Genomic DNA, 72,089 nt, shown 5'->3' with positions numbered 1-72,089 from the left:
CATCAAAATCTGCTGCTTGTAACTGCAAGATGCTTGTCAATATGCTGTGGTTTAAATCTTGATGAACATTGCCAATTTTTAAAATAATCTTTAAAATATATGGAGTGGCAAACAAGCCATTTATTGAAAATTAAGGTTAAATTAAGCACCCGACATCTATCTCTGGTAATAACTGCCCGTTTTTGCCAGTCAAACTGTTGATGGATGAAATATTGCCGTAATAAATCTAGTGCACGCCTTCATGTGACATCCATAAATAGGTGGAATAAATCGCAATCAGCAATCTGCACATCAAGTATGGAGAGGCTAAACTGTATGCTAAATTATGAAGCTTATGCTTTAATGATTTTTATTGGTGTTTTGTTGTGATGCTGTTTATTATAGTTAAGTACTTTGGACAGTGAGGCATTGGAGAGCAGTCAGTGAAACCAGCCAAGTTAATGGGGCTCCCTGACACCTTCCAAATGTACTGATAAATTATTAGGGAACCTGACCAGTTAATCTCTGTCTTCCTGTTTCTTGTTCTTTTTTGTCACTGTACCTTCAGAAAAAAAGCACACCTCTTTGTTCCTTTAGCATTGACCTTTGTGGACGGACTTTGACTAAATCTGACCTCTCTGCTCTTCCTGCCTTGTCCTTGTCCTTTTTTATTTGCCACTGTCCCTGGAATATTTGACATATAAACAAGGGGGGTTCCCCAGCAAACTGTTGCATTGTATCCCTGGGTGTGAGCCTGGGGTTGGAAAAAGCAAAAATTAGCATCAAAGACAGGAATCTTTGATCTAACTTGCGTCCATGTGCAAAGCTTGCTTGCTTGCTTGTTTAGAACATTTAAAAATGCAGACCAGTCACCATGCAAGTCAATGGAGCACAAGGCTTCTGCATGCAAATGAATGTTTGATTTGCCTGGCAGGAGGCAATTTTAATAGGTTGCCCTTTATTGCAGCCTGAAAGATATAAGGAACTTTTTCCTGCGAATCAACTAGCTAGAGTTTGCCTCTGAACTGAAATGTTAGCAATGGATTACTTGGCAGGGCCTCTGTATGCTATTCTCTCTCATCACAACTCTCCAACACTGCAACATGAGTGCAACAGCATTGGTGGATGCAACTCTCTCAATCTATCCTGCAATGGGGGAGTTAAAAGCAATAGATAACTCTACAAAGTTGTTGTACCTTCTCAGATTCAGCCCGTGGTCCAGCCTACAACAGGAGCCTTAATACTTTTGGACAGTATTGTAGCTTGAACTGCAATATTCAGTGTGAACTACAGTGCATAGTTCAATGGGTTTGTCTTCATGCATTCCCTCCCCCACCCCCACCATCAGTTTAAAAGGAAATACTGCTTCTGGCTCTACTTGTTGCATGAATCAGCTGGAAGGGTGTGTGGGATGGGGTGAAGTACAAAGCAGCACAGTCAGGTGGTTTTGAACAGAGGCCTCTAAAATAACTGGATGCTCTGAAGCTTTTTCTGTATCTTCTTTCCTTCCACCCACTAAAAACAGGTGGCTGGCATCCCTTACCCTGTAAATGTCAGGACTGGTTAGATGGTTTTAAATGCTCACAGGGAAGTCAAGCAATTAATTCCCCCCCCCCTTCACACATTCTCAGGGGTCTGTCTTGTCAGACAATTCTGCTGTATCCTTAAAGAATTTCACTCACCTTGCTGTATTTATCCCCAGGGAATAGCTAGTCTCTCAAGCGAGATTAGGATCATTGTAGGCTTCTCCCTCTTGTATAAAGTCTAAGCAAGCAGGGCTGGGGGAAGGAATCAACCTAGAAATGAGAAGGCCCAGGAAGGGGGACGGGGGGGGGGAGGGTGTTTCCAGGCCTTCACATCTTTACACTGAGTTTCCTGAAATTTAGAATGTCTCTGAGGGAGACTGCAAGTACTTAAATGAACACTACCTGCTGCATACCGGGTGAACAAGTTTCCTAACATTTCTGGTATGGCATCTGAAGGTAACATCACAAATACACATTCATCACTGACTGAAACATCATGATGACTTGCATGTGCAAAAATGCCAAATGGCACAAATGGATCTTTCATTTTACCTGTCATGACCTCAAACAGTATTTTTCAATTGGGGTACTTCACACATTCAGCTGTCAGTCTCTGAGTGATGACATTTGCTTCAGCAAATGTCTTATGTCAAGTGAAATAGGGTATACTTGTTTTCATACATTTGTATATCCAGGCATTTATTAAATTTTAATTTTCAGCTTTCGGTCCAGTGCAAATTAAATGTGAACAATGTAAGCAGAGTACAGTACTTGACTTGATTTTGCTAGCAGGGGAGCCAGAATAAATAATTGTGGAAATCTTCAAAACTTTTCATTTCCCTTACAGCAAGAAAACATATTTGTAGATTTGGTTTTTGGTTTGCTTTTTTTGGTTTGCTTTTATTTTTGCCAAATAATATAAATTTTAGAATTACAAATCTTAAGGGCTAAAGCAAGAAATCCACTGCCAGTCTGATCTATTTTGATCCCCTTCCCACTAAATTATGCTGCTGAAATGAAGGAAGTGGAAAGAAGAGTTCAGTCAGTAGTAGTTTGGTTTTGGTACTTAAAACAAATTCCTGGGCTCAGAATTCTTTAATTCTATGTGCATACCTTTTGCACCTGATTCTCCTTGATGGATCTTGGTGTTCTCATTTTTTGATTTTTGTTTTAAAGATCCTGCATGCCTGAAATCTGCTCACCCCATAACAATGATGACTTCCAAGTTGCAGCTGGGTTAGAGTTCCTGTGGAAAGAAGGGACAGCCATTGTTCCTTCAGTTACAGAGTTTCCTGCTCGTGAGACTGTCATAGAATGCCTGTTTGTGGTTATGCACGAAATATTGATTCAGTGAATCAACACAGGGCAGGGATGGTGACACACAAATACAGCCTGCAATTTCCAATATTATTTAAGTAAATGCCCCTGAAATGTTTACTTATATTTTCTCCCTTTCACAATACTGTTTTTAAAACTAAGGAGTAGCGGAGGGGTAAAACTCCAGACAATAAAAATTTGCACACAAAGGCAATTGCTTCAAGATGCCTTTATATATGGCCAAAACTGGCCTTTAGTTCTCAGAAGCAACAGGAAGTGAACCTCTGAACAATAGCTAATCACCGGAGGTTCCCTGCCTCCCAAACAGATGCTTATCTCCTTCTTCCAGGCTACCAACTGGGGCTTCCGGAGTCAGCAGAACTCTGAGACAGATTAGTTTCTTACACACACACACCAGCCGCAACATGTGAGAAGTGTTCAACTGGTCTATCTTTAGAACTATTTTCCTCAAATATTTAAGATGATTTTAAAATGCAAACCTAGATACACATGCAAAGGAATAAGTTGTGTTGATCTCAGGGGAACTTACTTCTGAGTAAACATGTTTAGAATTGTGCTGCACAGCCTTGAAGTCCTTCTGATTCAATGGAGCGTTTAAATTCTGGTTAAACTAAGGTGCTTCAGATTAAGCCAATGCAGCAGCCTTCTTTTGAAACCCTTGATAATGGGGAATATTTAGGGTTCTTCCCCCCACACCACCCCAGTTTTTAACATATCAACAGGAATGTAACACTTTGCACCTTGATGGAACTGTAGCAGCTGAGGTCTTAATTTATGAATTGTTGGGACAAGTAACCTCCTTCATAATTACCCCCATTCTGACGATGTCTCCATATCAACCTTCCTGGAGATAAGATTGTTAGCACATCTCTGATGAATGAACACAAACCATAATTCATTCAGTAGTGAGTCCTGTGTCTCCTATAATACCTACAATTAATGTTATTAATTTATTTATACAATAGCTTCCATATACACCATTCATTTGGTTTTGCTTGTTTGTTCATTTCTATACCGTAAACCTCTGTGTATGTTTGTGTGTGTGTGTGTGTGTGTGTGGTGTCAATAATATCAAATAATACCAAAATAACAAGCCACAGAGAACACAACAAATACATGGTGCTTTACAAAAAAACAAGAAGCATAGTACAGTATAGGAACTGCTTAATTATTTGGAAGGTGTCCATGTCTACTGTGCTTACTGAAAAGCAGACATGGTTTCTCTGACTCCTGATAATTGGGTTGTCTCAGGCAATTTGAGCACAACATTCCAGTTTTCTAGCTAGTATGGGAGCTGCTTAACTGTTTGGGGGGTGTCAATGTCCTCTGCTTTAGGAACCTGTTTTCAGGGCCTTCTAGTAGTCAGTTTGTCCTGAACAAGTTTTCAGCTTCCTACTGGGCGTGCAAGTACCATAATCATTTGGGGAGCTGAGTGGTAGAGCACATGCTTCATGCGCAGAACGTCCCAAGTTCAATCCCCAGCATTTCCAGGTAGGGCTGATGTAGATCCCAGCCTGGAGAGCTGCTGCCAGTCAGTGCAGAGGTATAGTGTGGGGTTGCCATTGTCCTTGGCACATTTTCTGGAGGGGGCACGACCAGGCGCCCCCATAACAGACTCCCATCAGATCCTGGCTTTGGCATGTGAGGGAGCTGCCAAGGCAGCTTTTTCACATCCAGCCGTAACTCTGCTTCAGCTCCACTTTGCTTCAGCTCCACTTCTGACCCAGGGGCAGAGTAGAGAGTTGGTGGCAGAGAGCTGTCACCTTCTCCTTGGCTGGGCTGCACCGTGCGCAGCTCCGCAGCAGCGGAGAGAGGCTGCCGGCCGTGGCAGCTCCATCCCTGTGTCAAGCCTTACCTGTGGGTGGAGTGATGCCACAGCGTGTGACGGAGCTGCTGCTTCCTCGCACCCAGCCCAGTAGCCCTAACAGAGAGAGGAGAGTGGGTGCTGCGATTCCTTATAGTCCACCACTGAGTCAGTGTAACCAATACTGAGATAGATAGATAGATATACAGTATATCAACAGCCTAATATGTACCTATATCCCTGCCTTTGGGTATTATATATGCTGTGTTTTTATGTCTATAGCATTTGGCCTTACATTTATACCAACTTTCTGCATTCTAGGCAGTGTGGAAGTACTGTAACCATTTGGGAGAGGGGGTAACCTTCTTGTTCCTTAGTTCTGGATGTCATAGCTAATACTGTAGTTATGTTTGTATGTATATGTATTTAACTTTCTTATGGAGTGAATCGAAACAAAGTGTCACGTTTGTGCAGTAAGCAAGGACCGTTGTTGCTGCCTAAGATTTTTATGGATAATGTTGCAAGGGTATTTAGCTTGAGTTCAGATACAGCTTCCAGCGCAAGTGGGAGGTCGCCACCACCAATCCTTTCCTTCTACAACCCTTTTTCTTCCCACACTGCTGGGAGCATTTTGTGTGTTTGAAATAACATTACTGCAAAGTTGAGCAATTCACACCTCCTTTCTCAGTTTCTTTCAGGCAATCCTTGCTGGCTGGTCATCCCTCTCCTTCAAGTCTTGGTGTAGTCAGTTTTAGTCTTAAAACAAATCTTTAGAAAACTATATTAACTGAAATATAAGGAGCAGTGTACCAAGCTTCTGTGGTTTAGTGGTTAAGAGCGGTAGACTCGTAATCTGGGGAACCGGGTTCACGTCTCCGCTCCTCCACATGCAGCTGCTGGGTGACTTTGGGCTAGTCATACTTCTCTGAAGTCTCTCAGCCCCACTCACCTCGCAGAGTGTTTGTTGTGGGGGAGGAAGGGAAAGGAGAATCTTAGCCGCTTTGAGACTCCTTCGGATAGTGATAAAGCTTTTGTACAATAAGCTGCATTTACCTAATTCACATAAGAATTACATGAGAAATATTTTTACATTCCTTGAAAAATTGTCTTTCTAATCTCTTTTTCACTGTTCTTTACAATAAATATCCATTTGAAAGCTACTAACTCTTGAGGCCTTGGGAGTATAATAAGGATTGTCTCCAAAGAAATGACCCCTTTTTCGTGTGGGGAAAAGATTGGGCCAAAACTATTATGCACCATCTGTCTTGCAGTATTCAGCAAAGGAACTTATAGAAGTTTTCTGGCAGATAAATTCCTAACCATATGTCCATTGCATCATTTAGTGTGAAACTAAATAGACTCTTAAATATTTGGACAAAATCCTAGTCTATTTGAATTAGCATTCAACACAAAAGCATGGGGAATCAGTTAAGCTGCCTGCAAGCTCTTAGCACCCTATTACCTACCAACCATTGCTTAGTGTTTATAGAATCAGATTACTTTCTACAAAGATTTGAGCATCTCCGAGGCGATTGAGGGCCTGGTGAAGTTTCCAAAACAGGACACACACACCCCTTCCAAAAAAGGGAACGCATGAAAAAAGTTACCACAATAAACGTTTTGTGGTATCTTGAAGACTAACATGTTTATAATGACATAATCTTTCATGTACTACAGAAAAGAAATGAAAAACAAGGAGCAGATTATGAAGCAAGAGGAAAATCGCTATGCTGCTTCTTTTTCCTTTCTCCTCTGCTTCTTGGCAAAGCAGCGAAATCTGCCTCTCAACACAACCAACACATAGGCAGGCAAGAAGAAGAAAGATGGAAAGGAGCCCACCAAGTCACTGCTTTCCTCCCCCTTCCAAGGGGGCTAGATTAGAAATTTACTTTAAAAAGAAAAAAGAAAGCTCAGACTCTGGGCCCCCTTACAGGTATAGGTCCAGGCAACTGTAGCATGAATATTCAGCCTTGATTATATCTTGTCCATGTTTGTACTGAAAACGGCAAAATAGATCTGGCCTACACTGGAGCGTCTAACATAAAACATACCAGATTTTTTTTTTATTAAAAAATTATGAGTGGTGCTGAAATTGTCTGGCAGTAGATTATGGAAAAACAGAACAAGCTGTTTTTTACACAAACAAATGCATAATTAAGGATGCAATCCCATGCCTGAAGACCCAATGAAGTCAGCCTATCTTCTGAGTAAACATGCATAGGATTGTACTGTTAAGTTATGAAATGGTTACTTTGAAAAGCACATGGAGCTGAAGAATAAAGTTGGAATTGTGAAACAGTTTCCCACTTCCGTTTTCAGCTCTATGTGCTTTTCAAGACTCCACTCAGGATTCCCACATCCCTAGGAAAAGTCCAGTATGTGTCCATGTGCTTGTTCTCTTTCTGTCTTTTGAGTGGAGGCAGATCTCGTAGGAGGAGGATAGAAGTGACCAGAACAGGTGGCATGCATGGCACTCACTCAAAACTGCAAATGTCATCCCTTCCATTATTGTTGTTATTATTTGTCTATCTGCTGCCCCCAGTTAAACAGCTTGTTGAACCTTGCAAGAAGTACCAGTATTTACCAGAGGCAAACAGGAATGAATATACCACCAAGAGTAGCAGTCACTCCTTCATCAGCCTTCAGTTGTGGGAAATATCAGACCATAATAGTTAAGAATTGAATCCTCTGCTTCAGAGGGAATTTCTCTGTCTGCTGGAAGCAAGAGAGCTCAGGTCACCATACTGGGAACAATGGGGGTCACTATACAAATACCCAATTACTTTAATGCCATTGATTTCAATGGATGCTAATTACAAAGGGACAGCCATGTTGTGTATTGCAGTTTCTGCAATACGCAACTGCCCACTGCATGGTTGTATATCTTAATATGGCTACTGGGGGTGAGTTTGCCCCCCCTTCCAATTAGGGATAGAATGAGCATGTGAGAAGGAAGCATGCTGTGTCCATATCCTGGATGTGACTATAGGGGTTGAGCCTTGACCTTTACAAAGCAGCCCTATGACAGTGGGGGCTATGGTTGGTTGCTTTTCATGGGGGCTGGATATAGAAATTCTCTTGGTGGGACCTTAATTGGCCATTGGGCAAATATTTTTTTTGCCTACTTCTTATGTCTTTCAGGTGATGCTGTTTTGGCACATAGGTTTTTCCCCCCTGGTCATGTTAGGGCATTCAGTGAAGGCACCAGATGGATGAGTGGTGAACACATTGAGGCCCATGGAGGGTGAAACAAAACCAAGGCATCCCACCTCTTATTGTCTGCTGGCTCAAACAGACACCATAAGGGTGGCTAGGGTGGCTGTCTTCTTGTTGAGTGGAAGAAACTTTTATTATAGCATGTTAAGCAGATGTCTACTAAAGAAATAACACTTATTACTTATTAATAAGTAAATTAAAGTTATTGAGAAAGTTACATTTGAATTATCTCCACTCACAGTAGTGAAGAAAAAACTTTCAGCTTTCTGTATCCTATATAGGTTGCTTTCTTATCCTATTTTTGGTATAATGCACTATTTTTAATATCTTTTTTAAAAAAGGAAAGGCGAGTCAAGGTCAGTAGCTATAGTCCGGATGGGCCTGCTATTTTATTCCATTCAAGCCCACACTTCAATGAAATGAGAGAGAATGCCAGGAAACTGGGCAGCATGGACAGGAGTGACTGAGAGGGGCAGCCAGGAAGAGAAAAGATGTGGGTGACGTGGTCATTATTCTCGGTGCTCCAGACAGGAACTGACATCTGGTTTGTGGAGTTCGCCTTTGCATTTAAATGGTTTTTGCCTTAGCTTTGATTGACGCTTCTGTTACAACTGTGCCTCACTTTCCAGGGAGCAGATGTTGCTTTAGCTGTTCATTGCAGCACAGCGACAAAGGTGACAGCAAATTAGGCTGCTTGTTGTAAATGAAACCAGTGAGCGCTGGGTGTTTCCTGGAAAAGAATGCTAGTTATATAAAAACAGGGGTGGCCAGTTTCTGAATACTCCAGAACAAGCTGGTTAGAGTGTGCTGATGCTAATGCCAGGGTTGCAGGTTTGATCCCCATATGGGACAGCTTTACAGGGGGCCAAACTAGATGATACTCGGGGTTCCTTCCAACACTACAATTCTATGATTCTATGAACTCTCATTTGACAATTATCCAGAGGCCAGATTACACCAATTCTTAAAGAATCACACTAGGTGGTTATTTGCTTCTGGGCCCAATTCAAGGGGCTGGTGCTCAAATTTAAAGTTTGTAAGCAAATTACCTAAAGAATGTGATCCTTGTACAGTCTTCAACTGAGGCAAGTGGTACCATTGGTAAAGTGTCTTAAACAAGCACAACGGAGCCTTTTCTGTGGTGGTACTGTGACTTTGGCTCGTCAGGCAGTGGCATGAGAAGGTGCCTCTCCCCACATCCCACCCAGACACTTAGATCTGCGAATTAAAGATTTGTTGATGGCACCACACAATCCCACAGTAAAGCTTGTTGTGATTCAAGCGCATGCTTTTAGCATGCCTTATGAAAGATCTTTATTATGTTTTTATATTCATTTTCTGTACCCCACTTGGCAATTCTCTGATTGTAGAGCAGTTCATAAATTCTGAAATAGAATAAATAAGAATATATTTTTGGCAGCAGGTTAAGAGTTTTTGTTTACCCACACATTTAAGAGTGATTACTTTTTGTCTTCAGTTTGCTTTTTTGGCTTACAGCTGCTGTCTGTGAATTTTTTTTGTTTTGCAATGGTTATGTTTTCTACTTATTGTTGTTGTTTTTTATTGCATACCACCTTGGAATCCATTTGGGTGAAAAGTGGTTTAGCATGGTTTGAAAATAAATAAATAAATAAGAAAGAAAGAAAGAAAGAAAGAAAGAAAGAAAGAAAGAAAGAAAGATATTACTGTACAAATTGGCAACTCCCTGATTGGTCTATAATAAAGATGCCACCATCTGGAAAGATTTCACTGCTATGGGACACATGTTCTCAGGAAACCAATATGCTCAGATATCTGGATGTAGATATATTACATAGTTGTTATATAAAGAATCCAGAAAAGAGATGTAACATTAAAGTTGTGTGAAATAGCTCCAATCCTTACAATGTGAAAACATGTCCCTTTAACTCTGAGTGATTCAGTGGACAAACATTTGAGAAAGACCACAAAAAAAACCAAAAGGCCCCGACAAAATATCTAATGATCCTATAGCAATCTCTCAAACAGGCAGTTTAGGAAAGGAAAGAGAAAGTGTGTGACATGGTTTGATAAGGGTTGGTTTCAAACAGGCTCAGACAACATACATCCGGTGGGTAGATTGTGGTAATTGGGGGAATTAACTTTGGTCTACCATCTCTTTAAAACTGGAAGCTGCTGAGAGCACAGATGCAAATTTCATCTCTCTCACACACAAACGACTTCAGACACATATGGAAACAGGTGCAGCAGTAGAGCAGACTTTTACCCTGACTGCAGCTGTGCAAAACAAACACAACTTGGCTATAGAGGGCCAGTTGGTTTACTCCTGTTTGCTCTCCTTTGTGAAAGAAAGAGTTCCTTCTTGCTGCGGGGTAGCCTTGGGGAGTAAAGAATGCAATAAGACTTTGGGCTGAGACAGGCTTGACATTTCTTTTTTCTTTTCTTTTTTTAAAGGAAGACTAGCATTACTTTAATCACTGGAATGGGATGCAGGGCAAATGTTCTGGTTTTCGTTTTTTACCTTAAAAAATGTATTTTCTGCCTCTAGGGCAGGCATAGGCAACCTTCGGCTCTCCAGATGTTTTGGCCTACAACTCCCATGATCCCTAGCTAACAGGACCAGTGGTCAGGGATGATGGGAATTGTAGTCCAAAACATCTGGAGAGCCGAAGGTTGCCTATGTCTGCTCTAGGGTAAAGAAGCTAAGTGAAAGTAAAATAAGGTTCTAATGCTGTTTATTTAACAAGACTGATCAAGCAGTTACCCTTTGGCTAAGATTGCTTCCAGACAACTCATTTTCTCTAGAACTGAATAATTTGTTCACTGCCAGTGCTTCCAGACAGCAGTTTATTGTGGAATCAGCATATGCAAGTTTTTGTGGGGTTTTTTTTTGCAATGGACACACCTCATTGTCTTCAAAATACCAGCCTGTATTCTGTCCCCACCTGTAATCCATATTTACATAGGTGGCTACGAGCCACCTATATAGAAGCAGCCAGTGACCAATATTCTCTAGGAGCTGGTAGGAAAGTTGCTAGAAAATTAGAAAATGCACAGAGAGCTACTTGACTGCATGTGAGTGTGATTTCTATCACCTTCAGCATTATCTGCTTATTGATGGTGAACCCTTCCATATTCTCAACAAGCAGAGGTCTCATGTGGTGTGTGTAACATGTAGCCAGGCTCTCTAAGACGTTAACTTCTGACCATTGCTGTTCATAAGATGGTTTCCTTTCTGGGTGATCCATGTTTGTTACATGTGTACAAACTTAAACACATGGAACATGAATACTAGCTGCTGATATTCTAAGTGAATATTCAGTGCATTTAAACTAAAACACTTAGAAGAGACATTCAGACATTATTCCCCATTGCATGGATTGCCCCAAAGAGGAAGAGCTTTCCGACAGCAACTGTAGTAAGTGAGTAATGTATAACAGATGTATGTGTGGTGTGAATCCCGGCTGTACAATAAGAAAATTTTCCTCAAATGTTCCTTCATAGCCTCAGAAAGGAGTGACTGAGCAACTACAAGTTTTCTATCCTTGTGAAACAGGGACGTTGCCTTATACTGAGTTGAGACAATTGGTCCACCTTTCTCAGTGCTGTCAACATCAGGTGGGGGGAGCCATTGGACCTCCAGGTGTTGCTGAACTACAACTCCCATCAGCATGGGAGCATGGACCATGGGAGTTATAATTCAGGCACATCCAGAGTTCCAAAGGTTCCCCACACCTGGTCTTCCCTGGTCAGCCCTGGCTCTCCAATGTTTCAGACAGGAGTCTTTCCCAGCCCTACCTGGAGATGCCAGGATTAGACCTGGGGCCTTCTGAATGCAGCAGGGAAAGGACCAGCCTTAAATAAAGTTATCAAGAACTCTTTGTGGGGAAGATATGTGGGAACCTGAGAGGACATCATGAGAAGCTGAGAGCTGGAAGAAATTGTGTATGAGTGTTGTGAGTGCAGGGAGCTGGCAAGTGATTTGTGGTTGATGAGGGGAAATGTCAGAATTTGGATCCCTTCAGTTATAAAAATCTTCTGTTCCCATACAGTTCCTTTCCTCCACCCACCCCACCATACAAAGAATCTAAAGCTGATTCCAACATAATATTTTGCTCTCACATATTTTGTTCTGAAGTGATCCCAAGAGCTCCTACACATGGAGAGTATTGCCTGGGAATTATAGCTTTTGTGTGATGTACTGTGAAAGGTTTCTTAGCCTCCTGCCCTGTGCTGTAAAAAACACACACACACAACCGAGAATATAAAACAGTATGTGGGAAAAGACCTCTATCATATTTGGATGAAAATGGAAAACTTATAAAACTGTGTTTCAAAAACTTAAATTTAAAGCATAGGTCTATAGGAATGAAAACAATAATCACCTGACAAACAATTTTCACTTAAAAGTAAGTAACTCATCCAATGAATTATTCTATTTGACAAAGAGAGATAATCAATTCCATACCAAGGTGACATATGGATCTTTTTATCCTTTCAAGCAGAGGTAGCCAATGTGGTGCTGAATTCCAACACCAGATATTGTTGAACTTCAGCTCCCATCAGCCCTAGCCATAGTAGCTGATGAGCAAAAATGATGGGAATTGTAGTCCAACAAAAATCTAGAGAGCATCTTGTTGCCTATATAATGCAATTTTAAAGAAAACCAAACTTTAACCTTCAGTCGAAATAAATTTAAAAAAATGTCCAGTAGCACCTTAGAGACCAACTAAGTTTGTTATGCGTATAAGCTTTCGTGTGCATGCAAACCTCTTCAGATACCTTCAGATACCTTTTTCAGATACTTTAACTTTGTTCTCATATAATTTTTTGTTTAATGATTGGTCCATCAAAAAAATAGGCAAAAACTAAAATTAAAAAAACACACACCATTGATCAATTTATAGGGTAAAATTAAAACAAAATGAATGTTTTCAGATCCAGAGTTCCTAGCATTTAGTGGTGCCTTTATTTACCTGCTTTGTAGCATTACAGGCAGTCAGAGATTTTATTTTCTTGGGTTCCATGATCACTGCAGATGGTGACAGCAGTCACGAAATTAAAAGACGCCTGCTTCTTGGGAGGAAATCAATGACAAACCTAGACAGCATCTTAAAAAGCAGAGACATCACCTTGCCGACAAAGTCTGTATAGTTAAAGCTATGGTTTTCCCAGTAGTAATGTATGGAAGTGAGAGCTGGACCATAAAGAAGACTGATCGCTGAAGAATTGATGCTTTTGAATTATGGTGCTGGAGGAGACTCTTGAGAGTCCCATGGACTGCAAAAAGATCAAACTTATCCATCCTTAAAGAAATCAGCCCCAAGTGCTCACTGGAAGGACAGATCCTGAAGTTGAGGCTCCAGTACTTTGGCCACCTCATGAGAAGAGAAGACTCCCTAGAAAAACCCCTGATGGAAAGATGGAGGGCACAAGGAGAAGGGGACGACAGAGGATGAGATGGTTGGACAGTGTTCTTGAAGCGACTAGCATGAGTTTCGCCAAACTGTGGGAGGCAGTGAAAGATAGGCATGCCTGGCGTGCTCTGGTCCATGGGGTCACGAAGAGTCGGACACGACTGAACGACTGAACAACAACAAAAGCATTACAGGAAAGAAATGCTTTTGAAATAGTGTGGAGCAAACCTCCTGCTTGGCAGGGGGTTGGACTGGATGGCCCTTGTGGTCTCTTCCAACTCTATGATTCTATGATTCTATGAAATTTGGACAGGAAGCTAGTGGGCTCCTGGTCTAGCTTTCTAGCTTTCTGCTGTCATACCCATGAGGATAATATGCTGGTGCCACTTTTCTCTGTGGGTGCTGCACATATGCATGAGCAACCAACATAGACTCACCTTAGGGCATGTGTTGCTTAGCATTATTTACTCCTGTGATGCATTGATACCATGAGAAAAATCTTCTAAACCTAAGCTAGGAGACTTGTATTTGCTGTATTATTGCAATGCTTCATTTTAATTTAAACTGCTTTTAAAGCCCAAGCTGAAAGGTGCTTAAATACAACAACTCTTAAGTAAAACCTACAGAAATGCTACTGTTTTTGGTTCAGCACAAAAAACACAGTTTCCTAACTGTGAAGCACATGAATAGCTTTGAGGTTTTAGAGAATAACTGGAAAGGTTCTACTTATTTGAAATGTTTTCCTTCAGTAAAAGAATAATTTACAACCAAACTATGAAAGACAAAGATTATCAGTTGCATGTTTGGCAACTGATAAAAGCGTTATGTGCCACATTGCTCTTGTTTAATGGCTTGTACTATGTCCTTTGGCATATACACTTTCTGTGGCCTCTTCACCTGTGTCTGGTCTGGGAAGATGCAGACACACAGCAAAAAAATGCTAAAGAATTCAGTCCATATTATTATTGGCTATACACTAAAGAGGTTATTTAATTCTTGAATTTGTAATACTTATTTACACATTTATGTTTGAGAAATTATTATCCTTCGGAGTGGTTCCCGGTGTATTTTCTTCTCACCTCATTGACCAAGTATATGTTATATCTTTTGACAATATCAGGAGAGATGTGATTCCTCGGGTTTATGTCCTTCACCCTTCCCAGTGTAAAGAACAAGGTAGGGAATGGACTGCTTTTAACAAAAGGGCTGGTGCAATTATGTTTTTATTGTAAAGCTATTAGTATGTTTTAAACATATTTTATATACATATAATTTTAATTATAGTTTTTTCTATGTTTTAGTGATTCTTGTTTTTATCTGTAAGCTGCCTTGAGTCCCATCAGGAGAAAAGGCAGAGAATGAATGAATGAATGAATGCCACTGGTCAGAACTACACCATGAGAAACAAGCCAAATGATTCCTTCAGAAAGACAACAGGAGGTCTTTTCAAACAACTGTTAATGATATTCTTTATACAGTTCTGATAACATTTATTTTATGCTGTCTCCTATTGGTTTTATCTGTTCTATTACTACTGCATTGTGGGTGATATAATTTTATTGATATAATTGTTTTAACCTTCATTAAACACTGCTCTGGAAACTGATGGGTTTAAAAAGCTGCCTGTAAATTGAAATAAACAAACAAAGACAATGGATGTGTGTGGGAGGCAGAGTTGTGAACAAAGTAGGCAATTTTTATTGGTGACTGGGAGTGGCCACTGGGACCACATAACACTGGTCCTGAGAGATCTACATTGGCTCCCAGTACGTTTCCGAGCACAATTCAAAGTGTTGGTGCTGACCTTTAAAGCCCTAGACGGCCTCGGTCCTGTATACCTGAAGGAGTGTCTCCACCCCCATCGTTCATTGAGATCTCCACCCCCATCGTTCACTGAGATCCAGCACCGAGGGCCTTCTGGCGGTTCCCTCACTGCGAGAAGCAAAGCTACAGGGAACCAAGCAGAGGGCCTTCTCGGTAGTGGCTCCCGCCCTGTGGAACGCCCTCCCATCAGAAGTCAAAGAGATAAACAAGTACCTGACATTTAGAAAATACCTGAAGGCAGCCCTGTTTAGGGAAGTTTTTAACCTGTGATATTTTAATATTTGTTGGAAGCCGCCCAGAGTGGCCGGGGAGACCCAGCCAGATGGGTGGGGTACAAATTGTGATGATGATGATGATGATGATGATGATGATGATGATGATTATTATTATTATTATTATTATTATATACCACCTTTTCTACAAAGAGCTCATAAGGCATATATATATCATCCAGTAAATTTCATGGCTGAGTAAGGATTTGAACTCTGCCCTAAGTCTTAACCTCTACTCATTGCATCATATTAGCTCTAAATGATACCTTTCAGCAGTGTTCTCTTCTGTGTTGTAATTAGCTAGTAGTGACAGCATTTTTACCTGTCACTTGAAAACATTTTTCTGTTAATACAGTGTATATTGAGCATTCATCCTTTGCTCAATTTCATGTCTCTTTTATATTTAAAAAAAAAAAAAGATTTTCCCATTGTGGAGAGCATGTCCTCAGGCAAAGTTCACCAGTTCCTTTTCTGGAAAGGCCCATTGAAACAGCCCAGAATTCAATGAACTGCGCTCATTATGGACGAAAAACACCTGATGTGACGTTTTGGAAAAATGCTACAAATCTGTGGAGAAACTCAGGGGAATGTTCTCAAACATTCTTGATCTTTTTTACTAGCAGATTTGGCTATTTCATCTTTATCTCATCTCAGAGCTAGACTCATTATGAACATGAAAACATTGTGACGGTGGCAACAGCCTGGGGATCAATACCAGTGGAAGCTTATTTCTTCCAGAGAAGGCCTGCATTTATGAGGAACAAACATTCCTCTCCAATCAATGAAGTCTGAAAACCTTTCTCAGTAAACACTGGGTAGCAATTAAATGTGAAAGGTCAATTATCATCCTTCCCTAAAACCTGCCTGTGCAAACACCTTTCCTAAAATCTGCTTGTTTTTCTGAAAACAGATTGATTTTTCCTCAGCAAAAACATGTAATAATTTCTCAAGGAGAATTTACAATAAGCCTGAGTTGCAACTCTACAAACATGACAGCAATTACAAGATAATTCCCTGGCTTTTCCACACCACCTGTGGGTTAATAACAGCATCCAGACAGCTGGATCTTTTAAAATAAACTAGTATGAGAAAGAATCTTAGCAAGAGCTGAGGTTTCCAAGCAGATATTGGCCTAAGATCCCATAGAAACGAAATATCTACCTGGGCTTTTTGCCTAACTGATGTGTCCATGGGAATAAATGGCCATTCACTGAAGGGGAGAGGTAGGTAATGCAAATCTAACTGATTTAAGCAGGATTAGTCAAGTGGTGCCCACCAGCCAACATGGTGTCAGCAACAGCCAGCATTGACTAAGGGTTAGGGGTGATAGGGCCAAATGAAGCCCTTCGTGCCTCTCTATCTGGCCCTTGAGACTCTCCCTAGGCTATGCTCCCTCCACAGGCCACACATCTTCCTGCTCTCTGCCCTCCTTGAATGGAATGTCTTCTTGAACGGTGAGAATACCTTGTGCTTGTCTTGACTGAAGATGGCAAGAGATGTGTGTGCACTGTGTAGAAAACCAGTTCCATACACTTGCCGTGCCCACTTATTGTACCTGCCCCCGTTGTGGTTGTTTTTAATGATCTGACATTTTCCTAGGTAGTCTAGAAGCTTTCATAGTTATAAACAAACCTTATCTTTCTTATTTAGCTATGTTTCAAAACTGTATTAGACTATAATAAAATTTATGTTTGAAAATACCTAAAAAACCACCAATCACAGGGTGAAGTTTTTATTGTCCTAAGCACTCTGCAGAGCCAAACAGGAAGGGCATATGGATTAACACCAAAATGGCTCTCAGTGATTCACGGATATGGTCCTCTTGGCTGACCCCTACAACTATAGTGTTTTGCTACTAGACGAGTCTTAAATTAATGGGCCATAGCTGGCTTTGTGTTTTATTTGGGAAACTTGATGTGAGTGGGTGACAATTAATTCTGTGGAGGGCAAACCTACAATTGGCATGTAGCAGAGATCATTAACATGTTAGTTGTGTAAGTTAAGAGGCTGTGGGAATGAGGGATCTAACGCTCTTACTCATGCCTCGCTCCCTGCTTTTAAGTACAAAAACAGGAAGACTATTAAATTCTTAGGGAAAAAACAGTGCCTTGGATTTATGATGTGGGTGGTATACACCATGGGGTGTTTTTATAATATTGGCTATGTAATGTCAACATGTTCCATGCAAATATCAATGAATGAATGTGTGGGGCAGCTCCAGGATCAGTTTGGTGTGAGTACCAAAGCGAGGGTGTGTTAGCTGCAAGAAACTGCACTTGACATTTACCAAATCAATAGGATTAATGATGTGGCTGTCAAGGAGATACGTTATGTGATGATGATTTCATATTTTTATTTTGCTGGTATGTATGAACTTAAAAGTCAACATGACTTCATGTTTTTGCACAACCTGGGTTTTGTGTGTGTGAAAAATTCCTTGTAGAAGAACTGTGGTCCCATCTCAGACTTCTGAATACTTGTTTGAAGTGCTGAATTTCTGAAAAGTAAGCTGCTAGGGGGCCCTTTTGGTCTGAACACAGCTCCTTAATCCTGAATGTGTGGAGATAGACTGGTATTACCCAACAGTCAGAGAAAGGCACTCTGTGCATGCTCAGATTGTTTTTTTTCTTTAGTATTACTTGGTGTGTTCCAGGACACAGCCCTTATACTAAAACTAAAACCTGATTCTGAACCTTTGTATTAATCAACTCTTACTTGTATAATACACTGGGATATTTATTAAAATAGGCAGGGAGGGGGAAGTAGCATGAAAATGTCATACAGGTTCTGCTTCCTGAAGTTTACCCTGCATGACATTCCTCTCAGAAATAGACTTGCATGTTATGGAATCATAGCGTTCTTACTAAGAGAAAAATGCATTTTCTAAGTGTATCTTTGTATGGGCAAAAATTGTGGGGTGTGTGTGTGTGCCACAGTTCATCACATGGATAATTAATGTACTATATTCAATTATTTAAAACTGATCCATTTGCTGTTATTAAAAATAAGCTGACATTGTTGAGCCATGAAGAAACCAGGAAGCAAGGTTTTGAGTAAAGGCTGGTTTCCGAATATCAGCCAATACAGGGATCTGGTTTCTTGCATTGGCAGAGATTTGGAGTAGATGACGTTTTAAGGTCCATTCCATGATTCTAAGCAAACAAGCAAAAACAAAACTGTTAAGGTGGCTTTAAAATTGCTTAGTAAGAAATTGTCAAAAATAATGCAAAAAAGATGGAAATATACTGCCTGTCTGCAGTATACTGAGCCATCTGGGTCAGAGACAAGGAGTGCAAATTATGTGGAAGCTGTCTAACTTTCACTGTCCCCGCAGACTAATGCTGGGACTAATGATTTTAGGAAATTCATTGAGGATGAAGGTTTAACAATTGCCACAGATAGTCAGTGAATTAGTGTAGTGTTAACCTAAATGGGAGGTGTGAGTCATAGGACAAGGAGCTGACTAACATGGCTTTCATATATTTCAGTCCAGTGATTTTGTGATTGTAATCCTATGTCACCTACTTGAAAAGTACTTTCAATAGTAATGAGAATTTAACTGGTTAGGTAAAACCCTGTTCAGTTGTTCTCCATGCATACAAAATATGTGTGAAGAAGAGAGCAATAGGACCATGGTGCGGGTTCTGCCTGTGACATTACGCAAGGAACTAGTCTCAACCCCTGGACATTTGCACCCAAGTGCAGGTAGTCCTATGGGATCCTTTATGCATAGCTTCTACGCAGTGCTATTTTTCTCGAAAAAGAGGTGCCAGAACTCACCATGAACTGCTTGTTCTCTTATAATGTGGCAACCTAAAAGCAACACGACAGGCTAATAATTTGATTACAACACTTTACATAGCTACTAAATTGTATCTTCATTCAGAGTCAAGTGACATACAATATATACAAGGTAACACCAACTAATGTGACTTCAGAGAATTTCCCAAAGTAGGGGATTTTTTCAATGGTGTATCAAACAGAGAATGATTCAAGTTTTAGGCAACATGCCTTCCAAAATAAGTATAAAATCCCAACCACAGCACGGTTGCCTCTTTTCTTACCTTAATAAAATAATGAAGCATGATTCTTCTTTCAAAAACTGGGATAAGACCTGGCATTTTTTAAACACACATGACAAGGATTTGAAATGTGTGCACCTTAAACCCATCTTGAAGACACTAGCTTCACTTTTTATTATAACAACAGATGTTTCCCCTGCAGTGATAGTTTCCGGTCCTAAGCTAAAAATAAAAGCTATTATGCCAGTAAATGAATATAAATTAAAAAATAATCTACTAAGGAATTTCCTTGCTTATCATGTTTCCATAAAATAAGTGAGTTTATCTTCATGGTTATAACCGTATATCCATGATAATGCTGTTTTCTCAGTTGCAGGAATATGTATTCTAATTTTCATTAGGGAGTCTCTATGAAAATTAATTTGTAAGTTGAAAAATATAGGATAGCCTACTAAGTATGGGGAATTCTGCTCATACTTTTCAGGTTCATGTAATTATTATTATGTTTTATTGTAATATATATATATATTTCACAGTGCCCCATGTAATATTGAATCACATAAATTAAGCTTGTGTATTCCACCGCACCCCCAAGTTCAAATATAAACCTCTCAGAAATTGGGGATGGTATTCACATTAATCTACAGCAGTAGAAGATAGTAGATAAATAGGTACCACTGCAGTGGGAAGGTAAACGGCATTTCCGTACACTGTGGCTTCTGTTGCAGTGTCCCGTTACACCAGAAGCGGTTTAGTCATGCTGGTCACATGACCCGGAAAGCTATCTGCAGACAAACGCCACTCCCTCAGCCTGAAAGCAGAGTTGAGCACCACACCCCATAGTTGAATTCGACTGGACTTAACCATCCAGGGGTCCTTTACCCTTAACAGCAGTAGAAAGATGGTCTTCCAATGAAATAATTTGTTTTTGCATTTGGCCAGAAATGCTAAAATCAGAATCTCTGTAGTATCATAGAAATGGTTAAGACTTTCAATTTACTGGGCATTATTCTTTCATTTGGAGAGGTGTTCCCCTTCCAGGTCCTAACCACTACACCCCCTATCCAACTAATATTTGTTGTTGTGGCCATGCCACACTAAATGTCATAACCTACTTAGGTCTCATGACTTTCAAAAGAATTTGTTGTTGTGACTAATTGCAGTTGTGATGATGTGAACAGATTTATTGATAGAGATCTATCAATCAGATCAAGTTTTGGATATACCTTTAGCAATAATACTTTAATGGTAGAGCAGTGTGGTGTAGTGTTTAAGCACGGTAGACTTGTAATCTGGTGAACCAGGTTCGTGTCTCTGCTCCTCCACATGCAGCTGCTGGGTGACCTTGGGCTAGTCACACTTCTCTGAAGTCTCTCAGGCTCACTCACCTCGCAGAGTGTTTGTTGTGGGGAAGAAAGTGAGAGGAGAATGTTAGCTGCTTTGAGACTCCTTCGGGTAGTGATAAAGCGGGATATCAGATCCAAACTCTTCTTCTTCTTATTGTATTTCAGAAGCACTGTATGATACTGTAGAGTTGGAAAACTTTCAGAAAAGGGCAACCAAAATGATCAAGGGGTTGGAGTGACTCCCCTGTGAAGAAAGGCTGCAGCGTTTGGGACTTTGTACTTAGTTTAGTTAAGAGATAACATGATAGAAGTTTATAAAATTATGCATGGTATGGAGACTAGAACTCATGGACATCCAGTGATGCTGAATGTTGGAAGATTCAGGACAGACGAAATAAAGTACATCCTCACACACTGCATAGTTAAACTATAGAACTCACTCTCACGGGAGCCAGTGATGGCCACCAACTTGGATATCTTTAATAGAAGACTAGACAAATTCATAGAGAAGACCATTGATGACTTCTAGCCACAATGGTATGCTCTGCCTCCACCAGTTGCTGGAAACTGTATTTGCATTCAGGGGAAGTCCCTAACTCACTGAGGATATGAGACCCATCGGCTATCCTCACCTGGTTTAGCAGGCCAGTTAAAGCCGTTTCCGGGGGGGTGGCCGCTGTTGCATGCTGACAGCTTTTAGGAGCCACAGATTAAGAGTTGAGTCCAGGGTGGGACCAGAGGTAGACAAACTATCCCAGAAGGAGCAAAACATGTCCTCCCCATCAGAGGTACTACCCCTCCCTAACACCCCATACACCCAATAGTGTATTGAAGTGGTTTTGCTATAGACTGATTATATCAGAGTATCGTTTCAATTGTCTTACATGGGTAATTTACCATGAGGATAAACACATATCCAAAATGCTTTTCTTCATTCTCTGATGCTTCTTTGTGGTATCTGAAAGCTTATTGTATACTGTGCTAACTATTCTTACCAGGAAAACAAACTGTAGAAAGCTATTTTTTATTTGAGAAGATGAGAGATGCCCAGAATTAGTCTTTTCCAAGTGTGTTGGTAAAGTTTATTGTCTCCTGATCCCTCATAGCAGCCATTTTAGGGAAGTTCTTTTTATGCATGAATAGGTAAAGCTGAATACAGCACACAAGAACTAAGTAAGACCTGAGGCCAGAGCCGGAGAAAGAACACAGTGCTAAATACCTTGTTAAGGCAACCATAGCACCAGAAGCTAAGGCAGCAGCAGTGGTGAAGCTGCATGCTCCAGCACCGGAGGCGGAGAGCAGGTGGGGGCGTGGCTGGTGCGCATCCCAGGGGTGTGGCACACTGCCCGCAGGGGTGTGGCGTGCTGCCCGCAGGGGCATGGTACCCAGCGTGGTGGTGGGTGCATGGCGCGTGTCGGGGGGGCAGCCGTGATGGTACCCCCCTCCCTGCTGGTGCTGGGGGTGGTACACTCCCCCTGTGGGGGCCCCCATTCCTCCACCAGTAGGCAGCAGTGATGTACCTTTAGCAAAGATCAGAACTACCTCATACCTGTCAACTGCCCCAGAAAAAAAAACGGGACATGTCATTTTTTTCTCACAAAAGGACTGTGGTCAAAGTGGCTGCCATGATTTTGCACAATTTTGGGCTGCAGTTTTTTCAGGCATGGCACCCAAAAGAACACACTTTGGGGTGTCACCCAAGATTGCTGCCCTGAAAAAGCATTTTGGGGGCAGCGATCTTGTGCAGCATTCCAAAACACTCATTTTTGGGTGCTGTGCCAGGAAAATTTTGCTGTGATTTGTGCAGGAGGGTTGATCTGGAAGATAGAGTCCTGGATATAGGGGTGCATTGTATTGGAAGAGCCAAACTAGAGGTTACACAGGTCACTGGACTACAACTCCCATCATCTCTGATAATTGACTGTACCAGCTGGGGCTGATGGGAACCGGGAGTCTAATAATATCAGAAGTTCCCCACCTGTCTTACACTTAACATGCGGTTGCTACCAAAAATGGCTGCTTGTCTAGATTCCCCCTTCCTTTCCCTGTCTAACAGAGCCTATTTGTGCCTTGTAGATGGTTACAATGCTGAGGTTTTCTCTGATGCTGCTCTCCCAACATTAGCTGCTACTTATTGGGTAGGGGGAGTGCCACACAGAATGTCAATGTAATATATGAAGCCTGCTAACATAAAAGGATGCCATGGGAGAATAAAGTGTGGAACAGAAGATGGGTCACAGAGGTGGGAGGAAAGACTTACGCAATATAAGCTCTTCTGGTTCATTCAGCAGAACCTCTGCATAGCGCCTATGTACACGTAAGCTTTATGCATCTAGACTCTCTGCATAGTCAAGTGCCCTGTTTTTTCCAGGGTTCTGGTCGTGTGTCCAAGCCCATATACATACAAGATGAATGCATGTAGGTTCACACCAGAGGTTCTGCTGCATTGATAGAGGTCAGAGCATAGGGCTGAAGCTTAGTGGTCCAGCATATACTCTGCATGCAGAAAGTTCCTGGTTGAACTCCTAGCATCTCGGGTGAAATAAAGATTTAGCAGGAGATCTCAAAGACCTCTCTGTGAGGCAGACTTTGGGCAGCTAATGCTAGTAATAGGAGGCAATACTGGGCTGATTGTGCCAATGTATACGGCAGCTTCATATGTGAATCCACTTCCTCTCTAGGTGGAATTGTGGCTTTGTTGTGTGGAAGAATCCTATGGAACTTAAAACAAGTATGAGTTAACGTTAACACTTTTATGTGTGAAGTAATTAAAAGAAGGGCAAGCAAAATGTTTCCAGTGTAATTTATCTCATTTAATTTAGAGAAATCCAGTGACAATGAAGCTTCTTGTAACTTGCAGTGACACCCAAATAAAATAAGGACTAATTTCATTGGTTTTAAAAATCATGCATGCTTACATTTCAGAATGTTTCCAGCTACAGGCAATGTCCCCTCCTGGGTTAACTTGATGTTAATTCACATTAAGTTATTCATTATTTTTTTCTTCACTCTACCATTGCTTATTTTGTAGTACTAGGAGCCAGAACTGGATTCTTGTAAGGTTTTTCCCAAGTTCCCTCCAATGATTTGTGATCTGTTTGCAGTTTTTAAAATTCTGACATGCACCATGTTGCTGTTTACAGCACATGAAATGTGCATTTACATTCTCTGCTTGTGTTAGATTACCTTCAAAAAGCTTTCTGTGACATTTTTAACATAGTTTTAAATTCTGGGAAAGTCCTGTCCACAGTGATAGAAAGCAGTTTCCAGGAAAGAGTTAAACTGATGTAATATTGTAGGGCGGAAGTTTAACAAATGTGAGAACTATATAAAGCTATGAGATCAGAGGTTTGGAAACATCTTTTAGAAGGGAATCCTATCGAACTCAGTACTGACCTCACTTTTGCTCATAGGCACTGCTTAACAGTTCGCCGTTGGAAATAATGTTACAGTGGAGTTTTAAAGTACTGGAGGAGAGGCATTTATTCTGGACAGTGTTCTGTGCTTTGAGCCTGCTGGGTGAGTATGCAGTATTGCGGGGGGGGGGGAGCAACCTTACAACTGCTGTGTTACTTTGCAGACAGAAAATGAAGAATGAATCTTGTTCTGCCTGTGCCATAGTTATTGAATACTGACAGAAGTTTATCTCTTGTAATATCTGTTGGATAGCTAGATGCTAATAACATTAGAAGCAAACTGGTAAACAGAATGGATAGCATGTAAAGGAATGGTGCACACAACTGAAATCCTCTAATTAGTGGCAAATAGAATTTTTGCAGGTTCTATATGTAGTTGTATAGTTGCCCATGTGCAGAAGGATATCAGATGCACACATTTTATTCATGGTTTTGCAATTCTCCATACCAGTTATCTCCAATGGTTGTTAGCAAGGCTTCAGTATCCCAGAGACTAACATACCGGTACATTATTTTTTATTAAATATAAAATCCTAGACTGTGTAGCTGAGAGCGTCTGTTTGTAGACTGCTAGCCTATAGTGGCTGGCACAACTGACTATATTTGGTAATTACTGTTACTATTTTTGAATGCTTATGCATTTTATTTATACAACTTTAAAAAGTAATGATTAGGGAATGTTATGTTGCTATTTTCTAAGCTGAAGGTACCACACAGTATATGTATAGCACAACTGTGTATTTTGCACACTTTTGCAGCCAGACTACTTTAATTTCTCTTTATCCACTAGACCATAAGACCCTCCTTAGACAAGTCACTGGGCTGTATTCCTGTCTTTTTAATGTTTATTGCACTTTTTAGTACTCCCCAAAGGATCGTGCTTATCCTGCTCTGAAGCTGGCACGGCCTGTTTATTTATTTTGCGGGGTTTTGTTTTTCCTTCTTACATCTACTGGCCAAGTCTCAGTTCATATGGCAGTTGTATTTGCTGCCCATGTACATCAAGTGAGCAGGAGAGGTGTGTGTCTGCAGCTGATCACAAAATGTTTCAAGGACATCACTTTGGTGGATATGCAATTAATTGCCCTCCTGTTTTAAACCATTCAGGTTTAAAAATCAAAGATTTAGAAAGGAAAAAGCAAAGCAAGGCCTAATTTGTGTGGCTGCAATTAACTTTGTAAACAAATAAATATAATATAGTCTGCTTTTTCAGTGTCGTGTGTGAAAATTGTCTTGTAGCTGGCTTTCTAACATCCAGATATAGGTTTTTTTTAAAAAAAATACATGTGGAATTGCTACTGCTGAAGTACAGTGGTACCTTGGGTTAAGTACTTAATTCGTTCTGGAGGTCCGTTCTTAACCTGAAACTGTTCTTAACCTGAGGTACCACTTTAGCTAATGGGGCCTCCCACTGCTGCCATGCCGCCACCGCACGATTTCTGTTATCATCCTGAAGCAAAGTTCTTAACCTGAGGTACTACTTCTGGGTTAGCGGATTCTGTAACCTGAAGCATCTGTAACCCGAGGTATCACTGTATCTGCAAGTTCAGTGTTGAACTTTATTAAACCCTTTTGAAATTTTATCTAGTAATTGAAAAATCAATGTGATACTCTATTCCCTTTAAAAAGTAGGCTTCACTCCACACAATTACTTGACCCAGCTAGGGAGAAAATCATGTAAGCACATTTACCAAAGAAGTCCAATGTTGAATAAAGATAGGAATCGGCATGCACCTGTCTATTGTGACTCTCATTCATACTACATTGAAAGGCTTCTAATGTGGATGAGAAGGTGGATTCAGGGCCATTAGTTATGTACAACTAGAGCTGGATTTCCATTGCAATTAGAGATGCTTTCCAACACATGAATTAGCATTTTGAAGATGCGCATAAGGTTCTGTTTTTGGCTCCTGTCTACACTTGGCAAATATTTTCAAGGTAATTTTATGCTTGTGTGTCTTGGCTTCGTCTTCTGCAACAATACTTTATCTTCTTGGGCATATTGCCTAGAAATGTATGCATGAAAAGCATTATGTCATAGTTAAAACAGTGGTGGAATGCAGGCAAACGAAGCTTGCTTAGCTGCCTAGATATATCCTCATCAGTGAGCCTGCATTTTCTATTAGGGAAACATGGTTTTTGTTTTTGTTTTGGTAAGTAAACCTAGTAGTCACCATATCTTGGGTTGTGATCGTGCTGGGTTTCCCTCTCTAAAACATGAAAAACAATTGGCTATATATTTTAATTTGTGTTCTATCATGGCATGCAAGTAAATCCCATGCCAAAACCTCCATCACCTTAGAACGTTCAGTACACTATTACTACCTTTCAGAAATATACTAAGCAAACTGAATATGGTTCAAAAGACTATCAGCTAAAGCCATGCATTTCTCTGAAGATGTAATTGTTTTTATTTTGTATTTTTATGCTGTGAACCGCCCTGAGATCTTCAGACGTAGGGTGGTAGACAAACTGAATGAATAAATAAAGTTAGTTAAATACATTGAGAACAAGAGTAATTTACAGACACATTTCTACGGTGACAGTATTGTGAGGTGGCACTTGGTAGTTGAGGAAATGTGCCCCCCCCTTGGTAATTATACAGAATCCACTGGCTGTGTACACAACATACATTTAAAGCACCCCACCCCCGCAAGAATCCTGGTAGCTGCAGTTTATTAAGGGTGCTGGGAATTATAGTACTGTAGGAGGAGGCAAACAACACTTTGTTTGCATGTGGATAGTATGTCATTTTCTTGGTACAAAGGTCAACCACATTTATGTCTTTTTCCTGTTCCTAATTTTCAGCATCAGTTGTGCTTTCCCAGGCTACCTTGAGGTATGTGTGGGTAAACATATTAAGTGCAAAAATGAATTGTCCATGGAGTTTTCTTGGCAGGGATACTGGAGTGGCTTGCCAGTTCCTCCTCCAGGTGGATCACGTTTGGTCCAAACTCTCCACTATGACCTGTCCATCTTGACCTGTCCATAGCTTCCATGAGTAATTCAAGCCCCTTCACCACGACAAGGCAGTGATCCATGAAGGGGGCAAAAATGAATTACACACATCCAAACGCACTGCAGACTTGAACTGGTAAACCTAAGCCAGTCACATTTTTCCAGCACATGTTCTCTGCATGCCCACAGCTCTTAGGTCATACATAACTCCCTTTCACACGTTACATGTTTACCACAGCAAACAGAAATGTAGCTATAGCCTACACAATTGTGAAGCAGCTTTTAGGGTTTTTGTTCTGCGTAGATAGTAGTACACTTGATGGCATTAAGAGGCATCAAGTGATACATTGATCTGATCCTGCACGGTTCTGCAAGACATCTATTGTGAGATGCTAGTTTCTCAACTCCCACTGATTTATATGAGAATAAGGTCAGCTTTCCCAGTTACCAAAAAGATGGCTTATGTTCCGAGAGCATCTTATTGTAACTTTATTTGTTTATTTATTTAAATTATTTTTCACTGTGACTTCACAGTTCACACACACTTTTAACAAGAAGTGTGCATGCACACGAAAGCTCATACCAAGATCAAACTTAGTTGGTCTCTAAGGTGCTACTGGAAGGAATTTTTTATTTTATTTTGTTTTGACTATGGCAGACCAACACGGCTACCTACTTGTAACTTTTAACAAAGTTACACTGTTTTATGTGCACATGTTAAAATGTAATGTATGAATGCAACAAACATATTTTTATAAACATGCCTATTATATGCTACTAGGGAGCTAGGGTTGCCCATAGCCCCCCCCCCCTCCATGTGTGTATGCTAAGAAACAAATATATGTTTGCCACTACATAATGTCTGAAGCAAGAGAAAACTCCTACATGGAAACAACTTCAATATTGCAAAAAACATGTAGTAGTAGTAGTAGTAGTGATAATAATAATAATAATAATAATAATAATAATAATAATAATAATATTTATTATTTATACCCCCCATCTGGCTGGGTTTTCCCAGCCACTCTGGGCAGCTTCCAACAAAATATTAAAAATTCAATAAAACATCCCTAGACAGGGCTGCCTTCAGATGTCTTCTAAAAGTCAGATAGTTGTTTATTTCCTTGACATCTGATGGGATGGCGTTCCACAGGGCGGGCGCCACTACTGAGACGACTACTACCATGTCATATGTGACAATCTCAACCATGTCTAAATATGATTTGCAAGTGTGATTTTTATATACAGGAGTAGTAACACGGTGCCCTCCTTAAATTATTGAATTCCAACTCCCACCATCCCCGACTATTAGCCATCCTGCAGGGTATCCATTCTGACAACATCTGGAGGGTGCCATGTGGTCTATCCATGCTATGTAGGAAGCTTTGCCCCTTGAAGTGGATCTGGCATTCCAGATTTCAGTCCTGATGACCACCATGTTTGTGGTCAATCTGTTTTAAATAAGAAAGTTGCAATCACAGCTGATTGTTAGTTATGTTATTTAGAAAACTATATCAATATACAAGCCAGCGTCTGCTTTTCATGTCAAGATAATGTTTTTGATGTTGCTTTTGGCCTCATAAAAGATGCTTAAATATTAAATTAACGGTTCAAGAAAAGTTACCTTAGGCATGAGTAATGGAATATTCAAGTAGCCTGAACCTGATATTCCCTACAAATTAATAATTATACAGTTTGGATGCTGAATTTCATTTTGAGATTCACAAATTAATTTTATTTGAAATGTGTACCTATGAGATGGTGTATTCATTCAGTTAGACTTAAGTGCAGTCTAGAAGAGAAAATTCATAATGTGATTAATCATTACAGATTTAAATTCAAATAGTTAAAAAAACAACTAAAAGACAAATTACCGGTACCTGAGCTGAAGTGAAACATTCAAGCAATTACATTCAAATTATTTCAGTCAGGTTTCAAAGTTTACAAAGATTATAGAACCCAGATATTCATATAATCTAATCCATTGTCTGAAGAATAAGCTATTGAAATAGCAGGCTAGCTGCCAAGCAAAAATCTCTTTTATCAGTTTTGTCTGAGTGCTGATTAGGTGAGCTTGCTTGCAATGATGTAATGGCTTAAGCTGTCATCCTCTCTCCTTCCCACATTCTCTTCGCCCTTTTTTGGCATTGTTCGTGACTGCAGAAAGCCCACACCCAAATCCTGTCTAGGCCATATGGAATAGGAAAAAGGGTTCAGGAGGGGGAAAGCGTAGAATTTTATCGGATATTTCCAGAGGGAAAGTGACTCCACCCTTTGAATTCCTGCCACATGGCAGGAGAGGAGCAAAGCTAGAGATTCATGAGTAATGTAGCTCAGAGTCCCCAAAGGTGGTGCTCATTATAACCGCTGGAAGAATAAAATATAAATACTGATGGAAGTCGTAATCCTGGCCTCTCAGTTTCAGTTATTTCCCATTTCATCCAATATATGAAATTCTGGATCTGAGCATTATCACTGCTAGCATGCTATGGGATCAATATGATACTCTTTTGCACTCTGAGTACTAATAAAAGTGCTTACCACTACCTCCCATTTTCATTTTTAATCTCATCCAATCTATCATTATAACATCCAGTTATAATTGGGCAATCAAACAAGTGGACATACCATTTAAGAGGGCTGTGGCTGCTTTTCATGTTGCTTTTTAAAGTTGCAAGTTCACCATCTGGAAGATATGAGAAGACACATATAATCATTATGTGAGACTTAACTGAGCAAAGCGTTACTGAACGAAGACTTGTGTTCAGCATGTCCTGGAAATTGATTCAAAAGTCTATGGAATTTCTCTCAGAGACATATATGTTTATAATATTACTCACATTTCCCAGTGTATCATCAGATACAAGTGTAATTCCCAAAAGTACTGGTATATCCATGCACTAGAGACTGTAAGACAGTAAACCATATTTATTCCCCCCTTCATGCATGTAAAGGTAAAGGTAAAGGGACCACTGACCATTGGGTCCAGTTGCGGACAACTCTGGGGTTGCGGCGCTCATCTCACTTTACAGGTCAAGGGAGCCAGCGCTTGTCTGTTTCCGCAGACAGTTTTTCCGGGTCATGTGGCCAGCATGACTAAGCCGCTTCTGGCAAACCAGAGCAGTTCACGGAAATGCCGTTTACCTTCCTGCCAGAGCGGTACCTATTTATCTACTTGCACTTGATGTGCTTTTGAACTGCTAGGTTGGCAGGAGCAGGGACCGAACAACGGGAGCTCACCCCGTCGCGGGGATTCAAACTGCCGACCTTCTGATCGGCAAGCTCTAGGCTTTGTGGTTTAACCCACAGTGCCACCCGTGTCCCTCTTTGTGCATGTATGTAATTTATTTAAAGCAGTGTGTCATGCAGCTTCTTTGCCTATTTTTGGTGCCGTTACAAAACAGTGTACGTTTTGATTTTTATGGCATGAAACCTAAAAGTTCATATAAATGCCTTATATCTTCACAGTGGATTTAGCATGAGAGTATGCTTTATTGGTGAATACTTTTACACAGATCACATGCTATTCCATGGGCTCTGGGCCGCAGGTGTGGCCCTACCATTAGCCTGAGCATGATGGTTGCCTCAAACAGCAGATTTTGTTAGTTATTTAAATTATTATTATTGTATTTTTACTACCAGGGAGGAAGAAGATGTGATGTGGTACTTTCTACCTCAGATGCTAAAACAACTTGAATGGCCTTGGATGCTGTGTATCTTAATTTGGTGGGAAGGGTGTGCCATTTGCTGCTCTGCAACAGGCTCCCAATCTTGGGAGCCTGCCCTGCTGGGCAGCTTACACCAATTTCATCGCCCATCTTATTTCTCACTACCCTAAAATAACTCATATTATAGATACTCTGTATGGAAGTTTTAAGCGGACCAAAGAGGTAATAATTAAACAAACAAAAAAAAGTAACCATATTTGTTGTATTTTTGTTGGTGTTTGTCTTTTAGATGCTATGGCCAGTCGGCTACGCTAATAAAGTTTGATTTGAATTGAACCAGTCATTTCTCTCCATGAGCACTTGTCCCTCCGTTTCCCATCAAATTCCGCTCTTTGACAAATGTATGTTATTCAAATTCTCTTAACCTTACTTAGATTCCTTCCTACCATCTACAGCAGAAACAAAAGTCAGGTGTAAGAGGCAGACAACTTACACACACACACACACACACAAAGAGAGAGAGAGAGAGAGAGTTGCCTGCTGTGTGCATGAGGAACCCAGTTCCAGCTGCTGCAGCAACAGCAGGTGGAAACATAATTAAGCAGTATTATTCCATATCTGTAAAACCAACATTGCTAGGCAGAGTGCATAGTTCAAAGAACAGCGTTGTTAACAACAGTAGTAATGAAATTCATCATTTCTATAGTGGGGTGGGTTTTTTTGATGTTCATAGTTATAATTATCTCAACAATCCTAACAACAACCCAATAAATCAGCCTTTGCCAACTTGGTGCCCTCTGGATATTTGGGGCTACAACTCCCATCATCCTCAGCCAGCATGGCCAACAGCTGATGGGAATTGTAGTCCAAAAACATCTGGAGAGCACCAGGTTTGTGAAGGCTGTTGTAATGTATATCAGTATTACTCAGAAGTCCCATGGTGTACTTGCCGTGAACAGTGTGATGGAAGAGTGTATTTATGGGTGCATTATAGTCCTTTGGTAAAGTTTGCTCTTTTTATTTAAATTACAACATCAATTAAAGCTGTAATCCTACACCTACTTACCTGGGAATAAGACCTGCAGCATTTGGTGGATCTTACCTCTGAGCAGGCATGTCTAGAATTACCTGTTACATTACACTCTCAGGGAGTATGAAAAATAGTGTGCTCACGATTGATTATACAGAGGAAGCTAAATATACAAACTCCCTTTGTTAGCCTCACAGCTTACACAGTTTCACCCAATAAAGGTTAAAGACTTTCCATTTGTTTCTGTGGAGACAGATATTTGAGTAGTGTAGGTAATGATGTAGAACTTCCGTTTGACTGTGTGAGGACAAATCATTTTAAAGATGTGTTTATGTTGCTTGGGGACTATTTGATTTGATTTGGGACAAATAGTTCTCAGTTAATTGTCGTTGGAAAGCCAAAAGGGGACCAATACTTGGAGCAAATGATATTTTGCTAAAGTTTGCAGAATGCAAATAATATTAAACTTGGCAAAATGTCATTCCCAACAACTAGTTGATACAAATAAGGGTGTTTTTTTTAATGCAAACTGTAACATGTAGCTGCTTCAAACACCAGTGGTTTTATGTTTATTGTGTCCACTTGGCTTCAGCAATGCAGTGCAAACTCTCGGTGCTAATAAATTCATACAGAGTTTCCAAAACTAATGAAAACAAGCTGTGCATAAAATTGTGACAACTGTGGCAAGTACCACGCCCATGTGCACTGTTAAGGATCCTTTGGGCTCTAACAATACAGAACAATTTGAAGTTTCTTAGTGTGAAGTATCTACATGAAGTGTAAAAGCAGGAAAATTTGGGGGGTGGGGGAGGAATAAATAAAGAAGAAATAATTAGGACCTTGTTTTACAGTATGTGAGGTGGAGAAAATATTTGCCAAAACGTTAAGGTGATTTCTAAAACATCTGGAAAAGTTCAGAAGTTTTTGTTTGGGTGGTTGTGGCACTTGGGGAGGCCAAGTGTTAGGAACTATGCCAGTGTAATGAGGTAAGGCTTTCTGCTAATGTCTATGTAAACAATGGCACACACTCATGAGGGCTTATGAAAGTGGTATATGACGCTGATTACTCTACTTATGCTTTGCTACAAAAATCTTGTCTCCTGTTCTTGCAGAATGCATTGTAAGTCCTTTTACGTGTACAAATCAGGTCTAAAGGATTACCGGTATATCAGTGGAGCAATTTGGATTGCCAGCTAATCAGCTTTACAAGTTGATTCAAACATACCTTTTCTACTGTCTTGAAAGTGTGGTGCATAATTAAGGAGTTACTAGTAGAATACAGAGGTTTTCAAATCTTCACTGTGCAGCATGTTGAGCATTGTCTTGAAATCTGAATATGTACATCTAATGATAGCCAACGTGTTTTGCAAATGAAGATAATCCAGTCCCTCCTTACAATGAAACATGGGTGAGAAGTACTGCTTGGTTGACAGTATAGCCACTATATTTAGATAGATCTGCCTGCTCTGTTTATAAGGAGACAAAATATTACTATTAGAGTTTATTTAAAATGCTACCCATTTAAATCTTATCTCTTTTCCTGTAATTCAATTTCCTTCCAGGCACCCTCATCTCATGGAACTAAGTAATCTTTTTTTATTCTTCATTGAGGTTTTAATGCTCATTACTAAAGGAATGGCTTTTAAGGGATAAACAATTCTTTTTTCATGAACTTAGGCAATCAGGATAAGCAACTTAAGGGTTTCTAAAAGGTGGCTGCATATTGCTTAATATTAGGTTTTACAAACTGAACAGGTATAACTATATACCTGTAGCTAAAATTTTCAGAGCTTTTAGCAGTGAAGACCCCCTTCTGGGTTTTTAAAAAATTTCTATTATGTTAACCAAAATAGTGGATTAAGCAAGAGCATGAAAGAACTAATGATCAGGTTGAAAAGCAGTTTGTGAACCTTGAGTATTTGGATGGATTTAATTAATTAATTTATATCCTGCCCAGTGGAACAAGTAGGTCTTAACTGCCCATCTGAATGAATGGAAAGAAGAAGCCTGGTGGATCTACCCAGAAAGGATGTTGCACAATAAAGATGCCATCATATAAAAGGTCCTGTCTCTCACGCCTAACCTCCAAGCAATAGAACAGAGAGAATGGCTTCTGATGTTGATCTCAGTCCTTGAGCAGACTGGGAACGAATGGTTTAATCTCAATGAGTTTGACTGCATTAAGAGATATTTATCTGATTTATGCTGCAACCCTGAGTCCATTTATCTGTGGGTACATCCCACTGAACTCAATGGGACTCTTTTCTGAATAGACAGGTCTACATTTAGTGCTGTCAACCCTACTGTTAATTTAAGATCAGTTGGTAGAGCATGAGACACTTAATCTCAGGGTTGCGGGTTCGATTCAATTTAAATTAATTTATTCAGTTGATTCTGTGTAATTTTCCAAATTGGGGTTGTTGTTTTTTTTACATCAGCTTTGGCTTCTGTTAAGTAATAAACGAGGAACTCCCTTTACTCACATGGAGTTATGGCTGCTGTGTGCACAGCTGTTCCAATATTGTTCTTAATGTTGTATGCTGTCATCCACCTTTGGGATTCAGAGTGGAAGAAAGACTATCCTCCTTGTTTGTTGCTGTTAAAGTGTTCTACAATAGCAGTGCAAAGGAAACTCCAAAGCAGGGTGGTTTACTTGTGGTTTTCTGGATGGTGTTGAACTCCGAAACCCATCAGCCTCAGCCGGCATGACCAGTGGTCAGGGAGAATGGGAGTTTATCTTTTTATGCCATCATTCTTATATCCTGCTCTTCCTTCCTTAGGAAACACAGGGCAAATTACAATAAAAGCAATTCAATATTTTTGAAACAGTAATTAAAAAAGAAGCCTTTAACATAACAATCAGGGAATCATTAGAAACAGCAGTAGAATCTACAGAATCGGCATCCAAAATGCCTGGATGAAGTTTTTTTTTTTTTTTTTAATGCAACTAGGGTCAGCTATATCTTACAGGGGAGGAAGTTCCATAAATGGGACAGCGCCACTGAGAAGGATCTGTCCTATGGCCTCAACCAGCAATCAACTCCTGCTGATTATTATTATTATTTAGTAAATTTCTGTGATGCCCTTCATTTGAAGATCATAGAACAGTTTACAATATAAAAACACAAAAATACATGCCATAATAACAAACATAAACATAATAACAAACACCCCACAGTTTAAAAGGACATAGATTGTTTAATTAGCCAAGGGCCTGAAAGAAGAGGAATGTTTTTGCCTGGCACCTAAAGACATGCAATGAAGGCACCAGGCGAGGCTTCCTGGGGAGAGCATTCCACAAGTGGTGAGCCAGCAAAGAAAATGTGCATTCCCATATTGCCACCCTCATGGAGGAGACAACTAGCAGGGCTGATGGTATTGGAGACACTCCTTCAAGTACTAGGATTCTAATTTGTTCAGGGCTTTATACACTACCAGGACCTTGAATTGGACCTGGTAGTTGACTGGCAACCAGTCCAAAGTTTTAAGCATCTGCGTGATAAGAAGATTCCCCTGTTGCTGGCCAGTGTGATACTTAGACAGTGGTGTGTTGTGCTACCTGCAGCTTCTGGGGTGCCTTCAAGTGGGGATGTCAGAAAATTCCAACATATAGAAACTGGTATGTCCATTGCCATTGTTCTCTTATCTATCCCATGTTTGGAAAGGAAAGCAACCCAGCTAATAAGATAAATATCCACTGTTGTTTTCAGGCCAAAATGATACATAACACTATGTAATTGATTATTTCCCCACACACACATTTGTATTGCGTTTCCTTTGCATTCTTTATCTTTCAATCCATGGTGAATGACAGATAGCTAACTGACTCCTACATGTTTCCACTGCCTCGAGAAGGAAACATGCAAGCATCCATAGAAGGTTCATCCTGCTCTTTTCGCAAAGTCAGGAATAGAATGCACAGATCCTTCTTTAGTCACTACATCACAGGCCTCCCTTGTGATTAAAGACCTGCTTCACACAAAATAAACTGTGCCATTGGCAAGAGCTATTTTAAATAGTTCCTTTCCCTCAATATGCTTTTTTGTTTGAGGCTTTCTTATACTCTGTTATTTAAAACAGGATACAGTTCTCTTGCTACTATTTAAAATGTATAACTAAATATAGCCAGAGGTGGGTGCCAGGTCTCAGCCTGGCATTAGTATAACATGCTTGGCATGTTTTTCTCATCTTGAGGACACTGTAAAACATGGCCTTCTTCTCTTCTACATCTCCTATAGAAGGCCTAAGTCCCATTACTGTTCTCAGAGGCTAATGGACCCAGTGAGTTTCCTGACGACTCTGGGGGATTTTCCAGCTACGATGGGAACTCCTGTTGAAGCCCTGGCCGAATTCTAAAACATCCAAATGGTTTGGGCCATTGACATGAGCGCCTCTAAGTGCCCTTTCCTGCTTCCTGGTATATTCCAGAACTTAAGGCAAGAAAACAAGTTAGGAGGCAATTCGAATGAGAGTGGAGGGAAACTCTGTTTGAATGCAATCAAATACTGGTGAGGGGCCTTCATTGAGCCCACCTTGTGGCATACTTTGCTGCCTCCATTGCATCCTCATTGTGCCATCTGGCAGAACTTTTTCAGGTTGTGTGAGGCCTCTTACAGTCTGACCCGAAGGAGGTGACAGAACTGGTGGTAGCTTGCTGTAACTTGTTTGCAAAACATTTTAATTATAAAATTGCTTGCATCCACCAGGATCTTGACTGTTACAGCAGATGAATCTGAAGGAGAGTCCAGAGCACTGTCTAGTCTTGCTGTTTTGGATGAGTTTCAGTTAGTAAGGCTTGCTTGAGGATGTGGACAAGGTGCTTCAATCAGTCAAGGTGACCACTGGACCCTTGCCCCTCGTGGCTGATCAAAACTAGCAGGGAGGGGACAGCTGGCTGGGCCAGGGAAGTGATCAGTGCCTCCTTACAAGAGGAGTGGTCCCTGCCTGCTTGAAGGAGGCACCTGTCAAACCACTCCTAAGAAACCCTCTCTGGTTTGGGGAAATCTAGCTAACTACTGGCCAGTTGCCAGTCTCCCCTTCTTGGGCAAGATTATTCAGCGGGGAACATGGATCAGATTCAGGCGCTCTTGGAGGAAACAGATTTTCTAGATCAATTTCAAATGTAGTGTAGGTCTGGTTTTGGTGCACAAACTGCTTTGGTCACCCTGCATGATGACCACTGTTGGGAGAGAGATGGGGAAATGTGTCCCTGTTAATTATCCTCAGCCTCTCAGCAGCTTTCGATACCACCAACCATGGTATCCTTCTGGAGTGGCTGTCCGAGTTGAGGGTGAGTGGCACCACTCTGTGGTGATTCAAGTCCTACTTGGATGGACGTTTCCAGAGAGTGATGCTTGGGGAGTGCTCTTCGGCCCTGTGGAGCCTTCAATTTGGGGTTCCTCAGGGTTCAATTTTATCCCCTGTGCTGTTTTACATCTACATGAAATCGCTGAGTGGGGTTATCTGGAAATTTGGAATGTGTAGTTGGCAATATGCTGATGACACCCAGCTATAATCAGTGCTGTTTTTCTAGAAAAAAAACTTTCCTTTTTCTGTTATATGACAATGGTGCCCACCTGAGAAGTGCTGGAACTGAGTTCCAGTGAGTTCCATCTGAAAAAGCCCTGGCTCTACTTTTCCTTTACATCTGCAGGTGTGGCAGTAGATGTGCTGAACTATTGTCTTGTCTTGGTAATAGACTGGATGAGAGCCAACAAACTGAAGCTCAATCCAGATAAGGCTGAAGCACTGTCAGTTGGTGGTTCCATAGAGCAGATGGATGTGATGTTGCCTGCTCTGGATGGGGTTGCACTTGTAGTTTGGGGGTACTTCTGAATCCATTGCTGTCACTTGAGGCTCAGGTGGCCTTAGTAGCATGAAATGCCTTCCATCAGCTTCAGGTGGTGGCCCAGCTGTGCCCCTATCTGGGCAGGAAAAGCCTAACTTCTGTCATCTATACTGTGGTAATCTCTAGATTAGATTACTGCAATGCATTATACATAGGGCTGCCTCTGAAGATGGTTAGGAAATTTTAGCTGGTGCAGAATTTGGCAGCTAGGTTGCTCACTGAAGCAAGATGGTTTGCTCCTGACCCAACTGCACTGGTTGCCAATTGGTTTCTGGTCCCAGTTCAAAGTACTGGTTTTGACCTATAATATTTTAAACAGCTCAGGACTGCTGTACCTTAAGGACTGCATCTCCCCATATGAACCGACCTGGACCCTATGATCATCATCTGAGGCACTTCTTCTTCCACAATAGATCTGGAGGGTGGCAACACAAGAATGGGCCTTTTCTGTGGTGGCTCCCCATGTGGACTGTTCTCCCCAGGGAGGCTCGCCTGGCACCTTCATTATATTTCTTTAAGCGTCAGGTGAAAATGTTTCTCTATAATCAGGCCTTTGGCTAATTTAACACTCTATTGCCTTTTTGATGTGTTTATGGGAGTGGGGTGATTGGCTTGTTTTTGTTTTATTTTGTGTTCTCATTTTGTATTTGTATGTTGTGAACTGCCCTGGAAACTTCGGATGAAGGGTAGTATACAAATTTATTAAAGAATAATAATAATTACTGCAGCTGCCACTTCTGCTACTCTCCAGGTTTGGCAGCTGGGGGAGCCAGTTTTCATCAAAAGTAGATCATTTCCGCATCCCTCACACAATGTGTAAATAAGTCCTGATGGCAATAAAGGACATTGGTCCTGTAATTGTGCTTGCCGATGGATACTTCTGCTGATTTATGGCTATATCTATGCTAGTTTTGACCAAACTCAGGCTGAAACAAATTGCCCATTCTCAGAGTCTTATGGTTTCGTGATAGACAAGTCATTGATGCCCAAAGAAAATACAGTACAGCAGCTGTCCTTGGAGAAAATCGTCCTATTAGCTACGCATATCATTTTGGCTGGAGGAAAGCCCTGAGGGAAAGTATAGCTGTTACTTTGTGCAAGTCTATTTGTCCTTGAACATGTAGCACATAATAATATTGTTTTACAGGGCGCAGTTAGATGAGATGGCAAGAGATTTGTGATTGGATCTCCCACTGTTTTTTAAAAGAAAAAAATGCAACTGCAGGTGGGCCTGATTCATATTAGGAGTTACATAGCTGGGAGAAGAGACTTTAAGCCTTTCTCCTTCAGCCAAGGTGAAACATCTGGATTGGATTATTGCAGTGTACTCTACATGAGACTCCATTTGAAGACTCTTCAGAAATTGCAATCAGTCCAGAATGAAGCAGCTAGAATAAAGGTGGGTGCTTGCTTATGGGAGGCCTCCAGATGGTGCTTCCAAGCACAATCCAAAGTGTTGATGGCCAAACTTTAATATAGCTGATATAAACGAGGCCAGAGATTCTGGCAGTGCACACGCTGCTTTGGCTTTCTCTGTTGACCTCTGATTTGCTGTTGGATGTGTTCAGATCTTTACACAGTTCTGGAGTTGATAGTGACTGCCCCATGGCTCTAGCCACATCTAGGTCAATCTCTTTGGCATGCTATTCTTCTTCCACTCAACAATTGCTCCTTTGCCCTCCTCTGCCATGTGCTGACACAGTTCTTTGCTTCTGGGGGGGGGGGGTTCTTATAGGGCTGTTTTTAGTACCAAAAGCCCTGTGTGTAGCTGTCTAGCCTTGAAGACAGGTTTTAGAAGGACTATCTGGAGTTTAAACAAAATAGAAAATTCTTTCCAGTAGCACCTTAGAGACCAACTGAGTTTGTTCTTGGTATGAGCTTTCGTGTGCATGCACACTTCTTCAGATACACTGAAACAGAAGTCACCAAATCCTTAAATATAGTGAGGGAGTGGGGAGGGGTATTACTCAGAGGGTGGTGGGAATGGGTGATCAGCTGATAGGTGTGGAAAACCTGTTGACGACTCTTAACGGCTGCAATTAGTCTTGCAGGGAAAGGCAAGGGGTGAGATGGCTAAAGATAGTTTTGTTAAGTATAATGAGATAAGAATCCAATGTCTTTGTTCAGACCAGGTTTCTCCATGGTTCTAAGTTTGGTGATTAGTTGCAATTCAGCCACTTCTCTTTCCAGTCTATTTCTGAAATTTCTTTGTATTAAGACAGCTACTTTGAGATCTTTTATAGAATGTCCTGGGAGATTGAAGTGTTCTCCTACTGGTTTCTCTGTCTTGTGATTCCTGATATCAGATTTATGTCCATTTATCCTTTGGCGTAGGGTTTGGCCTGTTTGTCCAATATAGAGAGCTGAAGGGCACTGTTGGCATTTGATTGCATACACAGTCTGGAGTTTAACAGTCATGTTTGGTCAACTGTGTCAGTGTTTGCACACATCTGCTTCCTCAGATCGCAACATCCCTTTTTGTCTTGTTTCTATTTGCCTAGCATCTCAAAGGTCACACTGAACCCCTTAGCCTTGTTTTCAGCCTCTGATAAGTAACATCAAGAATACACATACATACACACAGGTCTGTATTTTGACCCATCCTTAACAACTGCAGAAGACGTGATCATGGACCTTCTGCTGTCAAATCTAGTTTGGCCCACAGAATCTACTCTGAAATGGTGTAGGATGCTCAGCAAAGGGTATGATTCCATTTGTTCAATAGCTGCAGCATGGTAGCACTAAACAGCATAGAGGTGCCAACTTTGTTCTGCTAGAAATAAGTCTCAGGTAGTTGTTTTTTTGGTGTCTCAAAAGGGCAGCAAAGCAGTAATTATTTAATTTATCATAATTGTATTTTTAGTGTCCAATGAGAGGAGCTTGTGGAATTTTCTGCCTTAGATGCCAAAATAACTTGATAGCCCTTGGGTACTATGCACCTTGATGTGAGGTGGGGGTATGTGCCCACTGAAGGGTCTTGGACCAACTCAGGTATGGTCAGCTTGTGATCATATGAAATACACACATCCTGGGTAGTGTCATTTAATACATCAATCATGCTGTTTCAGGCGCTTGGCTCTGAATATTTGTTCTAGATTAATTTTAAGATAATCCAGAATTCTTGGCAGAGAGAGTGTATCCTCTTGCACAACAGACTGTTCTTTTAATAAGGCTGGTGGGTATAAATAAACAACTTACTGAAACACTGGGAAATAATTGATTTATTGTTCTTGTTCTAACCTTTTGACCTGAAGAGAGAACAGGGTGGTATGGGGGGACAGAATTAAAATTCCCCTCAAAACTATTGCCCATATTCAAACTAAAGTGCATTTAACTGTTTTCTCTTCTCTACTGCTATATTAAATGAAATAATAAATATCCAAGGCCTTTGGTTATAGCCTTTTAGACTGTGTTTGTGTGGTGCGGTTACTCTTTTTGCTTGTTATTATGGTATGTATTTTTATATCTTTGGATGAAGGGCAGTATAGAAATTTAATGAATGGAACAAAAATAATAAAATAATTACTGAGGGATTTATAAAAGCAATGTATGGTACAGGAAGTCTTCAGATATATCAGAATCACCATTCACTAGTTGGATCATGGAATTGTCATATTTTAAAATGAACAAAAATGCAGCTTTTGCAAAATACAAGGAAGCACAGGAAGGAGATTTTAAACTTATTTTCTTGCTGCCTGTGTTCCAAGATCTGGGGCTCCCTGCCTCTGAGACAAACCTGTCCTCATGTTAAAAGAAAAGGTAATTCAAAAAGCCTTACTTTAAGGAACAAAACTACATTTGTCTCCATCAAACAAGCCAGGTTTGAACGGCCTCTGCTAGTAGTGTTTGTCATTAGTATCACTATTAATAAATTGCCTAAAAGAAAAAAAAAAGGCAGCCCTTTTTAATCTAAGATGTTGACAGATTATGGAAAAGTCCTGGTCTTTGCCTTTTCATCTCTCGCCTGCCTTGACTACTCCTTTTCTCTCCTCTTCCCTTGATCCACTTGGCTGGCGAAATTATTCAGTTCTCTCATCTCTTGGACAGTATTACATGGACACTTCTCCTTTCATCTCTACATTGGGTTCCTGTCCTCCTTACAGATACTGCACAAGTTGCTTGTCCTTAACTTCATAGCCCCCCATGGCTTTGCCTCTCTGATCTATTCAATCTTACATTCCATCACATCCCTTCCTGCAACCTTTGTCCACCCAGCTTCATCATTTTCAACTATCCAGAGTTCTCTCACACCCTGAAGTGATTATGCCCTTTCTCTCTTCCTGGTCCTTATACCAGGAACTGCCTTCCAGAATGCCACCAAATGACTGCCTGTCTTTCTGCCTTCAAGTTCTACTTTAAAACCTATTTTTTACAGGGAGCCTTTGAAACAGTCAATAACCTATTGTAACTAAGCCACAGTATGAGTAATTTAAACAATAGCATGTTTTTACCTGTGCCTCCATTCTCCCCACCCCCGTTGTTTCCCTGTGTTTATTTTAGATTGTAAGTCCCTAGGGTTGGAACCTATCAATTCCATTATTTGTAAAATTTGATGTGCATGGATATAGCTACATAAGAGTGACTCAGTTTGTAGAGCATGAGACTCTTAATCTCAGGGTCGTGGGTTCGTGCCCCATGTTGGGCAAAATATTGCTGCATTGCAGAGAGTTGGATTCGATGGCCTTGTGGTCCCTTCCAACTCTACAATTCTGTGATTCTATATTTAAAATAAATTAGAATAACAATAGTCTGTTTCAGTTTCATGTGTTGCCAAACTATAAACGGAGCACAGGCAACTTTGATTTTTGTTTCGGACAATGCTAACTATCTCCATTTTGGTGACAAGAAACCTCTGTCTGTGGTGTCTGGACTGTGGTGGCTCTTCCACACCTGCAGTGCATTAAATAATGAACATGCAGCTATGAACAAGGCCGCCTTCTTTGCAGCACTCCTATTCTGAGCCCCACCAGAGACTCAATGACCTACAGTGCTGTTGAGCTATAAATCCTTTTCCTTACTTTTCCATATGATTAAGCTGCTGGTGATACAGCCAATTCAACTACTGCTCCAGCTTCAGAGAGTCCTTCTGCAGTAATACCCAGCAATACAACACAGCTATTGACAAGCAGCAGTACCACAGAATTGCCACCTGGGAACTTCTCCATCTCAACTACTAAATCAACAGGTAAAAAGGCACTGGTATTGGCTTGATACTTAGGATGATTCTATACTAGGCATTTAGTATGGAATCTCCCTGCATCATTTATTCCTTTTCTTATGGGATGTCCACACAATTGCACCATCAAATTATTGTCCTATGTTTTCCCACTGCTTCTCTCATATTTTCTCGGACCAGCGAAAGTCCGATGTATTGGAGGGTGGGGGTGGGATGGGACAGGACAGGACAGTAAAGTGGCCAAGTAGGGCTGCGTGGGTGGGGCTCTCTCAGCTTCCCAACACTGCAGGTCATGGCTGCTTACCAAGAAGCAGAGCTGTGAACTTTCCTTTTTCCTTTTTTCTTTTTTTCTTTTTGCATTGGGAAACGGCCATAGCTGTCAACTTTCCCTTTTTTTGCAATGGGAAACGGCACTGGAATAAGGGAATTTCCCGCCAAAAAAAGGAAAAGTTGACAGCTATGCAAAGAAGAGGAAGGGAATGGTGTGGTGCAGCATATGATGGCAGGAATATGGCTGATTCTCAGCACTGTTCTTCCATCTAAGAGGCATACTTTCCGCATTTGCCTTGATGAATCAGTCACTCAGCACACTTTCAGTGCATCTTTTAGTGAGTGTTAAATTTTATGTCCTTGTGTTTTTTGTGTTTTTATAATCAATACATTAATTAGTATGAAAGCACTTTCCTGGCTATATATATATTTAAAAATAAAAAATAGTGCAATTCTGCTGAAATAAATATGCCAACTTTATACTGTTATAATATTACTAAAAACGGATTTTCTAGCCACCTTTATTTTGGCCAATCTATATGTCTGATCCAGAAACGAGCAGTAAACACTTTGGGTTGTGACATTTCATTGGCAGTAATTAGGCATCACTCTTGAAGTGCTTTAGCACTAATTAAGTTAACTGGAGTGTTGTTGTTTTTAAGGATGTGGCTGGGGAAACCCAGCCAAATGAGTGGGGTATAAATAATAAAATTATTATTAAGGATCAGCCAGATTTTTTTAAAGGCACTTGGGTGAATTGGTCCCTCCCCACCTACTGTACCCAAGTTGACATCAGGACCAAACTAGATAAGATAAAGGGAGGGCCATGGCATTATATTCCACGTTTTGTTTTGGGGATTGTTTTTGCTTTTAGTTTCAAGCAGCAGGGTAAGGTTGGATTGGCAAAGTGCTCCCAGGGGTTAGGATGGGGAGTGTTTTGACACTTTCCCCTTGCACTATTTCCCATATTTATGTCATACGGAAGTAAATCTGCTGTGCTTCTGGAGATATGACACAACCCTGATGCCATTTATCAAGACAGATTCCAGTAAATGCAGAAGCATGGTTTGGTTTTAGAACTTTTCAGGCATTCCAAGTGTGTCTGTGTGTTCTTTCTTGTAGATCAAATATTATCAACTGAGACAACAAATGGTACAAATGTCACCAGCCCTGAAGCACTCACCACAAAACCCACTTCAAATACAACAGTGCAAGCATCTCCAACACAGGGCAGTTCCAGAAATGAGACAATTCAAAACACAACTTCAACACCACTTCTGACATCTACTTCTACAGAGCTGCCAAAACATACTTTTTCAAATATAGCTACCACAACTGAAGCTGGTGACAGTACTGCGATGGTAAGAAGCATGAAGGATTTAGATTGCTGCTTTGGGTGCAATGAAATAGTAGGACAATCTGATTTCTATATTCAAAGCTAATCCCACTAACTAACCAATTCATTGTTTCAGTCCTATTGGAAAGCGCCTGCAAATTGCAAGTCTACATTCTGTTTCTCTGTCGACTCCAAGTAAAACCATTGGAATGGGGATGGTTCCACTGGGATGACAGTTTCAAAAATAGGGGGTTGATTGGATGGTTTGTGCATCTGGAACACCTCTAGTGGAATGCAAAGCTGTCTAGGGCTTAACATTTCCTAATACTAAATCAAGGATGGGCAGCCTCCAGCTACTTCACTAATCTTAGCCCACCAGAAGGTACAAATTTGGCCCACAAGGCCTTTTCCCCAAAACCATGCCCACCTGCCAGTGGGTAGGGCAGTGGCATTCAATCCTGTGGGGTGCTGCTTCATCAGTGCATTTCCTGTGGGGAACATACTGGCAAAGCAGACCCCTGTAGAGAGCAGGACTGAACTGTCCACTCATCAGCTGGTGAGCAAAAAGTCCAATCCCACTGGGTGCTCCCACCATTCTGCAGATCAACTTCTCCCACCCAGCTATCAAAGTTGCCCCACAATATGGGGGGGGGGGGGAGATAAGGATCTGGCCCTCCAGCCAAAGAGATTCTCTACCCCTGTGCTGAGCACGATTTTGTACCCACTCCTCCTGCCACAATGACAGTGCTGCTTCTCCTTCTTTTTGTCAGGTTAGCATCACTTGCCTCAATATCAAGAACGTTATGACCACTGAAGTGATATGCTTGGAAATCAATGAGGAATACTCTTGTGTAAGTAACAACCACACCATAAAGAATTGGCAGGGTGGAAAAGGCTTTTGGGAAGAGCCTGGTGCCTGTCCCAACTTGGAAAAAGGAAAAAGTGGTGCCCACCCTCCATTGTTTTATGCTTTGAATGAATATTTGTGGAGTTTAGTTTTTCATGGGTGATCTGAGTTCCTTCTCTTACCATCACTACTACTACTACTACTACTACTACCATTACCATTCTTATTATTTGTTAGTCACTTTATGAAAAAGTGACGTAACAGGATACAATATAAACAGATAAAATCCAGTTAAAAGTTTTTAGTTTTTTAAAGACAATCCAATGTCGTCTTCTTGCCTTTAATTCACCTGGCTTTATCCATCTTCTACCTCCCAGGCCGCTGAATTTGCCCTATTTTAAGTATTTACCTTTTATTAAATTCTACTTTACTGTTGTTGCTGCTCTTAAACATGAGGGTTTGACAGTGGGAGAAATGTGTTCCCCTATTACTTAGCAACAACAACAACAACAACAACAACAACACTTTTATTATTTGGACCCCACCCATCTGGCTGGGTTGCCCCAGCCCCTCTGGGCGGCTTCCAACACATATAAAAACACAATAAAACTAGAAGTTGTTGCCAGTGTCCTCTTTTGGTAGAACAGAGGATACTTCCTGCCAAAAACAAATAGCTCAGTTGGGACTGCTGTATGGTGCAAGGTGAAGGCTGGGATGTGCAGAGAAGGGGCTGATTTACAACACAATCCTATACATGTTTACTTTGAAATACGTTCCACTATGCAAAGAATGCAAAGAATTGCAGTCTTGTGAAATCCTATGCATATTTACTCAGTACTAAGTACCACCATGTTAAATGAGATATCCTCCAACTAAGCCTGCTTAGGATGGAAGCTTCATTCAAAATGTCCAGAGAAGGAGAAATAAAGCAAGGAATGTTTTGGAGAAGGATTAAGGAGTGCAGAAAAGCAATTGCAGAAAAACAGACAGGTGAACATTATTCTTAATTAAAATTTATACCCCACATTCTATACTCAAGTGAACTAACAAATAATAAATTGAGATCATTTAAATCATCATCATCATCATCATCATCTCAACATCTTCTGAAATACAGTAAATAGCCCTACATCTAATTCTTATCCATGTGTATTCAGAACTAAATTCCACTGAGTTAAGTGGGATTTATTCCCCATTCCAAATCAGTATGTTAGGAATGCAGCCTTAATCAAGTCTTAAAAGGAACAATTTCATTTATATTTGTTAAGGTGCTGGTGAGTCTTACTAGATAAATTATCCCAGAGTATGGTGAACACAACAAAAAGGGGTCTGCTATATTCCCAAGCATTCTGACCCTTCAAGATTAAGGGAAGGGCTTCCCAGCATATTTTAGTGGGCAAGGAGGCTCAGATGGCTTCTAAGATCAGGGAAGATAGAGTTAATGCAGAGATTCCTTGGTGTCCGCTTGAAGCCTGACACCACTTTCGCTCTCTGAGTATGCTTACAGTAATGAATGAAGAGATGGAACAGCACCCTTCCCTTGCCTTTCAGTTCTTCTCTGCATAGTTATGCTGACTGGATCCAGAATAAAAGGGCAAGAAAATGAGGAGTGACTGGCTAGGACAAGGTGGGTGTCCTTAAAGAGGGTGGATCAGTGAGGGCACATTATCCCAGGGCCCCCAAAACTAGAGTTTGGTGTTGCAGCCAAAGTAAAATCATTGCTTTGGAGCTTAACAACATCTGAAGGGCCACAGCTTAGCCACCCTTCTTTAGAGGAATCAGCTGCTGTGGAATAAACTCCTGCATAGCAATGGAAAGTAGCATTGGGATGGGATTCTTAATCTTACTGTGTTATTGGCTTCTGTCCTGTAAAGCACATACACACAAACTTGAATTTATGCCTGTTTACATATACTGGAAGCATATCAAGGAGAACTATGCTGAACATCTGTTGAAACAAACTCCTAAGGGACTTTACAGTTTAATACTGGAGCCACCTAGTGGATGAAATATCAGCAGGAAACCAAATAGCGTGCATAAGTGTAGATGTAATACAGTACATTTTGTTTCATGATCACAAAATTCAGGCTAGCTATACTCTAATTCTATTTATCTGTTTGCTGTACCATTTTGGTGTTCAGTGGTGTGTTAATTTTTAGGACTGATTATCATCATGTAAAACTTTATCCTAAATATCTGTGTTACCTTTTCAGCCAGTCAGGCACAGCATTGCAGCCCTGTAATGCTGCCATAATTTATATATTGAAATTAATGGCACTGCCATTAGATCTGATGGCTAAGCTTTGATTCTTTGTATTGAAGTTGCACTTTGAGTAAAGATTCCAATTCTGTCCCTAATGATTTATCCCATCTTTTTATATAGTTGTGCACATTCCCTTAACCTTTAAATCACTAGCGGTACTGTTACCGGTTATGGCTTCTAAGTGCTTTTAATAGCATAATTAATAGGGCTGAATGTGCTCAGGCTAATGTTTCAGAACACAGAGTTCATATAATGGTCAAATTGATGGTTAATTGATAATTAATAACGAAATACATGTCAACGAGGAGCTTTATAATTTGCACAATTAACAAGGTGCAGGTGGGGATCAACAAATCATAGAATTGTAGAGTTGGAATGAATCCCAAGGGTCATCTAGTCCAACCCCCTGCAATGCAGGAATCTAACTAGATTATACATGACAGGTGGCCATAGAACCTCTGCTTAAAAACCTCCAAGGAGGGAAAATACACTGTCTCTTGTGGGAGTCTGTTCTTCTGTCAAACAGTTCTTACTGCCAGAAAGTTCTTCCTGATGTTTAGTTGGAATTTCCTTTCTTGTAACTTTAACATCCACCTAAATTTATTGGATTATCCAGCTGGAAATGGAAAAGTTTAAGAGTCAAAAGTCAAAAGTCAGAGATGGGCATATGAAACTATACCATTCATGCAACAGCAACAGCTCTCTGGCCTGAGGGATGCCCTGTTAAGAGTGCTCCTAACAAGTACTCAACACAAACACGAATACAAACTTCTGAAGCTACTGTGAAGAGTACAGCAGGCCCTGTTAACTATACTATGGCCTGCAGATGTCCACTTCAGAGTGGTGCATAGAAGGACTTTCACTGTGGTAGCACCTGAGATTAGGCAGGCACAAACTTCTAGTTGCTTTTGTCAGCAACTGGAAACATACCTCCACATCCCTAGGTTATCCCTGATAGTCAATAAAGGCTCTTGCCATCTCTGGTTATTGTGGCATAACAATGATTTTAATAAATAACAATAAATATTATGCAGAATCAATATTAGGAAAAGTTCCAGATTTAATGTATTCATAAAAATTGACATTGCCCTCAGTCATCCTTTGAAATTCACACTTTTCTGAATTTTGTAATGAAATTTTCCAACCAAGTCATGTGTGCGTAAATGCGTTTACTAGGGTAAAATGCATGCATTAGTGGAAATAGCATAAGCAAATATATTATATTATGGGAAATTGTTTCACAAAACTGTGCATATTAGGCAAAGCTGCATACAAAAATGTGTATGTTAGGGAAAAAATTGTCCTAAAATGCTAATGGATTTATGAGGACTTCTAAAAATATTTTTCACAAAGTGATGCTGTAATGTGTAGCACTGGCCTTAAGTATGGAAAAATGGGAACTCAGAGAAACCAAAAGTGACAGATTTGCCCATCGCTAGTCTGAGCTGCTATTTCTGAGAAAACTGATAACTGCATCTGAGTTGTGCGTAGATAGAATAGACTGAGGTACTCCTCTGTTTTCCTGTTGCCCTTTCCCAGTAAACTGCTTTATATCTCTGTTCTGTACAGAGGAAACTCTGACATTCTTTCAAGAGTTCTTTCCACAGCAAAGGAAAAACACTACAGAGGAGTGTTTTTCCTCAAACCTATCAAACATGTGTTTATGGGAACAGTTTGACTAGGTTTTATTTTAACTTCCATTTTCCCAGGCATAACTTATTCTGTGACAGATAATGCTCCCCCAAGCCATTTGTAATGATAGTGAAGTTTGCTGCCTATATATTTTAAATGGTCTGATACTTGGGCTTGGAACCTGTCTATCTAAAAATATCCTTTCAATTAGAAATCTAGCAAGTGGGAGACAGCTGGGCTAGATTCTTTCTTCCTGGTGTGCTAGTGTGTGTGTGTGTGTGTGTGTGTGTGTGTGTGTGTGTGTTTGAATATGATTGCTTGTTTGTTTGCTGTTTTTGTTCCTTTGTAACATGGGGAAGCATTAAAAAATGACATACACATACACCAATCCCCTGTAACTTAAAGTAGAAAAATGCTACTCTATCACTTAATTCAGCTGCATATAGATCAGGCTTGAACTAGTGGCCATCGCTATGCCTTGTGATATTGAGTTGCACAAGTCAATTACATAATTTGCAGTTTCACCAAAATTTAGGTAGGTCACAACTACATTTGTTTTCTTCAATGAGATTTGCGAATACAAAAAACAAAACATCAAGTTAAAAATGACGGTGGCGGCGATGATTCTAATAATTTGTATTTTTACTCCTCTTGCTCTTGTCACAACTACATTTTAAGGAGAAGTTGGAAAGAGAGTGTAAAGCAGAAAGCTGGAGGAATGAAGAGAGATCATGGTGGAGAGGGAAGATGGAGATACGTAGTAAAAAGAGAAAAATGGGTCTCAAGTAGTAGATTGGGGTTAAATGTGGGTCCTTGGTCTGAAGAGGCGATGACTACTAAATTATATGTTGGGTGAACCTTTTGCCAGTCAGCACCTTTGGGTGATCCTGAGTTCTAGTCCTATAAACAAATATCAGCAAGAGTCTGATTCCAGAGAAAGATCAGGACCACCATGTGGGGGGGGGGGGAGAGTATTTTGCTGTACTGGGCCCATGCCCAAGCTAGAATGGGCTTTCAATTTTAAGCAAAGTCTATAGCAGGCATCCCCAAACTCAGCCCTCCAGATGTTTTGGGACTACAATTCACATCATCCCTGACCACTGGTCCTGTTAGCTAGGGATGATGGGAGTTGCAGTCGCAAAACATCTGGAGGGCCGAGTTTGGGGGTGCCTGGTCTATAGTTTTGTAGAACGACAGTTACAAAGCCAAACATACCATTCTCTCCAACTGCTTCCTGAGAAACAAGCCTGCTCCACTGGTGGAGGAAGAGGATTGCGGGGGGAGCGCTCCACCCCCGGCAGCACGATCCCAGTAGGGTGCAATTGCGGCTGCCCCCATGCACCATGCCCCTGTGGGCGGTGCGCCCCACCCCCGGGACACATGCCAGCCCCACCCTGCCTGCTCTCCGCCCCCCCCCCCCCCGGTGCCGGAGCATGAAGCTCCGCCACTGGCCTGCTCCCAGTTTGGAGGATTTTTTAGCGAATGAGTTAAGCCATAGCTATGATTGATTGGCACATGCTATAGAATAATTCAGAGCTGAGTACCTCAGGGCAGATGGAATGAATCAGGAAACATCTTCTCCAGACAATGGAGAAGGAACTTCCTAGTTCATTTGGAAGTCATTTGAGATGAGTGTTTGTGTGACTCTAGTTTTTCTTGAAATTCATACAGAAGAATGGCTGCCTGGGTCATTCTGAAGGAGCTTTCTGGTTCATTTTGAAGCTGCTGTTCATATTCCCTGGTAGAGGAGTGATTGCTACCCTGAGGGGGGAGGATTCACCTAACAAGCCCTGTCAGAGAAAGCCTCATGCAAGGACTTGCATTCAAGAAATGAAGGTCCCCCCCCACCCTGTCTACCCCTTCTAAAGGGAAATGCAGTTGAGGGGGGGGGGCTATAACAGCAACAAGTGGATTTGCAGGCAGACATTCAACAAGCTAAGCTTATTCTAATATGGAGATACAATTGTGGAAAGGATTTTATATGTCAATCAGATTGGATCAGTTGGTCAGATATTTTATTACTTGTATGTGGCCTCCAATTTATTTGGAAGACCCTCCACTCTCACCTGCAAAAGAGGATACAAATTTGCATAAATATGCATAAGAAACAAATCATACAAAACAATGTGTGATCTCTTGTGAGATGGAAAGCTTAATCCACAGCGTACTGGGCCCAGAAAATCTTGTGCACCCTTGGGGATTTTGATGTCCTATAGAGGACCAGGCACTTTAAACCTTCATAGGACTGGAAAATTCAAGATCAAATTTGTAATGATCAAGTGTGATTTATCAGGCCAGGGAGGTTGTTTATTTCAGCTGTATCATTCTTATTGTTTGAGGGAGGAATCAGTTGACTGTCTGGCTGCCAGTTGGGAATGTGTCGAGGTTCTCTTGGGTAAAGTTTGTGTGATACAGATTATTCCAAGTCAGATGGTCTTGACACAAAAAGACTACATTACTTGTGCAAGCAAAGCATTATTATTCATGTGAGTGATAGTGTTTGAACCATGCATCAACAGAAATACCACTAGGCATTGTGATTGCAGCTGCTACCAGTTTTATTCAGCTCAGTGTAAGCTCAGTGTAAGCTGTTGATAGAACAGAATAAAACAGCTAGTGGCAAGAGTGTGCAAGTCGAGTTAATTTGATAGGCAAAGTTCTAATAAAAGTTTCCCATGAATCCAACCTTATCTCAAGAAAATGCTGTAATCTTTTGTTGTGGATTCCAGTTCTCTCTATAATGGGCAAATATTAACAATCTCATGTTTTGGTTGGAGATTGAAATCTGGATCTTGAACATAACCAGAAAAATGGGCAAAGAGCATTTGCCAGATGACATAATTCCTTCAAAAACAGATGTTTTCCCTGATGTACACTTGGGAGCATTAAGTTTGTTGTTCTCTTAGGAATCATTTGCCCCAAACCATGCTGTGAAGGCACAATGGGAATAAAGTTACATATATAAAAAATGACAGGAGAATAATGAAAACCACAAAGGCTATTACATCATAATGGGTAAAAGACTGAGCCAGCTGAGCCAGGAAGTCTTGAATTAAAATTTTGCCTCTATCAGTAGTTCATTCAGTGGCCTCCGGCAAGCCACTCACTCAACTTCAACTCCCCACCTGCAATATGGGGGTAACAACAACAAAGGGTTGTATCCAACCAAGTCTTAATCAGAGTAGACCTATTGAAATTAATCAACCTAAGTTAGCAATGCTCATTAATATTGTTACAGACCTGGGGCAACAGAGTTTGAGGGTGCAAGGGCACCCATAACTGCTAGAGTTAGTGAATGTTAGAAAGTAAATAAGGGATAGGATTTAACTGATTTTTTGAGTATTGAAGGGAATATGCCAGACCAGTGAAAAAATAACAGGCGAAACTCCATTTCCAGGCTAAGGCATCACCTGGGATAGATGGCAAAAGGTGTTGATGGCCCATCACAGAGAAATCCTTGGGTCTTTGCCAATGGAAGTTGTCAAGTTTACACTGAGCAATGACATAGGTTACAGGAAAAATGTGACCCTTCAAAGGTTTGGAATAGCGGGGGGGGGGGACAAGCAGAGAGAAGGGGAGGAATTATTTGGCATGGGGCTTCTGGGAAGGAGAAGCAGGAAGTGGTGAGAGCTCCATGTGGGAGGCTGAAGGCCAGATGTGACACTAAGAAAGCCTCTGAATTCAATGCTGAGCTCCTGTAAAAGACCAGCCACTCCTGAGATGTGAATGCTGTAAACTCTGCACTCTCTCCATCTGCACCCAAGTTGTGATTATGTGTTAATAAACCATATTTATTAAAGACCCGACAGTCTCATCCACATCTTAATTCCCAATAGGAACACAACTCTGGGCCCCCTGGAATCTTGCTATCTCTCAACAAAGATTGAGGGTGGCACATAACGTTTGTAACAATATGAATAAGTCTACTCTGAATAGGACTGCCATTTGATACAACCATAAAGATCACTCAGATAACATGCGCAAAGAATTTTCAACATTCTCTCATTATTATTACTACTGTTATTTATTAGACTTGTTAGCTGCTTGGTACCAAATGACTTGTCTTCAAGGGACTTACAACACTTCTAGAAACACAAACATATTACAGGCAGTGACTATTTTACGTGCATCTGATTGACAAGCAATCACGCACATGCTCATCTCTGCCAACCCGAAGTGGCCCGAAAACAGAGCGGAACGGGGCGTGCTTATGTGCACTCTGCCAATGCTCACGAGGGTCAGAAACGGGACCCCCTCCACACACAAAAAATGGTTGCTGCCTGTACACACACACACACACACACACACACACACCATATTTTGCATCATTGTAGCCATATATAAATTAAATAAAAGCTTCTGGTGGAACATTTACTGACTCATTTCTAACTTTCTGCCTACACATGGAGCTATCATCCGAGAATTACAAAGTTTCATAAATGGATCCATGGTTGGGACTCTAGATTTCTGACCACTGATGGCTTGTTGCTGCTTACCTTTGCTGAATTTATATAAAGCATTGAAAACATAACACTTGACTGAAATACTTAACACTCCCTCTCAGGCATCTGATCCACCAAACCTGCCTAATCTAGAACTTCGTGTGACTTCCGAATCATAGCTGTCAACTTTTCCCTTTTTTTAAAGGGAAATTCACTTATTCCGAATAGGATTCCTCGCAAGAAAAGGGAAAAGTTGACAGCTATGTTCCGAATATTTATTTTTATCTTTGTTTCACCAGAGTCTGGCCCTGAGCCTGACTCACAAGACATGTATATATTGAATTCCAGAAGTTCCATCCTGTTTGACGCACAGATTGACCAAAAGAAGGAAAAAGCTGCAAGACCCTAACTTTCTCCTCAGTCTCCTCCCTCTCAAGCGCCACAATTGTTTGGAAGAGGGATCACCTTATTTCAATCTCTGTGTGGGAAGATTTTATCCATTGTGAAACCCGCAGTGAAAGAGCCATCTGAAATACGGCATTTCCAAAACAGGAAGGCCAAGTGTTTCTTTGTTATTTCCCTCTTCTCCTGCCTGGTGACAATGAAAAAGGAGGTAGCGCTTATGATTTCAAAACAATAAGAGCTGCCTTGGCTTCTTTCCCTTTACATCCTTACAGAAGATAATCCTAAGTAGGATCCACTTGGTCACTATGTAATATTAAAATGCTGTTGATTATAATGGCGTATATTGATTATAAAAGTCATCAACTTTAAAATTGCTTTTATGGAAAATTATTATTTATTTGCCATCAATACTGTATGTACAGATATGAAATTGTTGACAAATATTTTGGTTCATGATGCCTCTTTTTGTTAGTTTATCTTTTATTGTTTAACGACTGTGCTCCTGATTCTGTTCATCCAGTGTAGCTATCACAGGGCAAAGTACAACTTTCATTGGCACAGCTAAAGCGAAGCTTAGTCCAGAGCTTAGTTTTCTAAGCCCTGTAGCTCTGTTCTCACTTGCCATTAATAATAACTCATGATGAAACATCCACCCCCAGTACCAATGCACCATCATATAACATTCTAATGGCCTCTTGGAGCAAATTATACCAATTAACTAGAAGAGGGAATCTGTATCTATGTGGGTTATAGCAAGGAACTTGATCTTTGTGGGACTGGTTCACCCACCCCCTGGAGTCCTTTGCTCATGAGGTCCGCAAGCAACTTCCACTGACATTGTATTCTGTTTCTCTGGAAAGCTTTTGAGTTCTACAGAAGCCAGTGATGGCCTACTTGGCTAATTGATATTGGTATAGTATAAACTAATGCCGAAGAGAACATTTGTTTAACATCTGTTTGTTTGACTTTTCTTTTCTGGCTTTTTGCAGCACCAGTTCAAAAAACAAAAAGGAATGGATCTAAGAAATGCGGTTTGTGAAGAAAACCCATCTCAATGCCATATCAAACTGTCAGAATCAGAAGTGAAGCGCAACTGCATACTGCTGGTTGAGGCAGCAAATAAAGGTCAGTTGAGTAAATTGGTGTAAAACCTATGTAAAGAGCAATATATGGTTTTACCGAGATTGTGTATATATGCCAGGGAGTGAGCGATTTGTTGTAGTTAGTGAGTTCTTTTGTCTGTTTTCATTACTACATACTTGGGCGGGTGGTGGGGTACAGAAAGCAAAATTATATCTCAGCTTTCGTCAGTAATCACTGTTCGTTCTCAATGCATCATCTGTTCCTTAAAACATAAGATCCTCCAAATCAAGGTATGGAATTCCACAGCCACAAGAATATCCCATTCAATATCTCATGCCTGAAAAACATAAAACACTATAGTCCTAATCTACAGCTGTGTGTGATAGGCATCTGGCAGTGAATTTTATGTTGTTTCCTCCCTTCCAGTTGTTATTTCTTGAAACTTTGTTATGAATTGTACCCACACCCAAAAAGATGGTGAGCATTTTTATTCCTGAGATTTAAAGCAGTTCTTGCTGCAGTTGCTATAATACAGGAATGGGGCAACTTTTCTAGCCTGAGGGCCACATTCCATCATGGGCAACCTTGAAGGGAGCACATGACAGTGGTGGGTGAGGCCAGAGCCAAAGGAGGGCAGAGCATTTGTACTGTAGGCTACATTCCACTCACAAGGTCTGGCCCAAGACATTTTGCTGTCTGAGACAAATGAGAAGATGGAGACTCCCACAATTCCATGTACGAAAGCCAACCAAAGTGGCAATTGAAATTTACTTCAAAACTGGCAACAGGATGCATACCCTCCAAGTGTCCTGATTTTTCTGGGATGAGCCCAGAATTCCTAAAGCCATCACAGCTTCTGACTTGATCCTGGGGCACCCAAAGTTCCCCCAGCCACTGGACAGGGGCCGCAGAAGCATCTCCTGCGGCAGCTGCAGCATTGGGAAGAAGGCACGAAGGCTCCTTCCCAAAGTCTAGTTAGCACTTACTAGACTTTGGCAAGAAGGTGGGTGGACTGTCTGACTCTGTCAGAGCCCTCATGCCTTCTTCCCAAAGCCATACAAGCCTCACCTCTTGCTGCTTCTTCAGGTGTGGGAGAATAGGCTTTCCCAGCTATTGCACCGCTCCCGTGCCTCTGATTCCAAACTGTCCAACTATAGTAAAGTTTTCTCTGGCAGGTTCACTGTTTTGTTTGCTTGTTTCTAGTTACCCTCAACTTCATTGCTAGATGATAACCAATTCATAACCTGCAAAATGTAAGCCAACTAACAACACCAAGAAGAAGAAAAACTATGTTTCCCTCTGCTTGCATTCAGCCTTTGAGTGTGACCTATCACTTTCCTGGCTGCATTTGTGGCACTGCAGTAAAGTGGTATGTTCTCCTTGATCTGTAACCCAGAGCTTTCCAAACTTTGTGTCACGAAACGTTTGTGTGTCAGCTGCAGTGTGTCGGTGTGTCGTGTGAATGCTCTTGTAAGGGGTTAATTTAAGCTCCGGTAGGCTAGTAAAACTGAATTACTGTGTTGTGAAATGAGGCATGTCTAAAAAGTGTGTCACCAACATGAAAAGTTTGGAAAGCTCTGCCCTTACAGATGGGAGTGGGCAGGGAGAGGGAAGCAATGTAGGGGTAGCTTGTGCATGCGTAGTGCATGAGGTCCAGTGTTGCAGCAGTTAGGTTGTGCGATTTCTTTTCGGGGAGAGTGAGCGCAAGTGAGAGCTGTGTGAGGTTGGGAAGCAGTCCGCTGCTTCCCAACCTCACACAGCTCTCACTTGCGTTACCTATGGTGGCAGGAAGATGCTATGTTAGGAGAAATAAGGCAAGTTGAATGGTATGCATAGCAATGTCTGCTCCATACCTCTTAGTGTCTTCCACCTGAGGCGGCTGTGTCACTCTGCCCCAAGGCAGGGCCAGTTGTACCAGCCATGCAAAAGCCAGAGGATTCTATACAAACACACCTCTCTCTCCAATCTTCACCCAGATAAACAAAAGACATTAGCACAGTTCAAGGATATATTGCGGCCAGGCAAAGGAACACATGGACAATGCAAAGTCAATGAGGGGTGTGGCCTGGGGGAAGTCCTAAGAGCCAGGCAGAGAAGCCTGGAGGTTCAGCCTATGGACCAGACCCTGTTTTTATAATATAAAAGTAAACGTAGTGTTACCCAGAATGCTCATCCACAATACAAACACATTTCCTCGCCATGAGCAATCAGGTGCTCTTATAGAAAGCACAAGAGATGTTTTGGTGATATAAGTTCGTGTGCAAAAATGTTTGTTGTCCTCATAGTCTCTTCCAGTTTTACAACAATGAATACCAAAGAAAGGTAACAGATGGACACAAATTTTATTGTGTGATTGATCTAACTTTTGTTTGTTTTGAAATCAACAGGTCCAAGTGCATTAGAAACGGTTCTTCAACAGAAGGCAACGTTTTTGGAACAGGTAATAAATGAGGGGTAGGTAATAAATTAAGAATGTGGGGAGCTGAGTTAGGTACAATAAGAAACCACAATATCTAAAATATGTTAAAATCTGGACAAAATATGTGAGTGCTAGTAGCTCTCTGTCATAGAAATCATATGAATGTCCAACTGTCTCATTAAGATGTTAGGAGAGCTCCTTTCCCTCCACAGAGCTACAATTCCCAGACTTCCATGGAAAGATGGATTGACTGCTTGGCAGGGGGTTGGACTGGATGGCCCTTGTGGTATCTTCCAACTCTATGATTCTATGATTCTATGACTGTTAAACTACTCTGGTAATTTGTAGCTCAGTGAGGGGAATAGGGGTCTCCGAGCCACTTTCAACATGCTTAACAAACTACAGTTCCCAGGATTCTTGGAGGGAAGCGAATCCCCGCGATGGGGTGAGCTCCCATTGCTCGGTCCCAGCTCCTGCCCACCTAGCAGTTCGAAAGCATGTCAAAGTGCAAGTAGATAAATAGGTACCGCTCCGGCGGGAAGGTAAACGTCGTTTCCGTGTGCTGCTCTGGTTCTCCAGAAGCAGCTTTGTCATGCTGGCCCACGTGACCCGGAAGCTGTACGCCGACTCCCTCGGCCATTAACGCGAGATGAGCGCCACAACCCCAGAGTCGGACACGACTGGACCTAATGGTCAGGGGTCTCCCTCCCCTTTTAACTTTGAACTAGGCCCAGTAACATATGGGTCACTGCTGCCACTTTTTAAGCACTGTCCCCATCAAGTCTAGCCACAGCATGTTGCCACTGGCTCAGCATTCAAAGTATCTTAACCAACATCTATCTATATCTATCTATCTATCTATCTATCTATCTATCTATCTATCTAGTGCTTTTTTATGGGGGGGGGGGACGCAGGGGTATGCATACCCCTAAACATTTTGTGAATCTTTGTGTTTTGCTCCATTTACTGTATTTTTTTCCTGATTTGAACTATAAAATGGTGATTTTCTTGAGTCAAAATGAGAGTAGCCCCTAAACATTTTAAAAGAAAATAAAGCACTGTATCTCTCTCTCTCTCTCTCTCTCTCTCTCTCTCTCTCTCTCTCTCACACACACACACACACACACACACACACACACACACACTATGTCTGCATATGATTTGCTTATATAAATTCTGTGGAAGGATGTGTGGATCCAGAATTACAGACTCACTTTTAAAACCGTGTTTATGGAAGACAATCTTACTCAGCTACGAGTGATCGCCAAAGAAGATGAACATTGTTCTGTCTAAACAAAGCATATAACAACATATTGAGAGAGATATGCCACAAGTGGTTTATTCTTATTTATTCTTATTTATATTCAACCTTTTCCCCAAAACCAGGCCTTAAGGCAGTGCACAAAAATTAAAACAAATATGAAAAGCTAAAAACATAAAGGATAAGAGTTAAAAAGCAATTAAACTGTAATAGAATTAACATGACATGAAAACAGATATATAAAATCGAGTAAGCAAAAGTTGTTTCCTTAAAAACAGTCAGTTCCCAAAAGCCCACTGGAATAAAACAGCATTCACTTTGCTGGCAGAAATATAAGAAGGAGGGAGCCTATTTAGCTTCTCTAGGAAGGAAGTTCCAAAGTTTGGGATCAGCCACTGAGAAGGCTTTATAAAGTCATCACCTTTGTGCAGTCATCACTTCTGAGCCTAGTCAAGTTTTTATGCTGCAGGGGTTTGGCCAATTATATTGCTAGACCTACAGTACTATTATAGTTTTAATAAAGGTCTCCAGTAGTAATTCATTGCACATTTTGGCACTTTACATCTTCAAAGTGTAATAATACATTAATTAATTAACCCTCACTATTCTCTAGTGAGGCAGGTCTCTGCTTGTAAAGCTGGACTCCAGGCACCTATAAAAATGGCACTGAAAAGCTAAATGCACACATTGCTGCCACAGCTGTCATGCAGTAAATCTCAGGGAAAAACCACTGGGTGAAAAATTAATTTTGGAGATAGCTGAAAATTAGATGTGATGCAGGAAGCAGCAAAGTGTGAGACATAAGGGTCTTATGCACTTCAAGGTGCCACCCACAGTGGCTGGGGAAGCCGGGTCAGATGGGCGGGGTATAAATATAATAAATAAATAAATAAATAACTTGATTATGAGTACAATTTATAGCACTGAAAAGTGGAATAGAATCATTTCCCAGATGCTAATATACAGGATGCTAAACTGAGCATCAGGGCAGTGTGATATGGAATTTCCATGATGGCTCCATGTTGCTTGATAGAGGAGAAATTCTATCTGGTCTACATTTAAAGGCAAACTTACCCAATTTGCACTTTTCCAAAACAAAATGCGAACCAAAACACAACCATCCTTCAAAATTCACACTTCTCTGAGTTTTGCAGTGCAGTTCTTGATCATGCAATGTGCACAAAAATACACATACTAGCTGTGCTTTTCTTCTGGAGAAAAGGTGCCGGTACTCACCATTAAGTTGTTACAGTAAGTGCCACACATTTAACCAGTGCCACATTTTCTTCTAGGGGGGGAAATGTGCTGGTACTGTGTAACCTCAAGTACAGTGGTACCCCAAGTTACGTATGCAATCCGTTCCGGGTCGCGCTACGTAACCCAGGCGTACGTAACGCGAACAAACAAAAAAAGAAAAAAAAGAAAGAAAAAACCCGGAAGTTTGTGTTTTTTTGCGCTTCTGCGCATGTGCCAAGTGCGCAGAACGCTTCTGTGCACCTGTGCGTCACGTGCGCTCCGTGGAGGACTTCCGAGTTGCGGAGGTCCGTAAGTCAAACATACGCAACATGAAGCGTACGCAACACGAGGTATGACTGTACTCCCAGAAAAAAGCACTGCATACTAATGCAAAACATACATTAGTGAAAACAACATACAAAAATGTATAGTATTAGGGAAAATGTAATGCAAACATCTGTATATTAGGTAAAATTACATTTTAAAATGTATATTTTAGGAGAAATCTCTACAAGCTAGTACTCGTTTTCAAAGCTCGACTGACACTTTAAGCACTTTGAAAAATCTGTGAGTGTGTATTCACAGGGCGGCCCAGGTATTAGGCAGGGTGAAGCAGCTGCTGCTGCAGGTGGTGGAAGCCCCTTAAAGGGCATCCCCATGAATGCCCCACCTGCCCCACTGCCTCCACCATTGGCAGAGAAGTAGCGCTGATTTCTGCTGAGGGCTCAATGGAATCATCTCACCCAAAACTGGCACTGGTACCAGCACCACTGATGTGATGGTGGTGGAGGCAGCAGGGTGGACAGGGCAGGGAGGCACTTCCTGTTTCTCCTCAAGTGGTGAAATGGCACCCACAGCCCCTGTGTAGTCAGTTGAACAAATTTCCTTCAAGAAGAAAATAAACCCAAGGCTGGATAATATTATATTAAAAGTTGTAGCAATTTCAGGTGCTCCATAGAACTGTTCCACTGGTTTTCACTAGGGGCTGCATCAATACTTCCATTTTTTTAGGGAAGAATTTTCAAAAACGGTACCTAGGCTATGGTCTAATCTTATATGTGAAAGTAAGTTCTACTGTAAGTACCTTGCAGTGAGACTGAGATAGTAAATGTGTCTGTAAATTTTATCTTTCACCTTTCCCCTCCCAACCCTACTTGAAATTGAAAAAAGAAACCGAACTGAGAAATTTGGGTGTAAATGGGAGAGCCTCTGAATGTAATATGCTTCCTGTTTATGTTATTTTTGGCTCTGTTCTGTATTTTTTCAGCTAGGAATAAAGCCCCACAAACAGGAGGACATTTCGAGTCACAAGGACTATTCCCGGAAGACACTTATTGCCTTGGTCACCTCTGGTTTGCTGCTGGCATTTCTGGGATTGGCTGCATACTTCCTTATGAAACGACAGAGCTGGAGCCCCATGGGAGAGAGGCTGGTTAGTGCTTATAGCTGGAAAAACAAGTAGGCTAGAGCAGGAGTGTGAAAGGAAGAATGGTGGAAGCTTTATAGAGACTGCTTGCTGGCTAAGAATTTCAAGTAGTTAGCTGTCTATTTCAGGAGTTTAAAGAGAGGCGAGTGATGGTGAAAAAGATCTAGTGAGCTTACTTTTTTACAAGTTAGCTACAGTATTTATTTTCTATCAATGAACACATCAAGTTAGGCGGGGGGAAAGTTGAACTGCTTGTGGTTGTTCCACAAAAGTTGTCCCCTACCATTCAACCAAAAAAGCTTAATGACAATTAAGTACATGAGAAATAATATTATTCTTTGATACATGGGTTGCCTTCCTGTTTATGGTTCCCTTTTTAGCTTGTATTGTGCTGCCAACATCCAACTTCTAACCCTACCAGTTATATTCAATTGTAATTACAGCTGTGTTTACAGTTTAATATTTTGAGATGTTCGTATATTGGTACACAAACTCAGCAAACCGAGAGCTGAAATTTTATTATACTTGTTTGCATGTATAAACAAGCCTGAAGACCCCCATTTTTAAGGCAAAGGAGCTGTAGAAGGAGGCAATGCAAGAGGGAGCAATATTTTTCCCAATAGCAGAAATGCCTGAGTTAAAGATCAGATGTTTCTTTTCGGTGTGAAATCTAAACCAATTTGTTGTCCCCTTGATTCAATTATCTAACTCTGCATTTTGTTATTATTTACTGCCTCCTCCATTTAGGGTGAAGATACATATTACACAGAAAATGATAGCCATGGCAACACTGTGGTTTCTGTGGCCTCTCATGAACAGTCTGACCTTCAGGATAAACCAAACTTCAATGGAGGGGCTCGGGAAAATGGGACTGGTCAACCAACCTCAAAAAATGGACATTCAACCAAGCCCCATGTTGTGGCTGACACTGAACTGTGAAAAGGATATGGCCAAAAGCCTTATTAACATGGCTTGAAAGCTAGAGTGCAAGGGTGCCATAAATGGAATCATAATCCTTTTATTTTTACAAAGAATTCAAAAATCCCATTCCAAAGCATACATTTTTAACGAGCTGCCACAGGACTTAGTGGTGTGTACAAGCTTTAGTTTGCTTAGCAAGCTGCTTCAATGGGATTTGGCTTGTTCATAGTATATTTTTTTTGCTCTCTCTCTCAGACTAAATGAGATGTGACTGTCCCTTACAACCACCTATCTAGGGAAAGGACAGGGGTGCTTCTCTAAAAATTTAGAGTAGATTTATAATTGTTAGGAATTTGCTTTTCAGCTCCAGTGCTGATTAGGGGGAGAAAGGATCTCTTCACAGTGAGAATAAATAAAAATAAATGTTAATGAACAATAAGGCATTTTACCACCTAGGTCAACAATTCTGAGTACTGATTCACATGATGACCCTTTTCTTATGGTAAAGTCAACACAAGAGAACCGGTATTGTGAATGCTCAAACACATGGCTGTATTTTGCCTCAACCTAGCTCAACCCACATTTAATTTTTTTCAAGATACAAAAAAATTGCCATTTGGATGCATGTAAGCTGTATTTATTGGTCCAAGTCATTATACTAAATCACTGAAAAGGCAACCTGAGAGTTAAACAAATTGTGTGCATCAAACCTCAGGAAACCCACCAACATTGTTACTTCTTTGGTAGGTACCATTTGTCATTCCCACATCCAGACCCAGCTCAGACATCACTCCAGCCTTTCTACTATGAGATGCAATACCCTTAACACACACTGACAGGAACTCAGCAGCTGACCCTGCAAGCCTTCTGAAGTACCATTTGGCAATCACCAAACAACATTAAACACTTCATTAGACTTGCTTTCAGCAGAAAACTAGATGGTTTTTCAGGTGAAAAACATTCTAAAATATTGAAGGGCAGTTCCATATTCAGCTAGGAACTGGCATAGGCAACTGGCCCCAAACTACAAATGTTGCTCATGTCAGCGAAATATTTCAGCTAGGAGATTCTGTCTCCATTATACCTAGAATAACATGTAAACAGAAGATATGACATAAAGCAAATGATGTTGGCTAGGAATCAGGGGTGGCAAACCAGTGTCCCCCAATATACTGTTGGATTCCAGCCCCCATCAGCTTCAGTAGGCATGGCTGATAGCCAGGGATTGTGGATTTTCATAGAATCATAAAATTGTAAGGGATCCCAAGGAATTGCAGGAATCTCAATGCATGGTCACCCATCTAATTTAAAACCATACCAGACCCTGTGCAGCTTTGCAAATGTGTTAGCAGTTTTATTACTGCACCATTGTAGTCCAACAACACTTGAGGGCCACAGGTTCCCTTGCTATAAAGCACAGATCAAGTCTTAAAAACATTGTCCTCAATCCTAATGAAGCTAGTCCTGTTGAAATTAATGGGACAAATCAGTTACAGTTAAATTGATTGTACTGTCAGTTCTCTGAAGCCTGCAGTCCTACATGGAAATAAGCTGTATTGAACTTAATGGGGCTTACCGGTAATTCTAAGAAAACTTGTATATGACTTGTGTTGTAAATGAAGTAAACTGACTGTTTGGAGCCTTTGAACCCTGTTTCCAAACAAACAAATGAGAATATGTTTGCAAATGTAAATCTTTGCCTTCATCACATCTGGTGTCTCACTTTCTATATTTGTTTTGCTCTATATATTTGCCTCCCCCCCCCAAAAAAAGAATAATAGGAAGCTGTTTCCTTATGTTGTGCTTTATTATTCCTATCCCCCATGTTAAATGCCATTCTGGGTTTTGTTGACTGTATTATTATTTTTGTATGTTGTATTTTGTACAGTACAAAATATGAATAGGTTTTGAAATGAATTACCTTTTCTTCCCCCAACCCAGTCAGTATGATCATTATTGTTTTACATTTAAACCTACAGATTATCAATAGGGATAACACAGGAAATTCTAATATGAATGATGCGTGGATCTCAGACCAAATAGTTAAGGGATAATGTGTCCACCATCCAGTGACTTAGGCCCCATCTTCACAACACATTTTAAGCAGTCTTGTACCACTTTAAACAGTCACGGCTTCCCACAAAGAATGCTAAGAGCTGCAGTTTATTAAGGGCATTAACAGTTGTTAGAAGACTCCTATTTCCCACACTGAGCTACTATTCTCAGAGTGACTTAACATCCAGTCCCTCATTCGGGAGAACGCTACAGTAAGCTAAAGGAGCAACAACCAGGTAGGCTACTGCTACTGCGACCCCCCATTATCTGTCACCTGAGGTGGTTGCCTTGCTCTGCTTAATGGTAGAGCCAGCCCAGATCATAATTAACTGGTGTTTTACATTTATTACATTAAGGCAGGTGTACTGTAAAACAAAACAAAAAATAAAAAATTACTTCCAGTAGCACCTTAGAGACCAACTACCTAAGTTTGTTCTTGGTATGAGCTTTCGTGTGAATGCACACTTCTTCAGATACCAATAGCTGATATACTTCAGATATTTTTTAAACAAGCTTTCTTTGATTCCTAACTCTCTCTGACACACCTGCTCTCTATACTGAATCACTTCCTGGTAGCTGTTCCCTTAACCTGTGCCTTCCCTCTGTGTTACTAAGTTTCTCCCCCTGATATCTGTCCTAACCCTCTTACTTAGTTCCACATACATTGATACAGTGGGTGGGTGTATATTAAGACTGCAATCACCTGGGGCATGTGGATAATAACCTAATCTATGGGAGGGTTTTCAGATGTGTATCAATTAACCACACCCACTTTTGTGGCCAGCTGGATCTATAACCAATCTGAATTGAAAGCAGCATGTTGAGGAGGAGCAGGAACAATTCTGGACTGAGAAAAGGTACATTTTTGTGTTGCAAATGGGTTTATTGTGTATGTGGCCTGAGGCAGCTTTGTGACTACAGACCAGCACACTCTCAAGTCTCTCAACTAACAAAAGGATTAACAATTATATCATTTGAAATACTTAGCATTTAGCCACTTTGATTATGTTTTATATTGAATCATGAGATAGAGAAGGTGTCAGGAGTAAACTGTATTTGTGTAATACTTTTGAGCATTCAAAACAAATGCATTGTATGTAAAGTAGGAGTGGGGAACTTCAGGCCTGAGGCCCAACTGCAGCCTTCCGGGCCTTTCTATATGGCCTCAGAACTCTTCCCAGACCAGAAAAAAACACAGGCCCTTGAGCTGAAAAAGGTTTCCCCACCTGTGCAAGGAAGGATTTTCATTCTTACTTTACAGATTAAAACAAATAAGAATGCTGAGGCCAGGCCTTCCCAATTCATAGTTCACTCACTTATCCAGAGATTTCGCACAGATACAATGAGAGCTTTCAGTTAGTAGGGATAGATTGAGTGCCAGAGCCAGATGGTAGTCACTTGATCTTAGCCTTAACCTATGGCATTGTGACTGAAAATCAGTATAGCACTGTCTGGGCTGAGGCAATCATGGGAATGGATCCTGAGTTGTGTCAGGCTCCCTTTCTCCCATTACATTAGTGGTGCAGGAGCTATTGCAGTACAGCTTCTTTCTATGGCACTCAGGTAAAATGAGACAGTCTAAGCCAAATGGAAGGTATTTTTTTTGCTGCTACTCCTCCCACTATCTCTGCTAAAGGCAGGAAGCACCCAGCTTCAGCAGAGGTTCCAGGTAAGAAGGAGGGCACCCTTCTCCCAGGTTTTCTGCACATAAACCCACCCACCCACACACAATTCTTTAAATGTCGAGAAGCATTTCTCTTCAGAACCTTTTACCTTCCAGATGTTACCGAATTCCAATTCCCATCATCCTTGGCCATCAGCCATGCTTGCTGGGCCTCGTAAGGGTTGGAATTTAGCAACATCTGGAGCTTGGAAGGTTCCACACACTGGGTTTAAAGGATCCTGAGAGCAGTGCAGTGACTGACAGGGAATTCCCAGCCCAGCTGACAACCTGTGCCTGCTCTCAACTTTTGGGGGCAGCATGAGGGCAGCCCCTTCCTTTTCCCTCTGCAGTTTTAAGTGGAGTAGAGGTGAGGAGATTGTTCTGCTGGTGTAGCTCCCCTCTTCCTCCACCAGTTTTTGCTGCTGGAAGCATCTGCCTGCTAGCTACCCACATTACTAATGCGGGTAGTTTTATATAAGATGATATTCTTCTTGGAGGCCTTTAGGAGTTGCAATTGAACAAACTATCACATGTCATAAATTAAGACTGTGCCTACAACTAAAGTAAGAATCAGGAAATAAATTCATTTCCTAGAACTTAATTTTGTTGTCCCTCACAATTTAGTGAACCTTTTGACATACCTCTGCTCTGACTCAGGCAAATTTCTCAGCTCAGAAAAAAATAAATATAGCCTGATCTGTGGTGACATAAGAAAACAAATGCTGTTCCCAAACAGTCTGAACCCAAAGGAAATACAGTGCATTTTTCCAGCAGAGGTGCAGAACATGAGAGAATTCCAGTCCGGAAAGGCTGTGCTCAGAGCTACGGGAAGTTTCCCCCAAGTGTGTAAACACAGTCAGGCTTGGCTTGAACAAAACTGAAGTTGCTCTTACTCCTTCCTTATCAATCTACATGCATTTCTTCCTTGCAGAAATTCCTCCTTAATCTTTTGCTTTTGAAAGTTCTGAAGGTGATAAGAAATTAGGGAGGGAGAAACTGTTTATTTGCTATGAGAAAGTAACGGAAATAATATAATCATCTTATTTGGATCTATAGGTGGCTCCTTACTATTAGAAGTGCAAGAGCCTAGTACCTCATGGAAAGAATAATATGCCACCTATTGCAGGGAGGATTGTTTCATTCAACTACACTATCCTGTGCTGTGCAATTATTTAAGTGGCAGAGGTAAAAAACGCAGGGTAATAGGTTCTATGATGGCCAGATGCAAAAAAGGACAGGGGATTCCTCTGTGCATGTTGAAATTCCTCCTCTGTACTTCTGCTGATGATGCAGAATTCCTTGTCATCTTTTGTATCTGGCTACTCTGTGAGATTCATCCCATCTCCATTTTGAGGATTATAAGCAGCATGGGCTGGGAGAAAGATTTCTGTAGAGTCCTTGATGAGTCTCTTGCCAACCACAGCTAAATAGGCCAATGTTCATAACTTAAATTTTATGTCTGATGCGTTGTGAGAAATGTTTCGTGGCTAATAATGGCTTTCTTGAAGGACTGTTACTTACAATGCATAGTGAAAATGTGTGCAGTCATGTTCCCTTAGGCTTGTGGTTCCCATATCAATGGGATTTTGCTCATTTTCTGGACCAGCTAGTCAGCTCCAAATTGAGTTACTATCTCCTCTGTTGTCAAGTTGCTGTGAGCTACAGGTTGGTCATGAACCCACCTTGCAAAGGATGGATAAACCACCCACTATTTCAAAGATAACTTTTTCAGTGAGCATTTTCATTCAATTACAATTGGAATTGTCTGAAGAATTTAAGTTAGCCCATTAGATTTCTACATGAGTCAGTTAACACATTGACCTGCTCTAGAACTTCAAAGAGAAACCAGGAATGGTCAAATTCATAACTCCTCTGGACTGGGCAAAGGGTCAGAATAAATGACCAACACCTGCATAGGGCTTTAGACTTTAAACCAATTACAAGTGTCTAATTCAAATTCTGCTCTTAACACCAATGGATTTTTTATTACTTCTTTGGAAACTCTTAATAATCCTTCCTCTTGGTGGGATTGAAGGCTATTAGGATTTTCCCAGCTGGGTGTAACTGAGTAACTGTGTCTGTGAGATCTTGTTAATAACATAGTTTAAGGGACCATTTCCAGTGTAAAACATTAAGAAGCTGTGGTTTCTGGCAGGCCACAAACACTCCACCCTGCTGGTGTGAACAGACACACTGGGAGTCTCATATGAAAGCATAAACACGTTGCTAGTGTTTCCATAAGATCAACTCATTATGCTGCAAATGTCATTCTATCTTTATCTTGCCCGGCCCCCCAAAGCAGAAGTGCATTCCAATCCTATTAATGTTTACTCAGAAACCACACTAGAATTCAGTGGGACTTAGCCCTAGTAAGTGTGGCTACGGATGCAGCTGAAAGGACTTTATAAATAGCAAAAAGATAAGTTTTTCATTTCACCTTGTCCTTCTCTCCTACACATACTTGTTTGCTGTGAAAATTTTATTCTCTTCACTGGTATTCTGGCAGATCACAAATGCTGGTAAGTGGCAGAATTCTGCCAAGCTGGCCTAGCAGTAGTATCCAGAGTCAGAGCCCTCCTTGCCAAGTACAAACCCACAGATCTCAGTGGAGGGACACCTCCACCTGATCCTAGCCCCCCCTCCCCCCCCCCGCGCAACATAGATCAGGGGTTAGGATTTCACTGTAAGCATGCTTAGGACTGCAGCCTTATTTTCAGTTTCCCTCAATATTAGATTTATACAAGGCTGCATGTTCTCTCCCCCCCCCTTTGGTGAGGCTCCTTTGCCTTTGAATAGCTGCCTGTTTGCTAGTTTCACTGCTAATTTACTGCATATCTGGAAGTTGTGAGGATACAGCAGCCCTAAAAGTTAACAAAACATAGTCTATACTCAAGGGTCATGGCAGTGAATATTATTTGTTATAGCGTGGGGCACAATTGGCTGAGGGGGGGGGGGGGAAGAGAAGCTAATTACAATATTAGAGCCAGAAATGATGAATACCAGTCTTTTTCCTGCCTTATGTTCAGTTTGAGGAAAAGAGGTACTAAAGCTGCAATCCTAATCCCACTAAAAAAATATTGAATTCAATAGGACTTCTGAGTAGGCATGGTGAAGGCTGTGTGCACACTACTGTATACTTTTAAAGTACCGGTATACCTTTGAAGCACATCCACAAAGAATTCTGGGCGCTGTAGCTTACTCCTCACAGAGTTACAGTTCCCAGCAACACTTAACAAACAACAGTGCTCAGAATACTTTGAGGGAAAGAATGTGTTTTGAATGTTCTTTAAAGGTACGATATAGATTGTACAGTATGTTGCTGCCTTCCTCCCTTCGTTCTTTACATATTGAAATAAAGAAAGCTAGACAGGCTGTGGGGGACCTTTTTTTAAGCATGTGATTCTGTTTTCCTTTGCACAGCTTGGCTCAGCTAGAAAGAGAGCTGTATCTTTAGAACCACATCTGTGGTATGATAAAGTGCATGGTTGAATTCAAGATGTTTTCCTGACATGTACAAACAAGAAAAATTATTATTAGACTTGGATCAGTTGAACTAAAGTATTTGTGCAAGTTGCAAGTCAAGGAACCCACATATAAATGTTGTGGGGCAGATTCAACTAGAAAGCTGTGCTGGCTCCTGCTAGTACAATGGGGCCCCACTAGCACAATTAGGTTTCCCCTCCTTCTCCCAGCATTGGCTTGGGAGTTCAGGAGAACCCCAGAAACAGCACACAGGAGGAAGAGATGAGAGATTGATCCACCTGGCAAGCAGAAATACTTGTGCTGATAGTATGACATTGAATTCCATCCTAAGACAATGGCAAACTCATAAACTGTATTCAGTTACTGACAACCAAGAGGAAATGGGGGCAGCTTCAAACTTCCACTCACCACCTTATAAATTGTAAATTTCTGTATCTGTGATGTGTTGACAACTTCATGTTAGTTTAGCAATGAGGTTTTTATTGGGAGCCAAAATTGTATCAAAAGCTCACTGTGATTTATCCAGGCATAGTTGCCAACTCCTCGAGGCTGAGGTCTCTTCAACCTCCCCCCATAAAATATTTGAGGGGGCAGGCCCCCCAAAGGTTGATAGGCATTGCCATTCAAATGATACGTGCATGCCATGTCTTGTGATTGATTATGTGGGGTGGGGCTTACCTCCCCCCCCCCCCAATATTTTATTCAAGTGAGTACCACTTCACAAAAGCAGTCAACTGCAGAGTGAGTCCCCTAGGCAGTTGGGATTCCTGGGGAAGATATGACAGAGTCCTAGGTTTTGACCTCTGGATCTGAGTTGGGAATACAGTAGAATAGTCATCTTACTGCTTTACAATGAACCAACAAGTTCATAAGATTGTGGTGGCCTATTCCTTCCTTTTCTTGCTGAAGTGATGCATTGCAGCCTGAACACAGAACTTAAAGGCAGTTGCCTTGGGTCTACCCTGAACTTTCCTTTTCACCCAAGTACTTCAGAAGAACTAACTCCTGCAGGGCAATGAATTATCTAATCCTCACAGCTCACTCTGTTCACAGACCAAAGGCACTGTGTCTACCTCACAGAAGCTGTGTATTTCAAAGGGTACGTTGTGCTGACAGTAATGCTGTGGGTGAATCCTGTGATCTCTCTGCAGCCATAAGGCTCTAATAGTAGAACAACAAAGAACGATTTTGGGGTGAACACTGTGGCTTTCAGTAATTCTTGGTGTCTTGCAAAATGTGTTTCTCTGCCTTGGGATTTTGTGTAGACATGTAGTTGTACTGTCAGTGTTGCAGCTTTCTATTTCACAGCTGACTCATGTATTTTGCACATTGGGGGGGGGGTCTTCTCCTGTGCTTTTAACTGCTGTTTGCAGATATTATCCAGGGATAATGTGTAGTTCCAGGACTATGAAAACACCAGCTTCTGATCAGGCTGCTTTAAAAAGCATTGGAGCAGCCCAGGATATTGTTTTCTCATCATCTGGCAACCCTAATTTAGAATCTCTCTGTTTTTCTATTTAAAAAAAAACCAAAGCAATGTTTCTGTTTCTCTTCTCCCCAATATACTGTACTTTTGTAAATCTAAGGCCCCTTAGAACCTTGTATAAAGTATCCCATTTAATCTAGCACAGGAGTTTTAATTAAATTGCATTCCTTATTCTTCTAGCAGAAATTGCTCTGCCCGTAGCCTGAAAAATTGGAAGAGCACACTTCATTTTGATCTTGGAGTAAAAGTCAGGATGAAGAGCAGCATGTCAGGAAAATAATATTTCTTTTGCTTTAAAATTTAGGTCGTTTTTGAAAATTAAATTGAGAAAAATAAGCAAGAAAAACCGGAAGCACTGCCCTAAAGACAGAAAGCAGCTTGTTGTTAGATAGGTTTGAGAAACATAACCATAAAATGTGTTACATGCAGCATTACCAACTTCTAAACAGGCCCTTGTTGCGATCACTTCATGAGCAATTTGATCTGCAGCCATTGACAGGTAGTGTTTATCTCCATGCCATGGGATGCTTCTTCACTTGCTTATTTTTGAAGATCAAATTACTTGCGAGAGGCAAAGGAATAGGCTAAGCAGCCATTACCTTTTCTTGGCCAGTTCGCAACCACCCAAGCCATCTTGAACAGTTCTTGTGATCTTATTCAGTGCTTTGACCTTACTCAGCTCATGACACCCTCTCATTCTTACACTTTCTCTGAAAAATAAGCTACTATTATAATGCCATCTTCTCAGCCTTGGGAGAAACATCCACCTAGAAGAGTAATAATCTAACACAGCTTTAGTGTCCAAAATGTATCGAGAGTCCCTGGTGCGAAATTTATTTTGTTATTAGATATAGCCCATGTTTTCCCCAAGGAGCAAAAAGGTGGCATTCATCGTTCTTTACTCATCTTCATCTTACCCCATAAGTGCCATGTGTGGTGGGTTAGACTGTGAGATGGTGACTGGACCAAAGTCACAGCGAGTTTAATGGCTGAAAGGAAATTGGAATGCAGAGTTGCACTCTGACCACAATGCCACAGAATT

At 41.0% G+C, this 72,089-nt stretch overlaps 1 protein-coding gene across 1 annotated transcript; it reads left to right on the top strand.

Moving 5' to 3' along the window:
- Positions 1-24,042: 24,042 nt before the first annotated feature.
- On the top strand, positions 24,043-64,204 carry CD34 (CD34 molecule). The gene is made up of 8 exons (XM_033152908.1): positions 24,043-24,242; positions 42,679-42,828; positions 44,212-44,450; positions 45,196-45,276; positions 55,004-55,139; positions 57,485-57,537; positions 61,281-61,445; positions 62,187-64,204. Exons 1-8 carry the CDS (start codon positions 24,167-24,169, stop codon positions 62,376-62,378), a joined length of 1,092 nt encoding a protein of 363 aa, XP_033008799.1. The 5' UTR covers positions 24,043-24,166; the 3' UTR covers positions 62,379-64,204.
- Positions 64,205-72,089: the final 7,885 nt, after the last annotated feature.

Source organism: Lacerta agilis, chromosome 6, assembly GCF_009819535.1.
Source record: "Lacerta agilis isolate rLacAgi1 chromosome 6, rLacAgi1.pri, whole genome shotgun sequence".
Lineage (NCBI taxonomy): Eukaryota > Metazoa > Chordata > Lepidosauria > Squamata > Lacertidae > Lacerta > Lacerta agilis.
Note: the sequence above shows the minus strand (reverse complement) of the source record. Positions and strands in the feature narration are given on the sequence as shown.

What these genes read in the sequence shown, in the direction of transcription:
- CD34 (XM_033152908.1), top strand. Translation starts at nt 24,167, where the DNA reads ATGTTACAGTGGAGTTTTAAAGTACTGGAGGAGAGGCATTTATTCTGG. An exon ending in CTCAACTACTAAATCAACAG is followed by an intron (nt 42,829 to 44,211) that starts GTAAAAAGGCAC and finishes TCTTTCTTGTAG; the next exon opens with ATCAAATATTATCAACTGAG. An exon ending in GGTTGAGGCAGCAAATAAAG is followed by an intron (nt 55,140 to 57,484) that starts GTCAGTTGAGTA and finishes TGAAATCAACAG; the next exon opens with GTCCAAGTGCATTAGAAACG.